This window comes from Agelaius phoeniceus, assembly GCF_051311805.1.
Source record: "Agelaius phoeniceus isolate bAgePho1 chromosome W unlocalized genomic scaffold, bAgePho1.hap1 SUPER_W_unloc_2, whole genome shotgun sequence".
NCBI classification, from domain to species: domain Eukaryota; kingdom Metazoa; phylum Chordata; class Aves; order Passeriformes; family Icteridae; genus Agelaius; species Agelaius phoeniceus.
This window is the reverse complement of record NW_027509867.1, coordinates 8056740-8127180: the sequence shown is the minus strand read 5'-3', so window position 1 is coordinate 8127180 and position 70441 is coordinate 8056740. Positions and strand designations below refer to the sequence as shown.

The window sequence follows — 70441 nt, the reverse complement described above, 5'->3', positions numbered from 1 at the left end:
GTACTACTCCAGTACAACCCCAGTGCCCCTCCAATCCCTCCCAGGACAGCCCAGTAAAACCCCAGTTCCTCCCCAGTCCCTTCAGTACAGCCAAGTCCCTCCCAATACACCTGAGTGTACATTCCCTGTCCCTTCCAGTTCCCACCCAATGTCATCCACAGGATGCCCCAGTGTCTCCCAGTCTTCCCCCAATGTTCCCTGTGTCCCCAGTATGTCCCAGTCATCCCCAGGGTCACTCTCAGTATGTCCCAGTGTCTCCCACAGCATTCCCAGTGTTCCCCAGTATGTCCCAGTCCTCCCCAGTGTCACTCCCAGTATGTCCCAGTGTCTCCCACAGCGCTCCCAGTGTTCCCCAGTATGTCCCAGTCCCCCCCAGTGTTTCCAAGGACAGTTTAATTTCTCTCGGTGCCCGTGGCAGCCAAACCCAGCAGTGGGGTCAGTGCAGTGCCCATGGCCACAGCCCCTTGCAGTGGCCCAGTGCAGCTTGGGCTGATGATCCACCCTCACAGCCGGCCCAGGGCAGCTCTGCAGTGGCTTTGGTGGCACCTGGGGCTGGCACACACCTGAGCAGTGTGTCTGTTTGCACTGGGGAAACTCAGGAGTTTGAGATTGCTGCAAAAAGCACAAAAAGGGAAAACCCCTCTTAGGCTGGGTGCAGCCAGCTCTCCAAGCACAGCAGCTCCCAGGGCAGTGAGGACAGACAGGATGGGGCTGGGCAATGTGGAGCAAGGTTGTCCACGCTGGGTCAGAGCTCCAGGCACAGCTTCTGTGAGCAGGCCAGGGCTGCTGAGGAGAGACCCTGAGTCAATATCAATCACAGAATGCTGCAATCACCTCTGCTCTAAAGAGAAATTTAATAAAAGACACCCTTTAAAATAGGAATGTGTATTTCTTACAAGTTCTTTGAAATCTTTTTCCATAACTGAACTAGGAAAACTTTAATGACCCTCTCAGGGCTTTGGTGTTGTTTACATCAGACTCAGTCCTTTAGAGCGTCTTAAAAAAAATTGTCAAAAACTCCAAGTTGGTTTCGAACTCCAAATTTTCTTGAAGTTTTAATGGATCCCACTGAGGGACTTGACTGGGAAAATGTCCCCAGGTTCCAGGTAGAGCAGAACACGGGAGGCAGTGATGACCAGTGGGGACAAGCAAGGCAAAGGTGTCTCTGATGGTGGAGCCCTGGAAAATGTTAAAAATAGTCTTTGAAAATATTGGGCTTTGTGTTTTCTCAGATTGCTGCACCTGCATAGGCAGTATGATAAAAGATATAATTGTTAGATGTGGTGATTGTTTAGTAATTAAATGTAATTATTATATAACCATAAGAAGAATCATGAGAAACTATGTTGGAAATTTAAAGGGGGCTATGTTTAGGTGAAATCTGTGTATACAATAGATAAATATAAGTTTAATAATTAACATGAAAGTTATGTAATGATAGAGTATAAAACACGTTCACCTTGAATGTATGGTCGGAATCAGATTTGGGTGGAAACTACCCCGATTCCCAGAGCTCTTGAATAAAAAGCACCGCATATAATCGCTGATGTGATTATGTGTTTGTGAATGCTAACATCTCTGGTGCTGAGCAAAGCTGGATGTGGTTCAGGAATGCAAAGGGCCAAGGCCTGAGCCCTGGCCCCTGGACAGGCAGATCCTGTCCCTCCCTCCTTGCTCAGGGCTCTTCCCGGGATGGGCACTGGGATGTGGGGATGGGCAATGCCAAGGGCAGGAGCATGGGGCAGCCCCTGCCAGGCTGCTGACCAGGGACAAGGAGGCAATGAGGCCCCAGGCCTGCAAGGGTCAGTTGTCCCCTCGTGGCCTCAGGCCCAGGCCCAGCAGCCATGGCCAAAGTGCTGCCCAAGTTGGCTCTGTCAGGGCTGTCTTGCAGCTGCTGCCCATCCCTGTGCCCTGTGCAGCCCAGGCTGTCCCACGGTGTCCCTGCCCTGCGCCTCTGTCCCTGCAGGCTGTCGGCCCTGAGCAATGAGGGAGGGACAGGATCTGCCTGCCCAGGGGCTGGGGCTCAGGCCTTGGCTCTTTGCATTCCTGAAACACATCCAGGTTTGCTCAGCACCAGAGACACCTTTGCCTTGCTTGTGCCCAGCTCCCATCACTGCCTCCCGTGTTCTGCTCAGAGTGGAACCTGGGGACACTTTCCCAGTCGTGTCCCACTGTGGGACCCATTAAAACGTCAAGAAAATTTGGAGTCTAAATTTAACTTTGAGTTCTTGAGAAGTTTTTTCAAGACACTCTCAAGGACTGAGTCTGATGTAAACAACACCAAAGCCCTGAGAGGGTCATTAGTTTTCCTAGTCCAGTTATGGAAAAAGATTTCAAAGAACTTGTAAGAAATACACATTCCTATTTTAAGGGGTTTCTTTTATTTCTCTTTAGAGCAGAGGTGATTGCAGCATTCTGTGATTGATATTGACCCAGGGTCTCTCCTCAGCAGCCCTGGCCTGCTCACAGAAGCTGTGCCTGGAGCTCTGACCCAGCGTGGACAACCTTGCTCCACATTGCCCAGCCCCATCCTGTCTGTCCTCAGTGCCCTGGGAGCTGCTGTGCTTGGAGAGCTGGCTGCACCCAGCCTAAGAGGGGTTTTCCCTTTTTGTGCTTTTTGCAGCAATCTCAAACTCCTGAGTTTCCCCAGTGCAAACAGACACACTGCTCAGGTGTGTGCCAGCCCCAGGTGCCACCAAAGGCACTGCAGAGCTGCCCTGGGCCGGCTGTGAGGGTGAATCATCAGCCCAAGCTGCACTGGGCCACTGCAAGGGGCTGTGCCTATGGGCACTGCACTGACCCCACTGCTGGGTTTGGCTGCCACGGGCACCGAGAGAAATTAAACTGTCCTTGGAAACACTGGGGGGGACTGGGACATACTGGGGAACACTGGGAGCGCTGTGGGAGACACTGGGACATAATGAGAGTGACACTGGGGAGGACTGGGACATACTGGGGACACAGGGAACATTGGGGGGAAGACTGGGAGACACTGGGGCATCCTGTGGATGACACTGAGTGGGAACTGGAAGGGACTGGGAATGTACAGTCAGGTGTATTTGGAGGGACTGGGCTGTACTGGGAGGGACTGGGGAGGAACTGGGGTTTTACTGGGCTGTCCTGGGAGGGACTGGAGGGGCATTGGGGTTGTACTGGGGTAGTACTGGGGATGAACTGGGCTGTACTTGGGATGAACTGCGCTGCACTGGGAGGGACTGGAGAGGTTGAATGGGCTGTTCCCGCCTCCACCGCATCCCATTTGCCAAGGCTTCCGCCCATCACCACCCGCAGCCAATCAGTGCCTGGAAAGGGGCCTCGAAGGCGGTCCTCGGCTCGGCGCCATCTTTCCTTTTTGCCTACACTCCCGTCATGCCCCGCGGGCCAATTGAGCCCCATTGGAGCCGGGACTACAACGCCCATCATGCCCCGCGCTCCACAGAACCCCGGGATCCGCACCCCCTCTGTCCCTTTAAGTGTCCCTCAGACCCTCCAGGATCCCTCAGTGCCCCCTCAGCGACCATTTGCGATCCCCCAGAAGCGTCCCCGAACCCCCTTAGTGCTCCCAATCCCACAGATGCCCGGTACAGCCACTTCTGGGAATTCATCTCCTCTCATCCTCCGCGGCCCCAGACCCCTCATAACACAGTCCAGCGCCGAAAACTCCTGCTGTGCCCCACGCCCTAAAGAGCCTGGGTAGAGCTCCCTGAGATCCCCGCAATTTCTCTCGAACCGTTTACGTTACCACGAGGATCTGTAGTCACGGCTCGGACGCAAAAGTGTCCCCCAAGTGCCTTCCCGGACCCCTAAACAAAGTGTTCGAGCCACTTCCGGGACATCGGCTCCCATCATGCTCCGCGGCGCACGTCCAGACCTGTTCCAGCCGGGACTTCATCTCCCGTCATGCCCCGCGCTTCCACCGAGAGCCATTGCAGTTGCGCCTCAATCTCCCGTGATGCTCCCCGGCCCCGTTAAAGTGTATTAGACCTATGCCTACAGCTCCCATCACCCCCCGCGCCCCAGAGAGCCCCATCAGAGCCCCCCAAGTGCTGCCCCGGACCCCGAAGTGCCCCAAATTCCCCTCCCTGACCTTCAAGGGCCCCCCTGGACCCCCAAGTGCTGCCCCGGACCCCGAACTGTCCCTCGGAATCCCTGAGTGCCCCTCCAAGTGCCCACCCAGCTCCCCTAAGTGTCCTCCAGTCCCTCAAGTTCCCTCTGAATTCCCTCTGCAGACCCAGAACTGCCCCAAATGTGCCCCAGAAAGTTCTCCCTGGACCCCAAAGTGGCCCCTTTTACCCTGTCTGTGAAAATGATAAAAAAGATGACAAAAAGATTTAAAATGGGACTAATTAGCATAAAGAAGGAGAAATCAATACCACACTGGTCAATGAATTAATGAAGGGAATTGTGTTCCTTAGAACCAATGACCAATAAATTTTTTGCTTGCTAAAAAGGTATGAATTTTTAATATAAACATTCAAATTTGGTAATACAGATATAGTATAACTTATATAAATAAGAAAAATAATTATAATTTTATTAATTCAGTAAATTTTATTTTTAAGAGGAAATGCATGATTATTTTTACGTTTTGGGATGTCAGTCTGTAAAAGACGGTCCAAAGATCCCTCATGTGCCTGTGAGATGTAAAGCTGTGTTTCGTGTCAGGTACAAACAGGCCAAGTGTGTACTTGCTAATGCGAAATGTGTGGACATCGACAATGGGATAGTTGCGAATTCGAATAATAACTGATGAAAATAAAGCATGGAAAAAGGCCTTTGACCCTATCTTTTGTTTGCAATTAACCCTGGTTTATTTAAGAGCATTGGAATTAAGGTGTTAAGGATGTTGCTTTTTGCTTGCATTTAATCCATAAAAAAGCTCTGCAATAATAACATTTTGAAGTCTAATTTTAGAACATTACTTGTATCCTTGAAACTATAGCTTTGGAACACATATATAGGAAATATGCTTATCTCACACCTTATTGAAGCAGAGAAAAACAATTTGAGAAAGGAAGATGAACATCACCTCAAAGATTTATGGTTTCAACCACAGGGAAGTTGGACATCACTGTTATGAGATTTAGAGTCTCTGCAATTAAAAGGTGGACACATCTGGGGAGCTGGACTCCACCAGATGGGATTCGTCTTTCTTCTTTCGGAAACTGGACCATCAGCATCTGGGGATACTCCTTTGAAAATACATCCTGAGAAATTAAAATCACAATAGTGTATAGAATTGTAATGTAATAATTTGGAATAAAAATTGCTGATGAGTAAAAATTGGAAATAGTAACTGTTGAAAAAAACTGATGAGTATCCCTATAAATACCTGTAACGCTCAATTATCAGGGTGCAGTTGGAGGGAAAACTTCCCCCACTGTACCCAGCGCTGTATTGCTCATACTTTACCATATTAATTAATAAATTGATTGCTGCTTGAATATTGGCCTAGTCAAGCTTCTTATTCATAACATGCCTCACAAGTGCTGTCAAGGACGGAGCTTGAAGCCCTCCCCAAGGACTGAGACTGAGACCCTTCAAATTCTAACCCAGGGGTGCTGGCCTGACTGGAGCGGGATGTCTGCCATGGGAAGCGGGATGTTTCCCATAGGAACCAGTCCTGAAACACCGGGCCCCGCTCACTGCTGGCACTGGTTTGTGCTTGAATATTGGCCTAGTCAAGTTTCTCATTTATAACAGTCCCAAAGGGATCTGGGCTGATCTGGATCCAATGGCTGCAGTAGGTGTGCCATTCCTAAATCCAGTTTGGGAGAGCCACGGCCGTGTTGCTGTGTGAGCTCTGAGGTATCTGATGGTGGGAGATGCTCAGGTTTGTTCTGTTTGCATCCCCAGCTCCTGCAGAGCCGCTGTCAAACAGCGCCAGGGGATGCTCCTGGCACTGCCCCTGGCCTGGCTCAGGGCTCAGCTTTCCTCCATCAATCCCACTTCAGAGCTTCACTCTGGGGGGAAGGTGTTGGTGGGTCAGGAGCATCACAATCCAGAGAATTGGAGGATGGCTTTATGTTGGTAATTCTGGGTATGGGTTTCTCTGGCAGGATGCTGGACACTGGGGATTTCTGCCCTCCTTTCTCAGGAGAGTTTGGGTTTCTCGTGTCAGTGCTGTTCCACAGCTCCCACCATCCCTGCTCCTTTCACTGACACTTCCCCAGCTTCCCAGTGTCCTTTCTGAGGGGAAGAAAGGAACATCCATGGTGGCACCCCTTGGCTGCCTGGGGCTCCAGCTGCTCCTGGAGCTGCAGCGGGTCCGGCACAGCCGCTCTCAGTGGGGCTGGGCCTTGGTTCAGGCCCCACAGTCCCTGTCAGTGCCCACTCCCCACTGGGCTCACGCTCTGGCCGTGTGGGGCTGCTGAAGGCTCAGCGGCTCTGGCTGAGCACTCCCAGCTCTGCAGCTCCTGACTCATCCCAGGGATGGGGTCCCGCAGCCCCGGTCGGGGCCGTGTTGCCAACGGGGCCCTGCTTTGGGGTGGCCATGGGTTCCTGCTGCTCCTCCACCCTCAGCAGCCCCACAGCAGAAGGGTCCTCTGGGAGCCCAGGCAAGGGATCCAGCTGTGCCATTCCCTCTGTGTCCACAGCAGCTCTCCCAAAAGTCCTTTGGGCTCCCTGAAATCCTGTCTCCTGAGGTGATCCATGCCAGGGAGTCCCAGGGCCTCTGGGCCAGTCCCAGGGGGTGTTTTTGCCATTCCCAGTCCTGGTCACTTCAGGCCTGAGTGGCAGCCCTCAGCCAGAGCTGGCTTACAGGACAAAGCCTGGGCATTATGTGACTAACACCATCAGTTTTAGTTAACTAAAAATAGATGACCAAGGTGCTTCTGCAGCTGTTTAACACCAAGCCAGCTGCTTTGGAGACTTTCACATAATCTTGTGTAGTTACCTGCAAGAAATGTATCACTCTGAGAAATTTTCCCAACTGACATGAATAGAGGCTTGTAGGATATTTTAGGGGAAACCCTCCAAGCCAGGGACTGGGCTCTGGCGAAGCCCTGGGTCCTCCTGGTCAGCAAAAGTGCCAGGAGACCCAGGAGTTCATGGGCTAAAAATATAATCCAGTTCCTTTGACTTGCTGATTTGGGCCTAAAAACCTGGACCCACTTTTGGAGCAAATTTGGAGACCTCACCTACGGGTGGATGCACCACGTGGGATTTTCCCAAGTGCTTGCAAGAGTTCTCCAGGTCCTCGCTGTGAAATGGGGCTCCCCAGCGACTGCAGACTCTGCGTGATGGTAAAGTATTTAGGCAATTGGGGATGTGTCTTTCTCAGTCCCTATCCTTTCTCTCCTATAATAATGATTAGGTGTATTACCTTGCTTCTTTTTGCTTGTTGCTAAAGCCAAGGACGTAGTTTTATTGAATGTAGAATTTTACTTTTGTGTTGCCTTAACCCTCACAGTAAAATAAGACCATTCTTCCCATTGGTTTCTGTGCTCTTTAAATCAGCCCTGTCAGCTGGCAGAACAGGTATCAGAACCTGATGAAAGCCAGGCTCTGCTGTGATCTAGCTGGGCCCATGGAATGCGGAGGGCCACTGTCAGTCCATGGAAGCCATGGAAGCAAGGCTCAGATGGGAGAAAGGCGTGCACCAAGAAACCCCAGAGACCCTGATGGAGCCAGGGCTGCAGGGTGTCACACAGGGAGGGACCTCATGGCAGCAGGAGAGCACTGTGAGGCTGGGGAGCAACGTGGCACCAAGGTTCCTCTGGGACTTGACAGAACCCCATGGACGTGGATGGCCCCAAACGGGGCCCAGAGACACTTCCCAGACAAAGCCCAGGGAGGGGGATTTGCTTTATTCAGCGCCGGGTGTGCGGGGATATCTCCTCCTGACAGCACACAGCACACAGAGATTACAATGGATGGTTATACTCTATGCACATTCATGGTTTTCCTTAGAAAAGGTGTGGTTATGCAAACGATCTCTCAGCACTCATTACCATCATTAGCATGCGCCAGGCACAGGCGCAGCGCGCACTGGTGCTGGCACTGAGGAAGGCTCCGCGTCTTCCTCGGGGGTCTCCTGATGAAGGCTGGACGTCTTCATCGCCGTGCCCTTTGCACCTTTCTCCTCCAGGCATGCACAGTCTCTTGTCGGCTGTTTGAGCAATTTCTTCACTGGTTTTAGCAAGCTCTGTCCTTCATTTCTGCCAGTTTTGTTCCCTGTTTCTTGCCAATTTTCATCCTGTGTCTTGAGCTTGTGGCTAAATATTTGCAAGCTTCCATATTGGGTGCAGTGTCTCTTATTCTTGCCCAGGTATGCCTGGGCACAGCGCTTTTAACCCTTTCACAGCCAAGGACTGGAGAGCCACTCGTGGACACTGGGAATTCCTGCAGGTGCACCCACCTTTGCAGACAATGAGGCTCCAACCTCACTGTGAGAGGGCACAGCTTTTACACTGTTAAACAAACAAGCTGACACCACTGCTGGTGTGGGAACATCTGGTTTCATTCTCCTGATTGGCTTCTCCCAAAGCCTGGCCAGGGCTCAAGGAGGAACCAAGGGAGGTGACTTTGATCCCACAGCCTCAAACAAAGCCAGATGGGATCTGGCCTGCTTTCTAAATACAGGAATGTAAATCCATATTTCACCAATGAACACATACAGAGATCATATTGCTAATAATGATTCATTGATGAGTGGATACAAATATTACCTTTGGTTGAAAGGTTCATCTGGAGCTCAGCTTTGCCTCAGGGCCTGTTGTTCAGGCCTCACTCAGGGCCTGGTGAGGCCTCAGTGCTTCACTCAGTGCTTTGACCTACAGATGAACTGCAACCTTCAGAACAATTGCAATAACACAGTTTAAATTTAGGTATTAGGCACAAAGGTATCAGCTCTTGTTCTTCAATTAAGTGCTGCTCAAGTTCATTACTCAGAGCTATAATTTTAATTCCTTTTAAAACATGCCTAATTAGTTGCTATTCTCTGTCCTTTATCAAAGGCCCCTTTTTTCCTTGAGACTGTGTCTCTTTTCAGACAAGTCCCAGTACTCCATTTCCAGCACAAGGTGTCACAACAACTCCAACATGGAATCATAACACACCAAGTACTCACAATGCAATGATTGCAGTGACTGCCACAAATGCACTTCAATGCAGCCTCCAATTTGGGAGCCAATCCCACCATGAGGAAATTTCTTCTTTCTGCCTCTCTTCTACTGATCTTTCTATTGAGGTGATTCCTGATTGTTGGACCTCAAACCCAGCACTGATAGACATTCCTGCAACATTCCTGTCCTGGAATAGCCTAGGATCCTCCCTGGCCAGCAAGCAGATAATCCAAGGCCGTGCAGTTCTGCAGAGCCCCATTTGTGTTTGTTGGAGCTCGCAGGATGTGCTGTTGGATATTTTAACAGCATCACTTCTTTCTTCTTCTAATAATTGATGTAGTTCATTAATGTAAATTGGGTGCAGCCATGCACAGCCAGGGGGTTTCCATTTCCCCAGTGGGCCATTGTTAAGGGCATGGAGCACATCTGGGAGATGGGTTCTCCATGGGGACAGGTTCCCATCTCCTCATTTTTTCAGCTGCTCTTTTAACAACACCTTCACCCATTCAACCAATCCTGCAGCTTGTGGTTTGTGGGATATGAAAAACCCAGCAGTCTTAATCACTGCATTTCTCACAGTAATAGAAAAAGCACTCTGCATCACAGTATCAGCAAATCCTATAGAAATAGCCAATTTCATCCCTTCCTCCTTTATGCCTTGTATAGAGTTCACAAAGTTTACCACTGATATTTGAGTCTTGGCCAGTCCTTTTCTGTAGAGTATTTAGTGTCACAGTGAGCAGCTAAAGCTGACATATTAGTACTGTCAGCCTTATTTAATAGTATCAATTTCTAATTACATAGATACAAATACAAATTATTGTGTTATATATAACTATTACAATTAATTTATTATTATTATTATTACTACTCTCATTATATCACTAGCACAAATGAACCTGAGCTCAAGATTAAAACCTTCTGTCACTCCGTGTGGGAGTGACAACAACAATTTTTCCTTCTGTTGGTGCTGTTTCCAAAGTGTCATTAACAAAGTTCTCCCACGTCTTCCCAAACCCACAAGTTCTTTTCCTTTTCCATGTGCAATTTTTGGATGCATTTGAAGCCATCCAGGGGTTCAGCCTCTTTTACCCGACTGCCCCACTGCTCCCACGGGGCTCCGACCTCAGCCCACTCCAGAGCCAGGGAACTCCAGGGAAGGGCTTCCCATCTGGGAATTTCTGATGGCACTGATTCCTCACATTTACACTGAACAAGTGACATTTTGTTGGGATCTGGCCAGACTGGGCCAGTTTTGTTTTACCAGTGGGCAAAGTCAGCACCAAAGACACAGACTCCAACTGAAGGAATCAGTGTCATTTCCTGCAGCTCAAAGCAGCAAAGAATCACAACAGGAGCAGCTCAGCAATGCACCCAACCATCCCCACCAAAGATTGCCTGCAGTGATTGAGAAAGATCCAGCCCCAGTTACCCTCAGCCTTTACCATCCCCCAGACCCACACAGCAGCTGGGGAAGCTGTCACAGCCAAGGGCTGCAGAGCCACTCCTGGGCACTGGCAATTCCTGCAGGTGCCTCCAGCCACAGGTGAGGCTCCAACCCCGCTGGGAGAGGGCCCAGCTCTGACAGTGCTGAAAGGACAAACTGACAGCACTGCTAGTGTGCCAACATCTGGTTTCATCCTCCTCTTGGCTCCCTCCCAAAGCCTGGCCAGGGCCCCAGGAGGAACCAAGGGAGGTGACTTTAACCATTCAGCCCCAAACAAGGCCAGATGTCAGATTTCATGGCCTGGTCTGGCTTCTAAATACACAAAGGTCAATACATGTTTCACTAAGGAGTGGCTACATCTATCACAGAGCTAATGACCATGCACATTTCATCAGGGAGCAGATACAAAGATAACCTTTGGTTGGAAGGTTCATCCAGAGGCCACCTTTGGCTCAGGGCCTGCTGTTCAGGCCTCACTCAGGGCTGCTGTCCAGGCCTTGGCACTTCAGGGACGTGGTTTAGTGCTGGGCTTGGCACTGCTGGCTGAGCGGCTGCACTGGGTGAGCTCAGAGGGCTTTTCCAACAGAAAGGATTCTGTGATTCCATGATTCTATCCACTGCATTCAGCTGGGTCCATGTTAGCAGCACTCATTTGCTCAGAAAGTCTCCTCTTGCCCAGCTCCTGTGGCCTGAGGCTTCAGCTCCTTCAGCTCCTGGTGCTGAGCTGCTCATGCTGAACGAGACGACTCGGAGAGAAGAGCACAGTCCATGCAATTCCTTCTGGGACACGGAGAGGGGAGGCTGTGCAAACAGGAGCATTGTTTGCTGTGGCCTCCTCTCTGCCCTTCACGCCTTTCAGCGCTTGGAACCAGCCAAGAGCTTTCTCCAAGAGTGCAATGGAGCAGCTGTTCCTGCTCCTGGCTCTGGCTCTCTCCAGTCTCTGCCCTTGCCTGCTTCTGTCCCTCGTGCTGTGCCCTCTGTTCCCCCAGGGCTGGCTGGCTGCTGCCCAGGACTGTGGCACTGGCACAGATCCAGTGCTCCAGAGCCTCCTTTCTGTGCCCTTGCAGCTGCCTGGGCACAGCAGCCTTTTCCATCTGCAAGCTCCCCATGGACAGGGAGTGCCCAGCTCCGTTCCTTGCACAGCCTCCAGGAGCCCAGGGCTGCCATCTCAAGTCCCTGCTGGCACTGGGGGCTCCCAGGTGCCTCAGGCTGCTGTGACACCACTGCACACGGGAGGGAACAGGGGCAGGGGCTGTGCTGAAAGTCAGCTCCATCTGCTGCTGCTGCTGCTGCTGCTGCTGCTGCTGCTGCTGCTGCTGCGGGGTCATTTGTGCAGCCCTGGCCCAGAGTCAGGGATCAGATGCTGCCAGTCTCTTCTAGCCCTGGCTGCTCAGAGTTTGGGCCTTGGAGCCTCAGGTGGCCAAAGGCAGCTGCTCCTGGTCCCTCTGTGTGCCCGTGTTCAGCAGTGCTGCTCCATCAGTCTGTGCCCAGCAACGGGGAAAAGCCTCAGCTCTGCAGGGCCAGGAGCTGCCGGGCTCTGCCTGAGCAGCTCAGCCAGCAGGAAGGGAGCTGCTCCACACGGGAACCAGGAGCAAGGGACATTCCTTTGATAGGACATGTTTTCTATTTAAAGGAAAAAAATAGGTAAATTTTAGAAGATAAGAATAAAATCCAAGTTTTAGAGAAAAAATATTTTTTAATTCACTAACATAATGTTAGTGAAAAAAACAAAACATAAATGCAAAGTTACATTCTTTGCATTAAGAGGTAAATGAACTTTTGAAAAAGAGAACTCAGTTATTTATATTGTAAATGTGCTGATGGCATGGATCCATCTTACTGACTTCAGCACCCTTTTTTTAAAAGATTTTCAGGTTGTTTCCAACATTGTTAAATAGTGGGCAATGCAAGAGGAAATTGCTTTGTGCCCTGCCAGCTCCAAGCAGGACTGGGAATGGAAACGCTGTCAAACCCAAAATCCTTTAGAAGATGCCCTTCCTTCTCACCCTGTGAATAAGCTGCACATTCCCATTGAAACTGTCAGGGATTTCTAAAGACACCAAGTCCCATTTGCAGGATTTTGCTCTGGTTTGGCAGGGCAGAAGGGCAATTCTCCATCCACCAGCTCCAGACTGCACTGCCTCAGGAGCACGGCCCACTCGCCAGCTTTGGCCCACTCGTGGCACTGCTAGAGGAGGAAGAAAGTGCAACTGCACAATTCCAGACAATCAAGAAGGAAGAATGGGACAGACAAAACAGCCTGTACAGATGCAGGCGTTCAGCTGGGACTGTGGAGAGTTTGGGTCCTTGCCAATTGGATGTGTGTCCCCAGGTGCAATCTCTGGGCCTGCAGCAGAGTCTCACTCACCTGCCAAAGCAGAAAGCTCAGGCGCTGTGCTCGCAAGGGGCTCGTCTGATGCAGAGCTGTCAGAGCAATGTGAGGGCAGAGCCAGCCCAGCTGGGCCCAGGGCTGAGCCCAGCAGAGCCCTGGCAGAGCCCAGAGCAGCCTCAGCAGCCGCAGAGCCCGGCTGCAAGGAGAGAAAGCAGAAACCGCCCGTCAGCTGAGGGCTCCTGTGCCCTTGTGCCAAGGCCTGCGGGGCCCAGGCCGTGCTGGCTGTGCCCAGAGCTGTGCCCAGAGCTGCCCATCCCTGCTGCCTTTGGCAGCAGAGCAGGAGGGCAGGACATGTGCCCAGCCTGCAGCCAGCCACGGCACATCCAGCCCTCAGCAGCTGCCCAGAGCCAAAAAGCAGCTGGGCAGCCACTGAAGAATTCATTGCATCTGCCCCAGCAAAGGGGGAACCTTTGGTGCCCGGCCAGGCCGTGCCAGGCCAAGATCTGGGAGCATCCCCCTGCCTGTGGACTCACCTGCAAATTGGGCCTGGAGCCTGGCTTTGAAGAAGGTGCCAGAATCCAAGTCCATCATCTTCAGCTGGCCAGGCCGAGGAAGAGATTGTCACCCTTGAGGTTTTCCTTGTTGTCTCCGGCAGCAGCCCCACCTGGTACAGCTTCTCCAGGGGCTCCTTCTCCTTCCCTGGGGCCAGACCAGGCTGTCAGGGCTCTGCCCAGGGCCCCAGCCATCCATGAACCAGACAAACCAAACTGGGGGGGATGGTGGCCACCAGTGCTTGCCACACCAGGTCTCCAGCTCAGCTCCAGCCCAAGAGCTGCGTGTTCCCTTCTGCTGACCCCTGCTCAGAGCTACAGGCAGCACAAAACCAGCCTGGTTTGCTTTGCCACTGAGTGCCAAGAGATGTGTGGAGCTGGTACCTGCCAGGCCCCTGGATCCAACTGTGCACGTGGATCTCTCCCATCTTCTAGGGCAGAGGAACACCCTGCACCCAAGGATGGCAGAAAAGCTCTTCTAAGGATGGCCTGTCTGAGGGTTGCATGGACAAACACCTCTTAATGATATCCTGGCACTCTGGGGAGAGAAACCAGAAATCACCAGTCAGTTGGAGAAGTTGCCCCCCTGTTCCTGTGCCCAGGCCATGCTGGGTGTGCCCAGAGCTGGGCCTAAACTTCCCCATGGATGCTGTGTTTGGAGGAGAGCAGGAGAGCAGGACCTGTGCCACCTCCTCAGCAGCTGCCAGAGCGGGATGCCCACGAGCCCGCTGCTGTCTCCCAGCACTGGGATTCCCCCCGTGCCCAGAGATGAGGATCCACCTTGAGAGAGCCATCGTGGGAACAAGATCCGCCCCCAGATGATCTCCTGGCCCCTCCTGAACGGGTGCTTGCCCATGACCAGGTGGCACAGCAGGAGGCCCAGGGACCAGATCGTCGCTGCCTCGCCGTGGTAGCGTTGGTGCTGGATCCACTCTGGTGGGCTGTAGGACAGGGTTCCTGTGGAACACAGACACAGCTCAGCAGGGGGATGCTGCTGCTCCCAGAGCCCGGCCCCAGCATCCCTGGCCATGTGGGGGCTGCCCCAGAGCCACACGGGGTGAGCGCTGCCCTCTCGCCAGCACCTGGGACTTGTGTACAAACTCGGGGCTGGAAAAGAAGCCACAGGTGCTGGAAGAGGGCAGCAGAAACCTTGGGAAGGCCCAACCATGACACACAAAGGAGAAACCCACCCAGTGGTGGAGAAAACCCACTCTCCTCCCCATCTGCATGGCCCCCAGAAATGTTAATAAGCCAAGGAAAACCAGGGGAGTGGAGCAGTCCAAGCCCTTCCTTGCCTGCACACCAAACCATCCGGGGCACGGGGTCAGACCCCCCTCTCTGCTACCCCCATGGGGGTTTGTGTCGGGCTGGCTGCCCCAGCTCCAGCCCCAGCCGAGGCCACAGTGGGTGCTGCAGGCTGTCGGCAGGGCTGGCAGCTGGCCCCCCTCACACCCCACCCAAATCAACTCGGCTCCAGCATCAATCCCATCCCGGCTGCAATAGGGGGAAGCCCCGGTGCTGCACCCAGGCTGGGCCATGAGATGCCCAGGAGCATCCCCTGGAGGGCTCACCTGCAAACTGGGTGTAGGCTGTGTCTTGGAGGAAGGCGCCACAGCCAAAGTCGATGAGTTTCAGCTGCCCGCTGGCCAGGTCGAGCAGGATGTTCTCGGGCTTGATGTCCCTGTGCAGGACCCCGCAGGCGGTGCAGTGCCGCACGGCCTCCAGCACCTGGCGGAACAGCGCCCGCGCCTCCTCCTCCGGCAGGAACCCCCGCTCCGCCAGGAAACCCGAGAGCTCCTGGCACCGCTCCGGACGCTCCAGCACCAGCAGGAAGCTGTCGGGGAGCTCGAGCCACTCCAGGAGCTGAATGACAGCGGCACAGCCACGGGACACCTTGGCCAGCAGCACGATCTCCAGCGGCGCGCTGCTGCCGTCGGGCTGCGGGAGGAGCGCGGTGCCGTCAGTGGGGCTGAGGCCGTGCCGGGGCTCTGGGAGCCCTCAGCCAGCCCGGGATGCTCTGCACGCCCCGCTCAGCCCACGCCCGCTCTCCCCGCAGGGCTCCCGGCGGCTCCCACCCTGCCGGGCCCCGGCTCCTCGCCGCCCGGCCCGGCCCGGCTGCTGCCGCTGGCCCCGCTCACTCACCAGCTCGCCCCAGTGCCGGATGCGATCCCGCGGCACGCGTTTGATGGCCACCTGCGAGCGAGGGAGAGCAGCGGGTGAGCACGTCGCCCGGCCCGCCGCGCCCCGACCTTCTCCTCCTTGTCCGCCTTCTCCTCCTCCTCCTCCTCCTCCTCCTCCGCCCGCCGCCGGCCCCGCCGCTCACCGGGGTGCTGTCCGAGAGCCGCGTCCCCGAGCAGACGCTGCCGAAGCCGCCGCGCCCCAGCAGCGAACCCAGGCGGTACCGCTCCTGCAGGGCCTCCTGCGCCTTCCCTGCGGGCGGGACGCGGCTGTCAGCGCTCGGCCCGGGGCCAGCAACGGCCCCCGAGCGCCCCTCAGCCGCCCCGGGCCGGCCATGCCCAGGCGTTCGCTCTTTGGAACGCGGCACGGGAGGCTCGGGGCCGGCGGCCGCGCTGCCGAGCGGCGGAGCTCGGGCCGGGGAAGCCGCAGCGGAGGCGGCGGGAGCGGCCGCGCCGCCTGTGTCCTCCGCGGGCCCCGAGAGGAACCAGGGACGGGGCCGGGGTCGAGGCTGGGGCCGGGCTCGGGGCTGGAGCCTGCCTCGGGTCCGGGGCCGGGCTCGGGCCAGGCGGAGCCGAAGGGCGGCGAGGCCGCCCCCGCACCAGGCACTGACGCCCGCCCAGCAGCGCCACCGCCAGTACGGCCAGAGCCGGGCGGAGGCGAGAGCGCGGCGGGACGGGCGGGGCCGGGCACGGGGCAGCCCCGCCCGGGGCCGGGGGCGGGCCGGGGGCATGGCCCGGCCCGGCAGGGGAGAGGGAGGCGGGGAGAGGAGAGGGACGCCGGGCAAGGGACCCCGAGAGAAGGGTGCCCGACCGCGGGAAAGGGAGAGAAAGAGAAACAAAAAGAGAAGGAGTGTTGTAGATTATCTGCTTTTGCTGCTGCCGCCGCTGCTGCCACCGCTGCAACTGAAGCACCGGGGCCGTTCGTCCCCGTGTCCGTTCCCCGCTCGCCCCACGAGCCCCACGTTCGAGCCCCGTGCGCCCCGGGCACAGCCCCTGAGTCTGTCCAAACACGGGAACTTTGCAGCGGTGAGCCCAGATGCAGAGCCCTCACTCCTGCACACCGGCACAGCAATCCCCTCGCTTGCTGCTCTGCATTGGCCTGGCTGAGGGTCAAACACTGTCGGGCCACCTTCCCTTGCTGTAGGATTCCTACCTGAGCCCAGCACTGCACTTACATCTCCAGTCTTGCCTTCCAGTAAAAACAGGGGAAGGAAAAACGTGTGTGGCTCATGGTATTTTCAAGTGTCTAAAAATCACTAAGTCGCCGATCTTTGAGGTGCGGTGCATCTGGAATTACTGGGATGGAGAAGTAGTGCAACATGGAAAAGGGGAGCATAGAAATAAATAGAGGAAAATATCTTGGATTGTTTCTTTCTGTTTTCATTTCATTTCCTAAAAACTGTTTCAGTTCTTCCAGAATCTTGTCCACAGTTCTGTTTGCTCTGTCCAAGAACCTTTCCTGGAGAACGAGGTGCAGCTTCTGTCACAAGATGTGCCACCAACTGCAGCTTCTCTTGGCTTTCCACACTGTGCATGCAGCACAACTCTTGCAGCAAAGCAGGACAAACGTTTGAAGAACTTTACAGCTTGTTCTTTCTTTTCCTTTTGAGCTAGGCACTTGTGCCATTGGTGAGGTTTTCATTGTTACTGGTTTACAATAAGAAAAGATGATGGGCTACCAGGAATTGTTAGGGAATGCAAGCATGACTGAATGCAGAGAAAGACTCTCCAGACCTTGCAGCCAGAAATGGAGAGCTGTGTGATAATCATTCCAACGCCCCCATGGACATCTTGAAAGTGATGTAGAACATGAAAATGGGCTGACAGAGGGAGTTTGTGTCAGTGTTCAGTTCAGATGCTTCTACATCTCCTGCACTGATATAAATCAAGAGCACAATCAGTTCATGAAAGGCACCAGAACAAGCTGGACCCCTCAGGAGATGACTGAAAGAATCTGAAAAGGAGAAATGCAGGGAATGACTTGGTGAGCTTTGCCTGTACAAAGGATCATTTTTCCTAATACTTTCCAATCCATTCCCTCCACTTTTGTCCTTCCTGACAAAGCCATTTTCATCCCAGACTCCCCATGAAATGGGAAGCCTGAGCTTGTGGAGTGCCTGAACGATGCCCTGTTCCTCTGCAGGGACACTCAGGCTGGAACAGGAGCAGGAGCCCTCTCTGGGGCAGCCTCCTCCAAGCTGGAATTTGTGCTGTGCTGGGAGAGGAGGAGGAGGGGGAGAAGGCAGGCGCTGTGTGGCAGGAGCAGGAGGTTTGGGCCGCAGGACATTCTGTCTGCATCGCTGCCCCACAATGGGCGGCCGTGCCCAGGGCTCTGGGCCTGGCCCTGCGTGCGCTGAGCTCCCTGGGCTGGGCTCAGGTTCCTGCTGGGACTGGGCAGAGCCTGGGCTCAAACTGGGGGCAGCAGCAGTGCAAAACACTTCTGGGCATCTGTGTTTGCTGCTGCTGGGAAGGAGCAATGAAGCGAGTTGAGAAGTTCTGGTTTCTGTTTCTCCTGGTGGATTTTTAAATTTAATTCCACACTATGGAGGCAATTTCTGTGCTGGCCTCTGTCAGTTTATTCTCTTTCAACACAACAAGGCTGTGTTTGAGCACTGCAAATGTGGCCTGTGTGGCTTTAATTCCTCTCGCCTTAGTGCTCAGGGGCTGGTGATATTCCAGTATCTGCTGATCTTTATGCCTGCAACAAAAGCACTGACTTCACTTTCAAGAAAGAACCGTGGGCAGCACCAACTGAAAGAGGCACTTGCAGTTTTATGGGTAAAATTCAGGTGGCAAGCAGAAGAGGGCCAAGAGCAGCCGTGATCTCCAGTTCCCAAGGCAAAGGCACCAGCAGCCTCCTGCTGTCAGCTCAGGGTGAGTCAAACAGAGCTGAAAACAGCGCTGGAACCCGATCCTTTCTTCCTCTGAGGGCTGGCTCAGGGCAGCACAGGCGGGCCCTGAGCAGTCAGGGCTGTGTGTGGGTGCTGGCTGCTCTGCTCCAGAATTGAGCTGGAAAAAGCCCTTGGGAGCCGAGGCAGGAGCAGGCGGGAAGGGGCCGGCGCTGCTGCTGCTCCTGGCCGGGAGCCCCGGCTGGGCCGGGCCGGCGCCCCCTGCGCTGCGGCTGCTGCTGCTGCCAGAGCCGGGCGGGACTCGGGGACAGGGAATGGACGCGGGGGGACAGCAAAGGCCTGGTGGCTGCAGGGATGGTGACGCTGGGGCCAGCGCCTGCACAGAGCTTCAGCCCGCAATTAACCCTGAGGGAAACGCTGGGGAAAGGCTCCATTTCAGCCTTTCTGCACTCGTGGCTGGGAAGAGACTGAAATGAAAGCAGAACAAGCAGGGCCCAATCCCTCCTCTTTTGGGAGGAGCCCTGGGCCTGGGCCTGTGAGGGGCCTGTGAGGGGCCGTGAGGGGCCGTGAGGGGTGGTGAGGGGCCATGAGGGGTGGTGAGGGGCCATGAGGGGCCATGAGGAGCTGTGAGGGGCTGTGAGGGGCCATGAAGGGCTGTGAGGGGCTGTGAGGGGCAGTGAGGAGCTGTGAGGGGCAGTGAGGGCATGTGAGGGGCTGTGAGGGACCGTGAGGGGCTGTGAGGGGCTGAGGGAGCCCAGGCAACTCATGGAACCAAGGTTCCATTGTGACACTGCAGAATCAAGGAGATCATTGTTGACAGGATGGAAGCTCTTGGAACCAAGGGGCCATTGTGGCCCAGCAGGGCCTTGTGGAAGCAAAGGGACCATGGTGACACTATGGAACCTCATGGTACCACAGGTCCATTGTTACACAGCAGCCACAGCAGGGCTGCAGAACCAAGGAGATCATTGTGACACTACACAATCTCATGGAACCAAGGCATCCAAGTTACTGAACCTCACGGAACCAAGGGTCCATTGAGACACTGTAGATCCAAGGAGACTGTTGTTGACAGTACTAAAGCTCATGGAACCAAAAGTCCATTCTGACATTGTGAGGCCTCATGGAACCATGAAGACCATTATGACACTTCAGGTCCCACTGGAATCAAGGGACCATTGTGACACCACAGGGCCTCACAGAACCAAGGAGCCATTGTAGCACAGCAGGGCCTCATGGAATCAAGAGGATCATAGTGACCCTGTGGGGCTCCACAAGGGGCCATGGGGCTCTATAAGGGGCTGTGGGGCTCCGTGAGACCATGGAGCCATTCTAACTGTGGAACCAAGGATACCACTGTTACACTATGGGGCATCATGGAACCAAGGAGAGCACTGTGACACTGCAGGGCTCCGTGGAACTGAGAACTTGTGTGGCAGGGAGGAGCCCAATGGAACCAAGGTGCCATTGTGATACTGTGGAACCAAAAGAGACCATTGTGACACTGAGGGGCTTCATGGAACCAATGAGACCATTCTGACACTCTGAGTCCCCATGGAACCAAGGGGCCATTGTGACACCACAGGGCCTCACAGAACCAAGGCAGCCACTGTGACACTGCAAGGTTTCATGAAAGCAAGGGGCCATTGTGTCACTGTGGGTCCCCATGGAAGCAAGGGGACATTGTGACACATCCAGGCCTGGTGGAACCAACAGGGCCATTGTGACCCTGAGGAACCCAATAGAATCAAGGGGCCAGTTTGAGACTCTGCCACGTGATGGAACCAATGGGCCATTGTGGCATTGCACCATCCCATGGAAACAAGGAAACCATTTTGACATGGCAAAGTCCTCATGGAAGCAGGGGGCCATTATGCCACTGTGGAGCCAAGGAGACCATTGTTATATCACTGGGCCTCACGGAAACAAAGATCTGTTGTGATCCTACAGAGCCTCATGGAACCAAGGGGCCATTGTGATGCTGCAGGGCCCCAAGGATCCAAGAACATGGAACAGGTCTGGCTGGCTGGGCCTCCTGGGGGCTGCCTGACTGGTCCAGCTGACCTGGGCATGTTGAGGACCACTTCTCATCAGACACTGAAGCCCTGGAGTTGTGTGCTTTCCTTCCTGTAGGGAAGAACTCCTACTCCAGGGGTTCATGGCTGATATTGGGATCCCTCCTCCAAATCTGATTATATCCAAGGATTATTCCCATATGAAACCTACCAGGACAGACAGCTCTGGCTGGCCTTGGCCTCTTGGGGACCACCTCTCATCTGCCTTCAAAACACTGGGTGCCTGTACTTTTCTTGCCACAGAAAAAACCCATCTTTCAAGTCCAGGTGTCCATGGCCAAAATTGGGAATCTGCCTCTAAAATTCCTTATATCCAAGGATGGCTCCCAGACAAACCTGCCAGGACTGTCCAGGTTCCCTTGGCTTCTTAAGGGCCAGCTCTCATCATCCTTTGAAACACTGGGGCTCTGTACTTTCCTTCCTATGGAAAAGAACTGTCTTTCTTGTCCAGATGCCCATAGACAAAAGTGGGGTTTGGCCTCCCAAATTCTGTCTATCCAAGGATTCTTCCCTGACAACAGGTCTGGCTTCCCTTGGCCTCCTTGGGGCTGCCTCTAATCAGCCTTTGAAACACTGGGATCCAACCTTCCTTCCAGGAACCCATGGCTGAAATGGAATTCCACCCCTAATACTCCCCAAATATCCAAGGGTTGCTTTCAGACTAAAGCTGCAAGGACAGGCAATTTGAGGTGTCATGGGACCAAGGGTCCATTGTGAAACTGCGAGACCCCATGGAGCCAAAGATCCATTGTGACTTTGCAAGGCCTCATGGAATCATGGAGACACAATTAAGACACGTCACAGCCTCATGGAACCAAGGAGACCAATGTGACACTAACAGGACTCATGGAATCACGGAGACCATTGTGACACTGTGAGGCCTCATGGAACCGGTGAAACAATTGTGACCCTGGGTGTTGCAGTGTGATTTCCTGTTTCACCTATCCCAATACCCTCAGGTGTGCCAACCTTTCCCATCCCCCTTTTGCCCTCCTGCCTAAGAGCTGTCCATCAATCTTAACATTCCAGCAAGGGCGTCATGTGGTTGGCAGAAGTTCAAAAGATGCTCTTCAGGTCTGGGCTCATTGGCCTGTCCAAGCATCTATATCCTTTGAGCCTTCCCCTCCTCCCACCTAGTTGGCCCTCACCTGTCCCTTTCCCTCCCCCTGTCCCCGGGGCTTAAAAGGGGATGAGACCATGTGGCCTGGAGTTCTATTGTGAGCTGTTACCAGATTCAGAGGTCTACCATCCTGAAATAAAACTCTGGATTAAGACTCTACGATAGAACCTGCTCCTTTTTCTCTTCACTGTCGCCTGAACCTTTTCCACCAGAGGTAAACTGAGTTCCTACTTTGCCTGGATTTGTTTCGAGTGCCTAGCTGCAGCACCCAGCCGGCCAGAGGTATCTCTGGGGTGAAAACACCACAGCTTCAGGCTTTGGTCTAGCAGCGAGAGTTAGACAAAGCCGGGCATGACAGACCCGGAAACATCAGGATTAATATTCTATAGCTGGGGGTCCCCACAGAACCAAGAGGATCATTGTGATACTGTGGGACCTCATGAAACCAAGAGGCCTTTGTGACACTGCAGGGTTGCATGGAACCAAAGCTCCAGGGTGACACAGAGGGGCCTCCTGACATCAGTGGTCCATTGTGATACTGTGGAGCCAAAGGAGACAATTGTGACACTGCAAATCGCCAGGGTCCAAAGGTCCATTGTGACACTGCAAGGCCTCATGGAATCATTGGGACCATTGTGACACTGCGGGGCCTTCTGGAACCTAGGGGCCATCGTGACATTGCTGGATCCCATGGAAACAAGGGTCCATCGTGACACTGCTGGATCCCATGGAAACAAGCCACCATTATGGCATGGCAGGGCCCGTTGGATCAAGGCACCCTTGTGGCACTGTAGGGCCCCACAAAACCAAGGGAACACAGAACAGGTCTGGCTGGTTTGGCCTCCCAGGGGCCACATGACTGGTCCAGCTGACCCTGGCATGTTGAGGGTCTCGTCTCATTTGCTCCTGAAGCACTGGGGTGCTGTGCTTTTCTTCCTATGGAAAAGAACTCTCCTCCTCCTCCAGGCACCCATGGCCAGAACTGGGATTCCACCTCCAAATTTCCTTATTATAACAGAGGAAATGTATTGTATTTGAATATCTGTATATAGGCTTTGCCCTGGGAGGTCCCGGTTGTCCTTGATGGGCTGCAGCTGTGATGTTCTTAATTGGGCTGCAGCTGTGACCAATGAAGATATCTGGGATAAAAGGGGGTGGGTTAGCTGGGCAGGGAGAGCCTTGGAGCTGCTCTGAACTGAGAAAGAACAAGATGCAGAAGGTGTCTGTGCTGTGAAGATCTGCAGCCATAAGAACACACCAAGGAGGTATGGACTTTAGAAATTTGATAACAACAGTAGGGGACTCCAGAAATAGAACAACACCACCTTATATCCAGTGATTGTTCCAATAGGAATATTCCCAAGACAAGTCTGTCTTGCAGTGGTTTTACAAGGGTCACTTTGCATCTGTCTCAAAAAACACTGGGGAAGGCTGGTGATTTCCTTCCTATGGGGAAGAACTGTCCTGCTTCTCCAGGTGCCCATGGCTGAGATTGGGGTTCCACCTCTAATATTCCCTATATCCAAAGTCTGGTCCCAGACAAAATCTTCCATTCCTGATAAGTCTGGCTGGCCTTGGCCTTGTGAGGCTCTTCATACGCTGGGGCTCTGTGCTTTCCTTCCTATGGAAAAGAACTGTCCTTCTCGGCCAGGTGCCCATGGCCAGAATTTGAGTTCCACCTCCAATATTGCCTGTTGTGACAAATTGGAGGAGATTGTTGGCTGGAAACATTTCATGTATGGGGGAGGAAGGGGCAGGTCCAGCCTTGCCCTGCCCTGGAAGACCAGCCCTGCCCTGCCCTGGAACCCCAATCCCCCCAGAGCCTCTATCCCAGCCCAGCAGTGGCTGCCAGTCCCTGGCACAGCACAGGCAATGCTCCACAGCCACCTCTGCAGCCCCAGCCCAGCTCCTGAGGGACCAAATGAGCCCAAGCCCCACCTGGGGGAAGGGCCCAGGGAGACCAAGGGGTATTGAAGGCTGACCACAAGGCAAGCACACATCTTGACCCTGCATCCTCTTGGAATTTCCATCTGAACAGTACTGGAATCGAGGGCTTTGTAGCTGTGTGTGTGCTTCTCTGTATCTTTTTTGTCTTTCTCACTTTCTGTGTCTTCTTCTGTCTCTGTGCTCCTGTAAATTCTTATTATCATTAAATTGAACAGGCTTAGAGTTTGTGAAGTTGAATGGGCCAAGTCAATGCTTTCAGAAGTGTTGTTTTGTTGATTAAATATCTGTTGTAATTGCACATTAGAAGAATTTTAAAAAGTAATACAAAACGTTTTGTGTAACTGACAATCTGTTAAACCACTGAGATACTGAACACGCCTCTGTGAAATACAAATGTTAAAGATGAAAAAACCCAGGAATCTCCTCTTTCTTTTCCAGTCAACAAAGAAGCAGCGGGCCCCAGCCCCCATCTCAACCAAACCAAGCAACCCTGCCATGGGCTGAGCCCCTCCCCCCTCCCCAGGCTGCCCCACCCCCATCGGCCCCATTCTGACCAAACCAAACCCCAACAACTCCCAAACAGGAAAACAAAAGAGGCTACAAAACCCCAACCAGAACAAAGCCAGCCACAGCTATTAAAATCTCACCATCAAGTCCCCTCCACCCAACACAACTAAAACCAAAAACCCCTACAACCTACCACCCATACAAAATAACCCTACAACTAAAATTAAACACAAAAAAAACCCCAAAACCAACCATAAAACCAATCCTAACACGACCCAACCACAACTTCCACCACAAGTTACTGGCAGTTTAGGTGTTAATCCTTTCAATACTTCATTGCTCCATCGAGTAAAAGAAAAAAACAAAATATCAGCATATAAAAAAATATATAAAATCATCCAAGTCAGTAAAGGAGAAATTAAATCCCAAATAAAAAAGAAGAAAAAATACCTTAATCTTAAAGCTAAAATCCTCTTGTAAACTATAATGAAAAAACTCTTTTTCTTAATAGCACAAAAAACTTTTTAAAAAAATTACAATTAATATCAAAAAACCCCTCCATACTAAAATAAACAAACGTTAAAATAATGTTAAAATAACTGCAATTTCATCAAAAGTTTAAACAGAAGCGAAAAAAATCCAAGTAATCCAGTATCCCCAAGAGAAGATCTCTATTCCCAGAGATAAAAATAAATTTAGATGTAAATAATAAAAACCTTTACCTTTAAAGAACTCATCTTTAAAACAATACTTCATAAGTCAACATGGCCCATCAACAAGCAGTAAAAAAGCTTGTAGCAATAAAACAATTTCACAAGAACAAAGTTCCCCAGACAATTGTTATCCATGACAAAACTAAGAAACACAAAAAAAACAAGTTTTACCTCTTGTTAAAAAATCTCCATAACCTTAAAAACAAAAAGTACTCTCCCTAAATAAACTAAAAAAAAGGCTATTCTAGAAATAGTAAACGAACTAGGAATTTTTAGTTTACTTTCTTTCCATTGTCAGTAAAAAAAAAAGTTGTAAAGGAAATAAGTGTTCTAAAGAGTTTATTTTAATTCTTACTTCTTTTTTTCTTTTTTTAACTTTTAATTAAATTTTCTTTATATCCTTTTAAAATTTTAAGTCAACATTACCTTACTCCTAATCCTCTTACAACAAAATAAATACATAAATAATTAACCAACACTTAAACCCACCACACTCATCAATACATGAATTAAGAAATCTCAAAATTAGAAAAATCTTAAATTAACAAACCAAAACCACTACGAGGACATAATAAAACTTTTGCCAATGTTTCTCTGATTTTCTAAAGTTGCCAGTATAGGCTGTTTTGTTCTTTTGAGCTCCTGAGAAGCTCTTGTTGGTATTTCTCCAGGGAGTCCAATTCAGAGGACACCAACAATTGTAATTCCTTTTAAATGTCTCCTTGAGAGAGTTGTTTGGGGGATGGGGCTTGTCTGTGCTGCTTGGCCCAGCCCAGGCAGGGCTTTCCCAGCCACATCCCACACTCCATTGCCCAGCTGGAGCCGCTGGTGCCTCTGAGTTGTGCTGCCCCAGCCCCAGGGACGCTCTCCTTGTCTGCCCATTCCCCCACGGTCTCTGGGCAGGGATGGCCTCACTGGGGGCTGCTGACATCCTCAGCAACTTGGAGGCTGCTGCTGAATTTCCCTGCTCCAGAGGCTTGTTCAGCCTTCAGCTCTTCAGTGCAGGAATTCAGTGTCCCAGGGCTCATGAACATTCAGAACACCTGAACAAGCCAAGCCTCTGGGAATCATTTGATTTTAATTTTCAAATCACATGTGGTTAATTAGACAGATTTCAGTAGTGTATTCAAACTGAATAGATTCTTTTTAAAAAGACAGTGAGAAAACATTTTTAGGTCCTATTTAGGTTTTTTTTTTTCCTGTTAATTCATTGATATGTGCAATCTCCAATTGACACTGAATCCAAGTACCTCCTCATGCAGTTTGAATGGATATTAAAATCAAGACCCTTCCTGGCTGACAATCAATCAGACTCTGTCCCTACCCCCACCCCACCATTTCCCCCATCCAAGCCCTGGCACTCAGAGCAGCCTTGTGCAAATCTGAGCTGACTATGATGTTGACTAGTGTGGTATTTATTTGAACTTCAGAAAGACCGGACAACTCCCTGATGCTCAAGCATGAAACCAATCAGTTGAGAGGCACTTGAATGACCAGAGAGCATCTGGTGGAGAAAATCTGGAAGGAATGGGAAGAATAAAGTTCCAGAGAGCCTAGAGAAGAGATGCCCTTAGACATGGCCATTTAAACAAGAGAGCTGCAAACACATGAAGGAAGAGCGGGAGGAAATATTAGACTGAATATTGGTGAATATCTACACAAGTAGAGGGGGGGATCAGTATTTCTTCTTTTGCCATTATTAGAAGAATCCAGGAGATCCAGGAAATTCCTGTTCCTGATGGGAAAACATTGCCATTTCTTAAAAGGACTCGAATGAGCCAGATAATAAAGATTTGCTTGTATATTATGAAACTAACAGGAATTAAAACTTGTGTCCCTTTCCAGGCAGACATCAGTTGTGTGTCTATGAACAGGCACTTGTGCCACTTGTGCCCTGAGGTGCCCAGCTGGGATTGGATCTCTCCCAGAGCACCTGAGGGACAGCAGAGCACCTTGCAAGCTGCAGGGCCCTGACAGCCCCACAGGGCTCCTGTGCCATCAACATCTGCTCTGCTCCAGTCTGAAACAGGGCCCAGCATGGTGCTGGGATCATCAGAGAGCTGAGGTGTGTGCTGGAATTCAATGGCCTCCCCATCCCGCAGCAGCCCTGCATTTCCCTGCTGCAGCCTTGGTCTCCAGCCCAGCCATGGAGGCTCTTTGGGCTCTGGAGTGTTGCTGCAGCCCCCAAGGGCAGCTGAGCTCTGCCTTTGGCACAGTCAGGCCTGGCCAGCGCAGGCCATGCTCAGCAATTGCTTGTGTGTGCCTGGCCTTGCTGTCAGCCCCGGCAGCGGCTGCGTGGCCCCTTTGTGGCCCTGTGCTGGCCCAGCCATGGTGGCCCAGCCCCTGTGCAGGCCCAGCCCAGGACAGAAGCATTGCGGCTGGGAACGGCCCCTGTGCCGTGGTGCCCACAGCAGCCTTGGGGCTCTGTGCCCCGTGGCCTCCCTGCTGGGCAGCCTCTGCCAGCTCCTGCAGAGCCCGTGGCACCTGTGGGGCTCCACAGACAGCCCTGCCCCGGGCTCTGCCGGCCTCTGGGCCAGCAGAGAGGCAGCCAGGGCTGGCCATGGCCGGGAACAGGCCCTGAGCCCCGCAGGAGGATGGAGCTGGGCCACAGCCAAACTCAGCCCAGGCCAAAGCTGGGCTCAGCAGCCAGGGCTGCCAACACATGGGCACAGAGGCTGGCGCTGACAAATGTCCTGGGCCCCCTCCCTGCTCTGTCCATGCCACCAAGGGCACAGAGCAGCCTCCTCTCTGGGCCACTTGCCTGTTTGCAATGCCTTGCACAGGCGCTGGCCCTGCCCCACACGGCCTGGCCTGAGTCCTGCCCCTGCACGCTCAGCCAGGCTGAGATGGACACTGATGGTTTCTGGGCCAGGCTCTCGGAGCCCAGCCCAGCTCCCTGCAAGCTCTGCCAGCTGCCCTGAGCTCTGGGCAGCACCAAGGGCCTCTCTGAGCCCAGCCCAGCCCAGCCGGCTCTGGCCCCACAGCTCTGCTCAGCCCAGGCTGCTCTGGGCACTGGCCCCACGGCCTCAGCCCCTGCCAAGGCCACAGCAGCAGCTGCAGCTGCCACAGGACTCAGCCCCAGCCATGGGGGAAGGTGCTTGGCCAAGGCCAAAGGAGGCTCCCTGGCTGCCCTGCTCCCCTCGGCCTGAGGTGCTGAGAGCTCTGCAGCCCCTGCTGCCATCCCATCTGCCCAGGGCAGCACCAGAGCCCCGGCCTTGGGGCCCTCAAGAGCTGCTCCTGCTCCAGCCCAGGGCCCATGCCAAAGCTGGGGCAGCAGCCACAAAGCTCTGCCCATTTCTGTTCATAGCTGCTCTGAGGGGGGTGGATCCTCAGCCACTTGGAGGTTGCTGATGAATTTTACTGCTCCAGAGGCCTCTTCTATCTGGAGCTCTTCACTTCAGGAATTTAGTGACAAAGGCTCCCAAACATTTGTTCAAAATACTTGAGCAAGAAAAACCTCTGGGAATAATCTATGTTTTCATTTCTTCTGTGATTAATCAGACAGATTTCAGACGAGTATTTTAAGTGAATCTGCTATATTGAAAAAATGCCAGGAGAATTGTTATGTACTCTTTGGTTTTCTTTTCTTGTTAATAGATTGATATCAGCAATGTCCAACTGATATTGACCCTCAGCACCTTCTAATGTAGTCTGAATAGATATGAAAATCAAGACCCTTCATGGCTTACAATCAGTAGCACATTTTCCCCAACACCCCCCACCATGTCCCTCATCCAACCCCTGGAACTCCTATGGATCAGGAATGGTGTGGCCAGCAGGAGCAGGGCAGGGATTCTTCCCCTGTGCTCAGCACTGGTTGGGCAGCACCTCGAGTGCTGTGTCCAGTTCTGGGCCCCCAATTTAGGAATGACATGGAGGGGCTGGAGGGTGTCCAGAGAAGGGCAACAAGGCTGGGAAGGGGTCTGGAGCACAAGTCCTGTGAGGAGTGGCTGAGAGAGCTGGGGTTGTTTATCCTGGAGAAGAGGAGGCTCAGGGGAGACAAGGCAGTGTCAGGGCACAGGTTGGACTTGGTGATCTCCAAGGTCTTTTCCAACCTTGATGATTCTGGGATTCTCTGGAATCACCTTTGGAGCAGTTGCAGGATGAGCCCTGGGCCTCCTCTTCAGAAGCTCCAGCAGCCCAGGTCCCTCAGCTTCTCCTGGCAGCCCCAAAGCCCATCCTGTCAGTCCTGCAGAGCCTCTGCAGCTCCTCCTCATTGCCCAGAACAGGGAGCCCCAGAGGCAGAAACAGCAGCCCAGATGTGCCCCCCCTGGCCTGGGGTGCCTCTGGCAAGGGAGCAGCAGCAGGCACTGCAGGAGCCTGCAGACAATTCCTGCAGTACTTGTAGGATGATCCTGCTGCCCAAGGGACGTTCCCATGGGGCCAGGTCGGGAACTACAATGGGGAGTGGGGCCAGAGGGGAAAGGGCAAACAGGGATGGGCTGTTTGCAGGGCAGGAAACGGGAGTGGGCAGTTGGAAGAAATCTGAAGCAGGAAGAGTGGAGAAAGCAAAGGAGAAGGCAAGGAATTGCTCAGGGCAGTTTGGGGGTGGCTGCCAGGCAGCCCTGGCTCTGAGCAACAGCGTCTGCAGTGACACAGGAAACTCCCAGCTGATGGGAACAAACTTTCTGGCTGAGTGCAGAGGCCAGGACAAAGCTGAGTGGTTTCCCTGGTGTCCCCCAGCCCTTGCTGGTCCCTGGGTGCTCCCCCTGCTGTGTGCAATGCAAACAGGGGCTGCTGAGGCAGTGCTGCCGTGTCTGTGCCTGCAAGGATGGGGCACCTGTGTGAGCTGGGGGAGAGGCCAGGGCTGCAGAGGGGGGATGTTGTTGGCAGCTGCATGAGGACGCTCTGGGACGCTGCCCTGGGCTGTGCAGCGCACTGGGCATGGATCAGCCCCTGCTCTGCTGCTCCTTCCCATCTGCCCCAGGGCCCTTGCAGAGCCCCAGCCATGCTGTTTGCCCCCAGCCTGCCCACGGCCAGCCTGGGGCTGCTCACGGGGGTTTCTGTGCTGAGCATTGGCCTGGCCGTGTTCTTGAGAGAGCCTGGGCAAGGAGCCTGGAGCCCCCAGGGCCTGGCCTGAGGCGTCAGCGCTGCCCCAGCAGTGCCCATGGCCTGTCCCTGCTGCAGCCCTGGCACTGCCACCCCCAGGGCTGTGCCCGGCCCCGAGAGCACTCAGGCCCTGCAGCAACACCAGGGCCACCAGGGCAGCGGGGCAGGGCCACGGCAGCAGCACTGGCAACACCAAGTGCTGCTGCTGCTGCTGCTGCTGGGCACAGCTGCTGGGCCAGCACTGATCTGCCCCAGCTCTGCACACAGACATTGCTGCTGCAGCTCCAGAGAAGGCAACAAAAGGGCATCTCTGTAGAAAACTCTGCTGGGAGATCCTTTAGTTCCTTTAAAGGCACCGAGAGCACAGCCCCTCCTCGACACAGTCTGTGGCCACAGGGAAGGTGGAGAGAAACAAAATGAGAAATGGCACACACAATGACATTTCTTTGTGGACAATGTTAAAAAACTAAAATAAAGAAGAAGAACCTCCAAAATGAAACCAGCAAGTATCAAAGACTACTTTTATTACAAGTGATTTGCAGAAATTGGCCAGCAGTTTAATGTTCCTGAAAGCATCCAGTCATCAGTCTCCACACTGCAGCCTTGAGCTCCTGGTTCCTCAGGCTGTAGATGAGGGGGTTCAGGGCTGGAGGCACCACCGAGTACAGAACTGACAGGGCCAGATCCAGGGATGGGGAGGACATGGAGGGAGGCTTCAGGTAGGTTAATGTGCCAGTGCTGAGGAACAGGGAGAGCACAGCCAGGTGAGGGAGGCAGGTGGAAAAGGCTTTGTGCCGTCCCTACTCAGAGGGGATCCTCAGCACAGCCCTGAAGATCTGCACATAGGAGAAAACAATGAACACAAAACAACCAAATGCCAAACATACACTAACAGCAATGAGCCCAAATTCCCTGAGGTAGGATTTAGAGCAGGAGAGCTTGAGGATCTGTGGGATTTCACAGAAGAACTGGCCCAGGGCATTGCCATGGCACAGGGGCAGGGAAAATGTATTGGCCGTGTGCATGAGAGCATTGAGAAAGGCACTGGCCCAGGCAGCTGCTGCCATGTGGGCACAAGCTCTGCTGCCCAGGAGGGTCCCGTAGTGCAGGGGTTTGCAGATGGACACGTAGCGGTCGTAGCACATGATGGTCAGGAGGGAAAGCTCTGCTGAGATGAAGAAGAGAAAGGAAAAGAGCTGAGCAGCACATGCAGTGTAGGAGATGTTGCTGGTGTCCCAGAGGGAATTGTGCATGGCTTTGGGGACAGTGGTGCAGATGGAGCCCATGTCAGTGAGGGCCAGGTTGAGCAGGAAGAAGAACATGGGCGTGTGCAGGTGGTGGCTGCAGGCTACGGCGCTGATGATGAGGCCGTTGCCCAGGAGGGCAGCCAGGGAGATGCCCAGCAAGAGGCAGAAGTGCAGGAGCTGCAGCTGCCGCGTGTCTGCCAATGCCAGCAGCAGGAAGTGCCTGATGGAGCTGCTGTTGGACATTGGCTGGGGCTGCACATGGGGATCTGTAAGAAAAGTAATCATGGAATAGTTGGGATTGGGGAGGACTTGAAATATCCCAGCACAGCCTGGGGGCAATTTCCCCCCACTGCCTGCCCAGGGCTCTGCTGCCTGGAGCTGTCCCTGCCAGCAGCTGCTTCCCTGTGCCCAGGGCTGGGCCCTGCCAGTGCTGCCAGAGCCCAGCCCAGCCCTGGGGGCTCAGCTCTGCCCTGCAGAGCCCTCCCAGCTCAAGCACTGCCCAGGGGCAGCTCTGGCTCTGCAGGCTCTGATGGCAACGTCAGAGCAACCCTGAGGAGGCTGGAAAAGCAACACTGATGTTGCCTCTAAGGGGCCCTGTGCTGATTTCTGTCACTGCCCTGTTTAGTAAGATCTGAGAGAAATTTTTTTATTTTTCTCAACCTGAACTATATGATGAATATCTATGGGCAATTTCCCATCCAGGCAACACAGAGGAGTAGAATAAAAAAACAGGATTTTCCCTTTTGTGCAGCCCCTGCCTTGCTGTGCTCCCTGTATAATCTACTTGAAAAGGTTCTGCAGTTAAATGCCATGCTGGGAGAAATCCTGAACAATGCAGCATCCTCCCCACACAAGGAGAACACTTCCAAGCCTCACCAGCTGTCTCCTGCCACCCAGATCTTGTCCCCCAGTGCTGGGAGCAGCTGCCAGGGCTGGCTGAGAGCTGTCCCTGGCAGGCAGCAGAGTCCTTGCCCCAGCACAGCGCCCTGGGCTGCAGGACCCTGCTCTGCAGGACAGCCCTGGGCACCCCTGGCTGCTCTGCACAAGAGACAAGCAGAGAATGTACTCACAGGCTCTGCAGGCATTGGGATGTTGCAGCTTGAGGAGATGGCTCCAGGAGCTGCAGCTGCATTGTCCTGCAGCCAGAGGTTCCTGTGCCAAGGGCTGGCAGTGATTGTGCCCCAGGCACTTCTCAGCCCCTTCCCAGCCCTGACTGATTGAAGCTCTCTGTGCCTCTGGGCTGTGCCCGCGCTGGCTGCAGGCAGTGCCCCAGCCCGGCTGGGCTGGCAGAAGAGCTGCTCATCCAGAGAAATGTGCTTTTGAAGCTCTTCTTGGTGAGCAGGAGCTGCCTCTGTGCCAGGAGCCCAGCCCAGCTCAGCAGCACAGACACAGCACAAGGACTTTAATCAGCCTCTGGGGCTTTGTGCTCAGGCCCTGAACATCAGTCCCTGAGAGGGAGCTGAAGAAACCTCTGCAGAACTCCAAGGCAGAATCCAACTCCAAAGTTTCTTGGACTTGTAATGGGTCCCAGAGAGGGACACGACTGAGCAAGTGTCCCCAGGCCCCAGGCAGAGCAGAGAACTGCAGGCAGTGCTGACAGGTGGGGACAAAGAGAAGCCAAGTCTTGGTGCCCTGGGGCACAGCAGGGTCTGTGCCAGCAAGGGCTGGGAGGAGACACCTTGTCCTGAGGCCCTGGGGCCTCCTGGCACAGCCCCAGCCAGGCTGGGCACTGTCAGCCCCTTGTGCTGCCCTCAGCATCCCCCCCTAGCCCACATCCCAGTGGCCTCAAGGATCTGCTGCAAGGAGTCCCCGGGGAGCCTTGCTCAGCAATGGCCCTGGGGGCTCCTTCATGCTCCCTGCAGGGACTGCAGCTTTTTCAAAGGACTTTGGCTTTGGCTTTGCCTTGGAGTCTCTGAGAGGTATGTGCAATCATGGCCTCCAATTATCTGCTATAATTAGTCCCTGGAGATTCTCTGCCTGTTGCAGCATTGATTGGGACTCATTAATACTTCAGGGTACTTAAGTTTTTTAAGCTACTTCCCCTTTCCCTTTTGATACAGACTCTATAAGAAAGATTGTGCATTTACAGGCTCCAATTATCTGCTTAATGAGTCTCTGGAGAGCCGTTATCAGTAACAACATTCAGTGGGCTCATTAATGCTTCAAGGTACTTTAGTTATTTTAAGGTACTTGGTGTTTCCCTTTTGATACAGACTCTGTGAGAGGTTTGTGCAATCATGGCCCCAATTATCTGCTTTAATGAGTCCCTTGAGAGCTTTGTATGACACTCAGTGGTGCTCAGTAATGCTTTGAGCTTCTCAAATTTTTTAAGGTAGTTTGGAATTTCCTTTCCACACTGAGACTCTGAGAGGTTTTTGGTCAATCCTGGCCTCCAATTCTCTCCTCCAAGGAGTCCATGAGGAGCCTGTGGTGGGGATGGACCTCACTGGGACCCATTCATGCTTTGAGACACTTTGGGGTTTTCTTCTGACTTTGACTCCTGGAAAGGTTTGTGCAATCTCCTCTCAGGCCCTGAGGTTCAAGGGCTCAGCTCCAAATGCACCACGGGGCTCATTGGGATGCAGCAAGTCCTGACAAACCATGGCTTTGCCTTGATTTCCCTCTGCTCTATTGCATTTTATCAGGGATGTATCTGGAGTGATTTTGGTTTGCTAATTTGAGATTTCTCAGCCAATGCATCTATTAGTGCAGTGGGATCAGTGTTGGCTAATTACCATTGCACTCACTGGAATATATTTACTCATTTCCTGCTGCGAGATAGGATTAGGAGAAAGGCAAAGTAGGCTCAAAATTTTAAAAGGGTATATAGATAAGTTTATTACCACTAGATAGAAAAAAGAATAATAAGAATCTGAACACTTCTCCTCTCCCTACAACCTTTTCTTTCTTACTGACAATGCAAGCAGACACAACCTGAAAGTTTCAGTCAGTTTACACCATCTAGAACAGTCTTTCTTCAGTTCACTTAGGGAGAGGAGTCCCTCTTTCATCCTATGGAGACTTCTCCATAAGAAAAAAGTTCTCTCATGGCTCTCAATTCCCACGAAGAGCAGGTGCCCAGAAAATCTGCAATTGTGAAGTCCCTCCCATTTTTCACAGCTTCACCCACAGCTGGTTTTATGGGCCATGTCAATGTATGGGGTATGAGTTTAAAGATGAGCTGTTCAAGAGCAAAGATTCTCTTCATCTATTTCTGAAATCATCTTCATCTCTGAGAACAGAGATCTTCTTCTTCTCTCCCTGAGGCCACAGGATCTCACCACTCTTCTCTCTTTCTCTGTTTAAACTTCTCATAGGATCACAGCTACTTCAACATTTGCTTACTTTGGCAAGGAGGTTTTTGCTGAACAGGTCATCTCCCCATATTTTCAAATAGTTATAGGGAAAAAGAGAGTCTGATATATTAATTACATCCTTCTCCATAGCTTTACAAGAGGATTTAAGCCCCAAGATCGAGGCATCTCCTCATCCCTCCCATCTGGGACTCAGCTTCCCCTTCAGTGACCTGGGTGTCTTCATGTTTGTCCTTTTCTCTCACTGGAGGGAGGATGGAAGCACTGAAAGAGTTCATATCTCACCAGGGCCTGCAGATGGTTCCGTGCCCCCGGCCGGGCTCGGTGCTTGCGGCCGGAGCTGTTTTACGATGGAGGTTTCTGCAGCGGCTGCGCTGGGGCTGTGTCAGGATGGGCCGTGCTGGGGCAGGGCCAGGATCTCAGCAGCCAGGCCAGAGCACAGCAGCAGCACAGCCGGGGGCCGATGGCTTCTCCTGCCCCTGCCCGGGGCTTGCGGCTGAAGCCCAAGGGTGGCAGAATCTTGGCCGAGCCGGCCCGGCCCGGGGCTGCTCCTGGGGCCCGGCGGATCCTGGCTGGGCCCGGGCTGGCGGCGGGGCAGGGCTCAGCAGGGCCCAGATGTTCCCAACTGCAGCCATGGCCCGGCCCGGCCTCGGCCCCGCGGCCTCCCCTGCCCTGCCCGGCAGCCGATGGGGCCTGGCGGGGTCCCTGGGAAGGGGCCCGGCCCCACGGCAGGAGCCGCCCGGCCCGGCCTGGCTGAGACGGGGCTGGGTCAGCCTTGTTACCTCTGTGCCAGCCAGAAGGGAAAGAGACCCTCCCAGGCTGTCTCATCTTTAACATGTGTCTTCACAGAGGTGTGTACAGTTTCCTTCATAGTTTAACAGATTGTCAATTCTCAAAGCTAATTACTGATTGTTTTTTTGTCAGACATGGAGGAAACTGCTAGCAGCTTCTCTAAGAACATCACTTTCGTGATGCAAAACCACCACAACAGCACAGAGCACAGAATTCCTTTGTCCATATGTAGTAGTCATGTGCCCAAGTCCTCAAAAACTCTTCTTGGGAGATCTCTGGGCCCTTTCCAAGGTTTTTTCAACTGAAAGCATTCAGCTCAGAGTCTAAGAAAATCACCAGAGGACAGGGCCCGCCTGACCTGTCTGTCCTGGCTACTTTTGTCTGGGAGTAATCCTTGGAAATTCAGAATTTGGGAGACCAAATTCTAATTTTGGCCATGGACCCTTGCCATGTAAGCCGGTTCTTTTCCATAGAATGAAGGAACAGAGCCCCAGTGTTTCAGGGGCGGATGAGAGGTGACCACTGGAGGCCAAGGCCAGCTAAAGCTGGCAGGACTTTTTTCTGAGTGGTACCCTTGCATATAGGAATTGTTTTAGGGAAAGTACCAATTTTGGCAATGGGCATCTGAAAAGATAGTTCTTTTCTATAGCAAGGAAAGCACGGAGCCCCAGTGTTCCAGGAGCTGATGAGAGGCAGCCCTTGACATCCCCACATCACCCAGACCTGTCAGGTGGCCCCTGGGAGGCCAAACCAGCCAGGCCTGTTCCATGTTCCCTCAGTTCCATCAGGCCCCACAGTGTCCCAATGGTCCCTTGCTTCCATGAGGCCCTGAGGTGCCATAATGCCTCCTTGGTGACACCAGGCCCTGAAGGGTCCCAATGGTCTCCATGGTTCCATCAGGCTCCACAGAGCCATAATGGTCTCTGGGTTCCATGAAGCCCCTCTGGGTCACCACGGCTCCTTGGTTCCATGGGCTCCAGTGGTGCCACAATGATCCCCTTGGTTCCATGAGGTCCCCACAGTGTCCCAGGGATCTCCATGGGAAGGGAAGAACCCAGCCCCAGTGTTGCAGGGGCAGCCACCAGAGGCCAAGGGCAGCCAGACTTGATGGTACTGGCAGATTGTGCCTGGGAGCAACCCTTGGATATACAGAATTTTAGAGGTGGAATCCCAATTTTGGCCATTTCTGCATTGATAAGGACGGTTCTTTTCTATAGGAAGGAAAGCACGGAGCCCAACTGTTTCAAAGGCAGAAGAGGAGAGCAGTGGCTCCTGGGAGCCCAAGCCAGCCAGACCTGTTTATCCTGGCAGCTTTTGTCATGGAGGAATCCTTGGGTATATGGAATTTGGAAGGAAGAATCTCAATTTTGACCATGGACACCTTGAGAAGAAGCATGGTTCTTCTCCATTGGAAGGAAAACACTGGGCCCCAGAGTTTGGAAAGCAGGTGAGAGGCAGCCCCCAGGAGGTCAAGGGCAGCCAGACCTGTCTGTCCTGGCAGCTTTCACTTGGGAATAATCCTTGGATGTATGGAGTTTTGGAGGTTGAATCCCAGTTTTGGCCATGGGCACATGGTCAAGAAGAATGTTTTTTTCCTGTAGGAAAGAAAACCACAAAGTCCAAGTGTTCTGGAAGAAGATGAGAGGTCGCCACCCTTAGGCCAAGCCAGCCAGACCTGTCTCTCCTGGCACCTTTCATATAGGGGCTATCCTTGGACATTGGGCGATTTGGAGGTGGAATCTCAATTTTGGCCATGGGCACCTGGACGGGAAGAAAAGTTCTTTTCATGAGGAAGGAAAGCACAGAGCCCCAGGGCTTCAGAGGCAGATGAGTGCTAGCCCTCGACATGCCAAGGTAAGCCAGACCTGTAGGGTCTTCCCCAGGAGGCCCAGCCAGCCAGACCTGATCCAGGTTCCCTTGGTTTCGTGGGACCCCACAGTGTCACAATGGTCTCCTTGGTTCCACGAGGTTCCATACTGTCACCATGGTGTCCTTGGACCCGCATTGTCACAACTGACCCATGGCTCCATGAAGTTCCCTAGTGCAACCGTGGTGACCTTGGACCCAGATTGTCACAACTGAGCCATGGCTTCTTGAGGTTCCATACTGTCACCATGGTGTCCTTGGACCTGCATTGTCACAACTGACCCATGGCTCCATGAGGTTCCTTAGTTTCACCATGGTGTCCTTGGACCCGCATTGTCACAACTGACCCATGGCTCCATGTGATTCCACAGTGCCATGATGGTGTCCATGGCTCCATGAGGTTCCATAGTGCCACCATCGTTTCCTTGGACCTGGATTGTCACAACTGACCCATGGCTCCACGAGATTCCATAGTGCCACCGTGGTGTCCTTGGACCCGCATTGTCACAACTGACCCATGGTACTATGAGGTTCTGTAATGTCACCATGGTGTTCATGGACCTGCATTGTCACAACTGACCCATGGCTCCATGAGGTTCCATAGTGCCACCATGGTGTCCTTGGACCTGCATTGTCACAGCTGACCCATGGCTGCACGAGATTCCATAGTGCCACCATGTTGTCCTTGGACCTCGATTGTCACAACTGACCCATGGCTTCTTGAGGTTCTACAGTGCCACCATGGTGTCCTTGGACCCGCATTGTCACAACCGACCCATGGCTCCATGAGGTTCCGCAGTGTCACCGTGGTGTCCATGGCTCCATGAGGTTCTGTAGTGCCACCATGGTGTCCTTGGATCTCCATTCTCACAACTGACCCATGGCTCCATGAGGTTCTGTAGTGTCACCGTGGTGTCCATGGCTCCATGAGGTTCTGTAGTGCCACCATGGTGTCCTTGGACCCGTATTGTCACAACTGACCCATGGCTCCATGAGGTTCCATAGTGCCACCATTACGTCCATGGCTCCATGAGGTTCTACAGTGCCACCATGGTGTCCTTGGACCCGTATTGTCACAACTGACCCATGGCTCCATGAGGTTCCATAGTGTCACCGTAGTGTCCTTGGACCTGGATTGTCAAAACTGACCCATGGCTCCATGAGGTTCCATGTGGGAACTCAGCACATCACTCCGGATGTCCAGAGTTACCGAGAGAACCCTTGGGCGTCTTGGAAATCCTGGAATGTTGCCAGGAGTGTTTGGTGGCTTGATTTTGATCCATCCACAGAAGTGACAGCAGTTTGAGGACATGAGAGTCACTTTAGATTGAAGGGTGTAAAAGGGACACATTTATAGGGTGAAATATAAACTTTAAGGTTTTTGGTACAGGGGGGTTATGGAGACAAGATGGAGGGATCAGGGTGTGTCTCGTCCTTCTTCTTTCTTCTTCTTGTCTTCCATCTTCTGTGGTGATGTTGGCACTTGGGGATTGGTTTCTGGTGAAGGTGCACTTGCTAACATGGGTGAAAAGTATTGGAAAATAAAGGTAAATATCATGTAAATAGATTTTAGTAGAAAAAGACATGACCGCCCCGTGGGTGGTCAGAGTGCCTGTGGCTGCCTTGCAGATCAGACCTCTGTTGGGCAGACAGAAAATTTTGTAGATAAGAAACAATAAACAATCTGAAGATCGAAAAGCTGAAGAGTCCAGACTCGTCCTTTGAAACGCGTGCCACCCAAGAACCACCCTACCCGTGTCGGGGCAGAGACAGACAGCCGGATCCGACATTTGGCGTCCCTGGGTGGGCACCCGGTGGGCGATCCGGGGGCTGCTCGGCAGCGACCGGCGATCCAGCAGCATCCGGCAGCACTCGCTGAGCCACGGTGAGCTCTGGTGTGGACCTCTTGCACAGGGTCAGCCTTGAAGCACCAAGTGGGCAGCTCCCGAGCTGGACTCATTCCCAGGAGAGCACTGATAACTCCTTGGGAAAGCAGCCAGAAAGCAGCCAGGAGGGTTTGAAGACGCATCAGCCACTGAGAACATCGCACTCCACTTCGGCCGAAGAAAGTTCATAGCTGAACAGCCCCGATCGGAATCGGAAAGGCGCCTCCGAATCCATCTCCTGTGATCTGTGGGCCGGTGACCAGGAGCCTTCGGACTGCTCTGATGACAAATTCGGTGAGAAGGTCAAGAATTAAGAACATGGGGGGTACACTCTCCCAGGAGCAAATAGAGATTCTGTCCGACCTATAGGGCGTGGCAGACACACACACTAGGGGGATCCCAAAGAAAAAACTTAGAGAGCTATTGTTGTGGGTGCGGTGTAATTACCCATACTCAGAGACACGTTTGTTATTTGAAGTAGGTTTTTGGCAAGAAGTTAATAGACACCTGTATTTTTTAGCCACCAATGATGATAAGACGGCCTTGAGATTGCTGTCTTCAGCAAGAATTATGTTAGAGGCGACCTCGACTCAATTTAGGGAGGGGGTCAGCCAGGCAACAATTTGTTACAAATCCCACAGGGACGGAGGGAGGAGAGCAAGGCTCGAAACGGAAATTGGCTCTGATCCCAATTGGCCCAGGGGAAAAAGCGCCCGAGGAAGGGAGACAAGGAAAAATGTCATTGCCTTCAGTCCCACCATCCCGAAGACCCAAGAGAACCCCAAAGTGTCCTGAGACTCCAGAGAGTGCAGGGGCTTCAGGCTCCGACTCAGGCACAGATGATACCATTCCACTCCCTGATGAAATGAGGTTTTCTCCCAGCGATATCGAGGAGACAGGTCGCTCTTTAGGAGCGTACCGCCCTGATTTGCAGGGGTCAGAGGGAGAGGAGATGGCAAAAGTGGTGGAGTCGGGGAGGGGGGTTGAAAGGGAACAAGAGGGAAGGGGGGATGTGCTCTCTCGCGGCAGGCGCGGCGGCGGCGGCTGGCGGGAGGGGCATGGAGGCGATGGGAGACACGGGTTCTGGTGTGGCTTTTGCGAGCGCAGCATCGAGGGTGACAGCAGTCTTGACTGGCACGGTGCCAAAAGTGCGCGTGTCGAGCAAGGCTCGCGGGAGAGCCGGGGAGGGCTTTCAAACTGACGCGGCAGCGTCAGACACGGGCAGCAAGGGCGGGGTGGCTGCAGGGCTCCAGCAGGCTACCGTGGGGGGACACAGGGGACGTGCGGTGATGATGTCAGACCCGGAGGTCTGGACGCGGAGATCGGCTTGGATTGCAGCGCGAAAGAGGGTACCGGCAGGGGGAGGGCCGCGCGCTCCAGCGGGGGGTGTGGATACAGCGTCAGAGGAGGAGGAGAGAGGGGCAGGAACAGACAATAGGGAGGAGACTTCGGAGGTAGAGCGGGATGGAGACAGTGACGTAAGTACAGGGGAGGCAGGGGGCGTTCCCGAAGGCGTGCGTGCGCGGGAGGTGGACGGGGGCGGGTCCGATCCCCTGTGACGTCTCGGGCAAAGAGGAGGGGCCACGCTCGGGGTTCGACATCCCGGGGCTCCACCCCCTCTCCGGTCCCAATGCTTTCAGCCTCAATCCCGATGGTTCAAACCTCTTCCACTCAAAAGAAACATTCAAGTATTCAACCCTCAATGCCAGCTCAGTCAACAGCCATGCAAACTCGGTCTCAAACACGATTGCAAGTGTTGCAGTCTGCTGAGCAGGAACCGAATGAGTTCATGCCGTCATCACAGTCATCCAGGCAGATGAAAGTGCCACCTCGTGGAGGGATGACCACAATGCAGGACATGTCGGACCTGCTCGACAGCGCCACCACATCACCTGCTGGCCAAACTGCAACAATGCAACAATTTTTTCCAACTACGTACAAAAAGAAAACCACATTAAAGAAAACAACAACAAAACCAACAACACAAAAAAAGGATAATTTTTCCATCAACTTCAGGATCGTATGAAGTTGAAGACAGTTCAGATGAAGCACAACCTCAAGGAGAAGAAATGATACACATTAGAGCATCAGGAGGAATTCCAGCATGGATGCTTTCAGCAGCGGAAGCAGCAAGAAATCTTCTGCAGTCATTGATGCAGCAAGAAGAACGCGTTCACGAGAACCTCAAGTTTCTTTTTCAGATTTAGGAGCAAGACCAAAAACCTCAAGTCAAAGAACATGGAGCGAAGTATCACTAAGAGCCTCCACAATTCCATTGTGCAGGCAATGGCCAATGGAGTTTCCAGAGGAGGAGGAAGAACAACCGATAGGAGCCGCTGGTGCCTCTGAGTTGTGCTACCCCAGCCCCAGGGACGCTCTCCTTGTCTGCCCATTCCCCCACGGTCTCTGGGCAGGGATGGCCTCACTGGGGGCTGCTGACATCCTCAGCAACTTGGAGGCTGCTGCTGAATTTCACTGCTCCAGAGGCTTGTTCAGCCTTCAGCTCTTCAGTGCAGGAATTCAGTGTCCCTGGGCTCATTAACATTCAGAACACCTGAACAAACCATGCCTCTGGGAATCATTTGATTTTAATTTTCAAATAATTTGTGGTTAAGTAGATCTCAGTAGTGTATTGAAACTGAATACATGATATTTAAAATACAGCGAGAAAAGATTTTTCAGGTCCTGTTTAGTTTTTTTCCTCTGTTAATTAAATAATATGTGCAATCTCCAATTGACATTGAATCCAAGTACCTCTTCATGCAGTTGGAATAGACATGAAAATCAAGACCCTTCATGGCTGACAATCAATCAGACTCTGTCCCTACCCCCACCCCACCATTTCCCCCATCCAAGCCCTGGCACTCAGAGCAGCCTTGTGCAAATCTGAGCTCCCTCCAGCCCAGGCTGCACCTGCAACTTTCAGCTCCTTGGCTCCAACTCCCACCTGCTTTCCTTGGAGAAGGAGCTGCCCGAGACACAGAGGGATGTTCATTTTTTGTCAGCCAACAAACCCAAGGGAAGGCACAGCTCCATCAAATACAAAAGTCATTCCTCTGCTGGATATTAAATCCACTTTGCACAGCAGACAGCCTCAGAGCAATGGAAAACACCTTCAGTGCCCAGAACAGATCCCAAGGTCCCCCCAAACCCTCCCTGCCCCGATTCTGCCCAGATTTGCTCTTTGCACACACGAGTCACAGGCTGAAGTCAGGAGCTCCCTCCATGCCCAGAGGGAGGAAAAGAGAGAAAGGGGATGAAGAGTTTTCCTGTGCAGAGCCAAGGTCCAAGTGCAGCCCCTGCAGTGGGAACCACAACTCATCAGGTTTGTGTCCTTTGGGCTCAGGGCCTGGTGACACTCAGAGCCACAGAAAAGTTTCTGGCCAACAAATAGAAGATGAATATTTGAACAGTTTAATAACCATCACAGCTCTTCCCTCAGCTCTCTGGGATGTCCCAGCAGCATCTGACATGTCCAGATCCCCAAGGGATTTCCAAAAAGGAAAAGTTCTAGACAAGGACATAAGAAAACATAATTTTGTGATTGATATAAACACAATTAAGATGTTGACTAATATGATGTTTATTTTAACATCAGAAAGACTGGGCAACGTTCTGGAACTTAAAGCATGAAACCAGTCAGTTGAGAGGCACTTGAATGACAGAGAGCATCTGGAGGAGGAAATCTGGGAGCAATGGAAAGGACATAGATCCAGCCGGTCTAGTGAAGAGATGGCCACTTAGACATGGCCTTTTCAACAGGAGAGCTAAAAACACCTGATGAAAAAAGGAGATGAAATAATAGAGTGAATATTGGTGACACAAGTAGACAGAATCATCAGCATTTCTTCTCCTGCCATTAGTAGAACAATCCAGTAGACCCAGAAAATTCCTGTTCCTGATGGGAAAACTTTGCCATTTCTCAAAAGAACTCAGATTACCTAGATAATAACGATTTTCTTGTTTCTTGATTTTCTCACAGGCATTAACACCTGTGCCCCTTTCCAGGCTGACATCAGCTGTGTGCCCATTACAGGCAGTGCCACTTGTGCCCTGAGGTGCCCAGCTGGGATTGGATCTCTCCCAGAGCATCTGAGGGAGAGCAGAGCACCTTGCAAGCTGCAGGTCCCTGACAGCCCCGCAGGGCTCCTGTCCCATCAACATCTGCTCTGCTCCAGTCTGAAACAGGGCCCAGCATGGTGCTGGGATCATCAGAGAGCTGAGGTGTGTGCTGGAATTCAATGGCCTCCCAATCCCACAGCAGCCCTGCATTTCCCTGCTGCAGCCTTGGTCTCCAGCCCAGCCATGGAGGCTCTTTGGGCTCTGGAGTGTTGCTGCAGCCCCCAAGGGCAGCTGAGCTCTGCCTTTGGCACAGTCAGGCCTGGCCAGCGCAGGCCATGCTCAGCAATTGCTTGTGTGTGCCTGGCCTTGCTGTCAGCCCCGTGAGCGGCTGCGTGGCCCCTTTGTGGCCCTGTGCTGGCCCAGCCATGGTGGCCCAGCCCCTGTGCAGGCCCAGCCCAGGCCAGGAGCATTGCGGCTGGGAGCGGCCCCTGTGCCGTGGTGCCCACAGCAGCCTTGGGGCTCTGTGCCCCATGGCCTCCCTGCTGGGCAGCCTCTGCCAGCTCCTGCAGAGCCCGTGGCACCTGTGGGGCTGCACAGACAGCCCTGCCCCGGGCTCTGCCGGCCTCTGGGCCAGCAGAGAGGCAGCCAGGGCTGGCCATGGCTGGGAACAGGCCCTGAGCCCCGCAGGAGGATGGAGCTGGGCCACAGCCAAACTCAGCCCAGGCCAAAGCTGGGCTCAGCAGCCAGGGCTGCCAACACATGGGCACAGAGGCTGGTGCTGACAAATGTCCTGGGCCCCCTCCCTGCTCTGTCCATGCCACCAAGGGCACAGAGCAGCCTCCTCTCTGGGCCACTTGCCTGTTTGCAATGCCTTGCGCAGGCGCTGGCCCTGCCCCACAAGGCCTGGCCTGAGTCCTGCCCCTGCACGCTCAGCCAGGCTGAGATGGACACTGATGGTTTCTGGGCCAGGCTCTCGGAGCCCAGCCCAGCTCCCTGCAAGCTCTGCCGGCTGCCCTGAGCTCTGGGCAGCACCAAGGGCCTCTCTGAGCCCAGCCCAGCCCAGCCGGCTCTGGCCCCACAGCTCTGCTCAGGCCAGGCTGCTCTGGGCACTGGCCCCACGGCCTCAGCCCCTGCCAAGGCCACAGCAGCAGCTGCAGCTGCCACAGGACTCAGCCCCAGCCATGGGGGAAGGTGCTTGGCCAAGGCCAAAGGAGGCTCCCTGGCTGCCCTGCTCCCCTCGGGCTGAGGTGCTGAGAGCTCTGCAGCCCCTCTGCCATCCCATCTGCCCAGGGCAGCACCAGAGCCCCGGCCTTGGGGCCCTCAAGAGCTGCTCCTGCTCCAGGCCCAGGGCCCATGCCAAAGCTGGGGCAGCAGCCACAAAGCTGTGCCCATTTCTGTTCATTGCGGCTCTGATGGGGATGGATCCTCAGCCATTTGGTGTTTGCTAATGAATTTTATTTCTCCAGAGGACTCTTTCTTGAGCTCTTCAGTTGAGGAATTCAGTGAAAAAGGATCATAAACATTTGTTTAAAACACCTGAAGAAGAACAGCCCCGAGGAATAATTGAAGTTTTCAATTCTTCTGTGAATAATTAGACAAATTTCACAAGTGTTTTCAATGTGAATCTGCTGTATTGAAAAAAAAAAGGAAGAGAACTGTTTTATCCAGTATCCTTTTCCTTTTTCTAGTTTGGTATATTCAATGTCCAGTTGTTATTGACTCTCAGCATCTCCTAATGCTGTGTGAAGATATATAAAAATCAAGACCCCTTATGGCTGAAAATCAATAACACTGTCCCCACCCCCTCTCCACCATTTCTCTCATCCAACCCCTGGAACTCCAATAGATCAGGAATGGTGTGGCCAGCAGGAGCAGGCAGTGAATCTTTCCCTGTTCTCAGAACTGGTTGGGCAGCACCTCGAGTGCTGTGTCCAGTTCTGGGCCCCCAATTTAGGAAGGACATGGAGAGGCTGGAGCGTGTCCAGAGAAGGGCAACAAGGCTGGGGAGGGGTCTGGAGCACAATTCCTGTGAGGAGTGGCTGAGGGAGCTGGGGTTGTTTATCCTGGAGAAGAGGAGGCTCAGGGGAGACCTCATCACTCTCTACAACTCCCTGACAGGAGGGTGCAGCCAGGTGGGGGTCTGGCTCTTTTCCCAGGGAACAGTGACAGGACAAGAGAACACAGCCTTCAGCTGCACCAGGGGATATTTAGGATGGAACATGAGGAAATATTCTTTCAAATATTTGAAAGGATTGATTGCGCATCGGAATGGGCTGCCCAGGGAGGTGGGTGAGTCCCCATCCCTGGCAGTGTTTGAGGAAAGACTGGATGTGGCACTGAGTGCAATGGTTTGAGTGACAAGGTGGTGTTGGGTGCCAGCTTGGACTTGATGCTCTCCAAGGTCTTTTCCAGCCTGGTTGATTCTCTGATGATTGTGACACTGCAGGGCCTGGGGAAGCAAGGGGCCATTGTGACTCGGCAGGGCCTGGTGGCACTAAGAGGACCATGGTGACACTGTGTGCGACATGGCAGCACAGAGCCAAGGGGCCATGGTGACACTGTGGGGCTGAATGGAAGCAAGGAGTCCATGGTGACAGTCTGGGTCCTGGTGGAACCAGGATTTCCCTCTGCTCTAGTGCAGTTCACTAGGTAGGTTTCTTGCTACAGCTATGGAGAAATATTTCAACAAGCTTCAAGGAAATACATATTTCTATATGAAAGGGTGCCTTTTATTGTTGTCCTATTACACAAGAGGTGATTGCAGCATTCTGTGACTGATATTGATCCAGGGACTCTCCTAAGGAAGTCTAGCCTGCTCAGAGAAGCTGCCTCTAAGTCTGACCCAGTGAGGACAACCTTGCTCCACATTCCCCAACCCCATCCTTTCTCTCCTCACTCACCTGGGACCTGCTTTGCTCAGAGAACTGGCTGCACAAAGCCAAAAAGCGGCTTTTCTTCTTTTATTTTTTTCAAGCAATCTAAAACTCCTGAGTTTCCCCATTGCAAACAGACATCCTCCTCACATGTGTGCCAAGCCCAAGCTGCCACCAAGAGCACTCCAGGCCTGCCTGGGCCAGCTGTGAGGGTGGATCATCATCCCAACCTGCACTGGGCCATTGCAAGGGACTATTGCCATGGACACTGCAGGGACCCCACTGCTGGCTTTGGGTGCCATGGCAACCCCCATCAGTTCAGGTTTCCTTGGAAACCAGCCCAGGGAGCCATTTCTGCAGCCAGGTTCCATGGCCCCTTGCCTGCAGAGCTGTTGCTGCCCTGGGCTGCCATGGCAACCCTGAGGACAAAGCGGTGCCAGGGCTGTTCCAGGTACAATTGCAGTGACACTCGTTGGTGCCACCAGGTGCCATGGCAATGGACACAGGGACCCGTTCCTTGGTTTGGTGCCATAGCAACCAATGCCCAGAGCCGTTGTGGCGGTTGGTGGCCATGGAAAGCTGCCCTGGGCCCCTTGCTCAGGGCTGGTGTCAGTGCCCAGAGCCAGAGGGGATCCCTTGCTGGGGGCTGTGCCATGGCCACCTGCCCTGTGCCGCGCTGGCCGCTCGGGCACCAGGAACCAGCAGCCAAGGGCACTGCCAGGGCCAAAGGCCAGGTCAGCCAGACAGAAAGGGGCAGCGCTGGGCACTGTTTCCATGGCAACTGGCACTGGGGGGACACCTGGGTCACCTGGCCTGGCAGTTGCCATGGAAAGCCCTGGCAGGCACTGAGGGCACAGCCCCTGGCACTGAGACACTGCTGGGCCGGGTGCTGAGCACAGGGCTGAGCACGCAGAGATGGTTTTGTTCTTGCTGAGCTGCAGCACAGCCAAGGCCTGTCCTGCCCCTCGTCCAGCCACGCTGGGGAGGGGCTGGGGCTGCGGGGGAGCTGGGCAGGGGACACAGCCAGGACAGGTGACCCCAACTGACCCCGGGCACAGCCCAGACCAGAGCACATCATGCTCAGGGTATGAAGGGGGGAACAAGGAGGAAGGGGGGAATTTTGGAGGGAGGGTTTCTGCCTTGCCAGGTAACACTTAGGCAAGAGGGGGCCCTGTTTCTCCAGTGGGCAGGGTCACTACCAAAGACACAGACACCAACTGAAGGAATTGTGTCATTTATATCATGCACAGCTGCAAAGAATTACAAAAGGATAAGCTCAGCAAAGCACATCATCATTAGCAAAGAATTACAAAAGAAGCTCAGCAATCCATCAGAACTCATCATTACATTTTGATGACTAACCCCTTGGTGAAACACTAGAGGTGTTTGTGGCAGACAAAGATTCTGGCTGACTGTCAAAGTACAACTTACAGACACCAGTAGTACTTTAGTGACACCGTTCTTCATTCATTTCTCTCAATCTCATTGGAGTTAGGAACAAGAATTCTGTTGTCCATGGAGCTGGCACCATGTTAATTCCAGAATAATGCCCCCAGGCCCTTTGCTGTTCAGCTTTACCATGCTGTCTGTGGCTAACAAGGCCTGGGGGGGCCCTTTCCCCTCTGGCTGGAAGGGGCCAGGTCCCAGTCCCTGAGGGGCACCCGGGCTCCTGGATGCAATTCCTGTGCAAGTCCCTCAGTGTCACAGCAGCCTTCCCATGGAGCCCCGTGGATCAGAGCATTTCCCAAAAGGGCCCTTGGGGCAAACAGGGAGATTTGGTCTGGCAGCATGTGTAAAACAATATCCTGTCAGATCTACTTGTTCTCACACAGAACACTTGGCTGCAGGGACACATTCCCATTGTTCCTGCCCAGGTTTCAGGACTCAGAGTTGTCTTTCCCAGGAGCTGCTCCTTCAGCTGCCTCGGGAGGGCCATTTGGCCTCCGGACCCACACTCGGGCTCCATTATTAGGGCTGCTGGATCCAAACCCTTTATCTCCACAAACGGTGGTGATTGCAGGTGGATCTCCTTTTTTCACAACCGTTCTTAAAATTGCAATATTGATAATTGTGCTACCCTGTCATGGGGTTGAATAATCCCATCTTGTTCACTGTTGTTTAACACAATTCCTTTAATTTCTCCTTGATATTCTGCATCAGTTCCTCTTCCCATGACATGAACACTTTGCAAGGCCAAGCTCCAAGGGAGCAGTTACCAAACCAAAGTGTCCTGGAGGAATCTGAATTCCTGTTTCAGTATTGATAGCTCTCATTTGCTTTGAATTTCTCCTCATTAATTCCAGTGCATGAAGGCCCAGCCCTGCAGCCTCTGGGCTGGCCCTGCCAGGGGCCATCACAGCCAGAACAATTTCCCAGGCAGCCCAAGTCTCACTGCCCATGGTTGGATTTGCAAATTGGGGGCAGCCGTGCACAGCCAGGGGGTTTCCATTTCCCCAGTGGGCCACTGTTAAGGGCATGGGGCACATCTGGGAGATGGGTTCTCCATGGGCAAAGGTTCCATCTCCTTATTTTTTCAATTGCTTTTTAAACAACCCCTTCACCCGTACAACAAAACCTGCAGCTTGTGCATAGTCTGGTACATGAAAAACCCTGCAGGCTTCATCACTGAATTTTTCACAGCAACAGACAAAGCACTCTGCATCACAGTATCAGAAAACCCTGGGAAAACAGCCAATTTTATCCCTTCCTCCTTTTTTCACTGTATACAATCTCACAAAGTTGACCACTAACATTAGGGTCCTGGCCAATCCTGTTCTGTAGGGTATTTAGTGTTACATCCCTGAGCAGCCAAAGCTACCAAATTAGTATTGTCAGAACTACTTCAGATTATTATAATTTTATATGTAGATATACATATTGATACAGACAGAGAGACCTAGACATACATATAAAAATATATAAAAATATATATATGAAGATCTTATTATATTATAAATACATGTATTGTTATTTATTATATTGATATTTCACTTGCACCAATGCAGCTGAGCTCAAGATTAAAACCTTCTTCTCTTGCTCCATGTGGGAGCATTCCAACAATAATTGTTCCTTCTGAAGGTGCTGTTTCCAATGTACTCTTAACAAATTCATCTTTGTCTGCCCAAACCTCAAGTTCTTTTCCTTTTCCCTTATGTAATTTTTTGATGCATTTGAAGCCATCCAGGGGTTCAGCCTCTTTTACCCGACTGCCCCACTGCTCCCACGGGGCTCTGACCTCAGCCCACTCCAGAGCCAGGGAACTCCAGGGAAGGGCTTCCCATCTGGGAATTTCTGATGGCACTGATTCCTCACATTTACACGGAACAAGTGACATTTTGTTGGGATCTGGCCAGACTGGGCCAGTTTTGTTTTACCAGTGGGCAAAGTCAGCACCAAAGACACAGACTCCAACTGAAGGAATCAGTGTCATTTCCTGCAGCTCAAAGCAGCAAAGAATCACAACAGGAGCAGCTCAGCAATGCACCCAACCATCCCCACCAAAGATTGCCTGCAGTGATTGAGAAAGATCCAGCCCCAGTTACCCTCAGCCTTTACCATCCCCCAGACCCACACAGCAGCTGGGGAAGCTGTCACAGCCAAGGGCTGCAGAGCCACTCCTGGGCACTGGCAATTCCTGCAGGTGCCTCCAGCCCCAGGTGAGGCTCCAACCCCGCTGGGAGAGGGCCCAGCTCTGACAGTGCTGAATGGACAAACTGACAGCACTGCTAGTGTGGCAACATCTGGTTTCATCCTCCTCTTCGCTCTCTCCCAAAGCCTGGCCAGGGCCCCAGGAGGGACCAAGGGAGGTGACTTTGACCATTCAGCCCCAAACAAGGCCAGATGTCAGATTTCATGGCCTGGTCTGGCTTCTAAATACACAAAGGTCCATACATGTTTCACTAATGAGTGGCTACATCTATCACAGTGCTAATGACCATGCCTATTTCATCAGGGAGCAGATACAAAGATAACCTTTGGTTGGAAGGTTCCTCCAGAGGCCACCTTGGGCTCAGGGCCTGCTGTTCAGGCCTCACTCAGGGCTGCTGTCCAGGCCTTGGCACTTCAGGGACGTGCTTTAGTGCTGGGCTTGGCACTGCTGGCTGAGCGGCTGCACTGGGGGAGCTCAGAGGGCTTTTCCAAGAGAAAGGATTCTGTGATTCCATGATTCTATCCACTGCATTCAGCTGGGTCCATGTTAGCAGCATTCATTTACTCAGAAAGTCTCCTCTTGCCCAGCTCCTGTGGCCTGAGGCTTCAGCTCCTTCAGCTCCTGGTGCTGAGCTGCTCATGCTGAACGAGACGACTCGGAGAGAAGAGCACAGTCCATGCAATTCCTTCTGGGACACGGAGAGGGGAGGCTGTGCAAACAGGAGCATTGTTTGCTGTGGCCTCCTCTCTGCCCTTCACGCCTTTCAGCGCTTGGAACCAGCCAAGAGCTTTCTCCAAGAGTGCAATGGAGCAGCTGTTCCTGCTCCTGGCTCTGGCTCTCTCCAGTCTCTGCCCTTGCCTGCTTCTGTCCCTCGTGCTGTGCCCTCTGTTCCCCCAGGGCTGGCTGGCTGCTGCCCAGGACTGTGGCACTGGCACAGATCCAGTGCTCCAGAGCCTCCTTTCTGTGCCCTTGCAGCTGCCTGGGCACAGCAGCCTTTTCCATCTGCAAGCTCCCCATGGACAGGGATTGCCCAGCTCCGTTCCTTGCACAGCCTCCAGGAGCCCAGGGCTGCCATCTCAAGTCCCTGCTGGCACTGGGGGCTCCCAGGTGCCTCAGGCTGCTGTGACACCGCCGCACACGGGAGGGAACAGGGGCAGGGGCTGTGCTGAAAGTCAGCTCCATCTGCTGCTGCTGCTGCTGCTGCTGCTGTGGGGTCATTTGTGCAGCCCTGGCCCAGAGTCAGGGATCAGATCCTGCCAGTCTCTTCCAGCCCTGGCTGCTCAGTGTTTGGGCCCTGGAGCCTCAGGTGGGCAAAGGCAGCTGCTGCTGGTCCCTCTGTGTGCCCGTGTTCAGCAGTGCTGCTCCATCAGTCTGTGCCCAGCAACGGGGAAAAGCCTCAGCCCTGCAGGGCCAGGAGCTGCCGGGCTCTGCCTGAGCAGCTCAGCCAGCAGGAAGGGAGCTGCTCCACACGGGAACCAGGAGCAAAGGACATTCCTTTCATAGGACATGTTTTCTATTTAAAAGAAAAAAAAAGAAAAAGGGAAAAAAATAGGTAAATTGTAAAAGATAAGAATAAAATCCAAGTGTTAGTGAAAAAACATAACATAATGTTAGTGAAAAAAACAAAACAGAAATGCAAATTTACATTCTTTGCATTAAGAGGTAAGTGATCTTTTTAAAAAGAGAACTCAGTTATTTACATTGTAAATGTGCTGATGGCATGGATCCATCTTACTGACCTCAGCAGCCTTTTAAAAGATTTTGGGCTTTGTTTCCAACATTGCCATTTGAAACTGGGGTTGAAGCAAGAGGAAATTGCTTGGTGCCCTTCCAGCTCCAAGCAGGACTGGGAAGGGAAACTCTGTCAAAGCCCAAATCCTTTAGAAGATGCCCTTCCTTCTCAGCCTGGGAAGGAGCTGCACATTCCTGTTGAAACTGTCAGGGGTTTCTTAAAGACACAAAGTCCCACTTAGGGCTTTTTGCTCTGGTTTGGCAGTGCAGAAGGGCAATTCTCCATCCACCAGCTCCAGACTGCACTGCCTCAGGAGCACGGCCCACACGCCAGCTTTGGCCCACTCGTGGCACTGCTAGAGGAGGAAGAAAGTGCAACTGCACAATTCCAGCCAATCAAGAAGGAAGAATGGGACAGACAAAACAGCCTGTGCAGATCCAGGCGTTCAGCTGGGACTGTGGAGACTTTGGGTCCTTGCCAATTGGATGTGTGTCCCCAGGTAATATCTCTGGGCCTGCAGCAGAGTCTCACTCACCTGCCAAAGCAGAAAGCTCAGGCGCTGTGCTCGCAACGGGCTCATCTGATGCAGAGCTGTCAGAGCAATGTGAGGGCAGAGCCAGCCCAGCTGGGCCCAGGGCTGAGCCCAGCAGAGCCCTGGCAGAGCCCAGAGCAGCCTCAGCAGCCGCAGAGCCCGGCTGCAAGGAGAGAAAGCAGAAACCGCCCGTCAGCTGAGGGCTCCTGTGCCCTTGTGCCAAGGCCTGCGGTGCCCAGGCCATGCTGGCTGTGCCCAGAGCTGTGCCCAGAGCTGCCCATCCCTGCTGCCTTTGGCAGCAGAGCAGGAGGGCAGGACATGTGCCCAGCCTGCAGCCAGCCACGGCACATCCAGCCCTCAGCAGCTGCCCAGAGCAGGATGCTCCTGTGCTCGCTGCCATCTCCCAAAAGCTCTGATCCCACCCTGCCAAGCACACAGGGACCCACCTCACGCCAGCCACGGCTGCAAGAAAAGCTGCTCCCAAACCATGGCCTCAGCCTTCTCCAAGGGCATGGCCCATCCACGCCACAGCTGCTCCCAAGCACTTCCCCATCCACACTGGACCACCTAGAACGCTTCCTCTGGAAAAACAAACAACACATTCTTGAAAAGAGATTAGATGCAAAAAGGGAAAACAAGAAAAATGGTGAAAACTCTTATCTCTGTCAGGGCCTTCAGGAAGGCCCAACTCCTACCAACTCCCCTGGTAGGGAAAAACCCAGCCATGGCTGAGGGAAGCCCACACTTTCTCTCTTCCCCACTGCACTGTCCCCAAAATCACGGTGATCCCAAAGCAAACAGGGGCAGTGGAGCAGCCCAAGCCCTTCCTCTCCTGCAGAGCAAAGCAGCCCCTGCACAGGTTCTGGAGTCCCACCTCTGCTCCCACCATGGGGCTTTGTTTGTGTCAGGCTGGCTGCCCCAGCCCCAGCCCCAGCCCCAGCCCGGGGCACGGTGGCTGCTGGGGGCTGTTGGCAGGGCCAGGAGCCCACTCCCATTTCATACCCAGCCCAGCCCATCCCCCAGCCCTGCCAAAAAGCAGCTGGGCAGCGACTGAAGGATGAGTTGCATCTGCCCCAGCAAAGGGGGAACCTTTGGTTCCCAGCCAGGCTGGGCCGTGCCCAAATCTGGCAGAATTTCCCCGGCTGGGGACTCATCTGAAAATTCCCTGTGGAGTTTGGCTTTGAAGAAGGTGCCAGAATCAAAGTCCATCACCTTCAGCCTCCAGTGGCCAGGCTGAGGAAGAGCTTGTCATCCTTGATGTCATCCTGGCTGTCTCCAGCAGCAGCAGCAGCAGCAGCAGCATCCCCACCCGGTACAGCTTCTCCAGGGGCTCCTGCTCCTTCCCTGGGGGAAGACCAGGCTTTCAGGGCTCTGCCCAGGGCCCCAGCTGTCAGGGAACCAGCACAAGCAAAACCAGCTTGGATGGCGGCCACCAGTGCTGGGCAGAGCAGCTCAGCTCCAGCACAAGGGCTACGTGTGCCCATCCCATGGCCCCGGTGCAGTGACACAGGCAGCACAAAAAGGTCTGGCTTCCTCTGCTTCTCATTGCCAAGGCATGTGTGGAGCTGGAACTTACCAGGGCCCTGGATCAAAGTGTGCCTGTGGCTCTCTCCCTTCTTCTATGGCCGAGGAATATCCTGCACCCAAGGATCAGAGAACAGGTCTTCTAATGTGGGTCTCTCCAAGGAGTTCACGGATAAACACCACCTGATCAGATCTTTGCACTCTGGGGAGAGAAAGCAGAAACTGCCGGTCAGCCAGAGAAGGCTCCTGTCTGCTTTGCCCCACTATTCCCATGGCCAGGCCATTCTGGATGAGCTCAGGCTTGGGCCTAAACTTTCCCATCAATTCCCTGTTTTGGAGGAGAGCAGGACCTGTGCCACCTCCTCAGCAGCTGCCAGAGCGGGATGCTCACAAGCCCGCTGCTGGCTCCCAGCACTGGGATTCCCCCCGTGCCCAGAGAAGGGGATCCACCTTGAGAGAGCCCTTGTGGCAGCGGGAGCTGGCCCCAGCTGAGGTTCCGGCCCCTCCTGAACGGGTGCTCCCCGCAGACCATCTGGTGCAGCAGGATGCCCAGGGACCAGATCGTTGCTGCCTCGCCATGGTACCAGCCAAAGTCGTTCCATTCCGGGGGACTGTAGGACAGTGTTCCTATGGAATACAGATGGAGTTCAGCAGGGGGATGCTGCTGCTCCCAGAGCCTGGCCCCAGCACCCCTGGGCCTGCGGGGGCTGCATCAGTGGCACACAGGGTGACCACTGCCCTCTCACCAGCACCTGGGACTTGTGCACAAACTTAGGCTTGCAAAAGAAGCCACTGGTGTCAGAAGAGGGCAGAGGAAGCTCTGGCTAAGCCTGACCCTGACCTGCAAAGGAAAAACCCTCTCCATGCTGGGGAAAACATGCCCTTATCCTCCCTGCCTGCATTGCCCCAAAAATATTAGGAAGCCAAGGCAAACAGGGAGAGTGGATCAGTCCAAGCCCTTCCTCTTGCCTGCACATCAAACTGGCTGGGGCACAGGTTCCGCCCCCATCTCTGCTACCCCCACCCACGGGGGTTTTGGTCGGGCTGGCTGCCCCAGCTCAGCCCCAGTCCTGGGCAGAGTGGCTGGCAAAGGCTGCCAGCAGGGCTGGAAGATGGCTCCCCACCCAGCCCTGCTCTAAAGCAACTCAGCTGAAGACTCAGTCCCCTGACTGGCAGCAAAAGGGAGAATCCCCTCTGCCACAGCCAGCTTGGGCTGGGAGATGTTGGGCCATGAGATCCTGGGACCAGGAGTACACCCTTACGTGGGCTCACCTGCAAAGTGAGTGTAGGCTGTCTCTTGCAGGTAGGTGCCACAGCCAAAGTCGATCAGTTTGGCCTTCCCGGTGTGCAGGTCGAGCAGGATGTTCTCGGGCTTGATGTCGCGGTGCAGGACCCCGCAGCTGGTGCAGTGCCGCACGGCCTCCAGCACCTGGCGGAACAGCGCCCGCGCCTCCTCCTCGGGCAGGAACCGCCGTGCCCCAATGAAACGCTGCAGGTCCTGACACCGCTCTGGCCGCTCCAGCACCATCACGATGTGGTTGGGCAGCTCAAGCCACTCCAGCAGCTGCACCACACCAGGGAAGCCAGTGGACACCTTGGCTTGCAGCACCACCTCCAGCGGGGCCCTGCTGCCGTCGGGCTGCGGGAGGAGCACGATGCCCTCAATGGGGCTGATGCCGTGCCGGGGCTCGGGGAGCCCTCAGCCAGCCCGGGATGCTCTGCGCCCTGCGCTGGACCCACGCCCGCTCTCCCTCGAGGCGTCCTGGCGGCTTCCACCGTGCCGGGCCTCGGCTCATCCCCGCCCGGCAGCCCCGGCTGCTGCCGCTGGCCCCGCTCACTCACCAGCTCGCCCCAGTGCCGGACGCGGTTCCGTGGCACCCTCTTGATGGCCACCTGCAAGCCAAGGACAGCAGCGGGCTCAGCTCGCCGCCCGCCCTGACCAGCCCCATCCTCCTCCTCCTCCTCCTCCGCCCCCTCCTCCTGCGCCCGCCGCCGGCCCCGCCGCTCACCGGGGCGCCGTCCGAGAGCCGCGTGGCCGCGAAGACGCTGCCGAATCCTCCGCGCCCCAGCAGCGAACCCAGGCGGTACCGCTCCTGCAGGGCCTCGTGCGCCTTCCCTGCGGGCGGGACGCGGCTGTCAGAGCTCGGCCCGGGGCCAGCAACGGCCGCCGAGCGCCCCTCAGCCGCCCCGGGCCGGCCATGCCCAGGCGTTCGCTCTTTGGAACGCGGCACGGGAGGCTCGGGGCCGGCGGCCGCGCTGCCGAGCGGCGGAGCTCGGGCCGGGGAAGCCGCAACGGAGGCGGCGGCAGCGGCCGCCCCGCCTGTGTCCTCCGCGGGCCCCGGGGGGAGCCGGGGCCGGGGCCGGGGCCGGGGCCGGGGCCGGGGCCGGGGCCGGGGCCGGGCTCGGGCTCGGGGCTGGAGCCTGCGTCGGGGCCGGGGCCGGGCTCGGGCCAGGCGGAGCCGAAGGGCGGCGATGCCGCCCCCGCACCAGGCACTGACGCCCGCCCAGCAGCGCCACCGCCAGTACGGCCAGAGCCGGGCGGAGGCGAGAGCGCGGCGGGACGGCCGGGGCCGGCCACGGGGCAGCCCCGCTCGGGGCCGGGGGCGGGCCGGGGGCATGGCCCGGCCCGGCAGGGGAGAGGGAGGCGGGGAGAGGAGAGGGACGCCGGGCAAGGGACCCCGGGAGAAGGGTGCCCGACGGCGGGAAGGGGAGAGAAAGAAAAACAGAAGGAAAAACAGAAAGAGAAAGAAAAAGATAAAGAGAAAGAAAGAAAGAATGCTCTAAAATATCTGTTTTTCTGCTGTCGCTGCTGCTGCTGCCGCTGCTGCTGCTGTCGCTGCTGCTGCTGCCGCTGCTGCTGCCGCCGCTGCCGCCGCTGCAACTGAAGCACCGGGGCCGTTCGTCCCCGTGTCCGTTCCCCGCTCGCCCCACGAGCCCCACGTTCGAGCCCCGCGCGCCCCGGGCACAGCCCCTGAGTCTGTCCAAACACGGGAACTTTGCAGCGGTGAGCCCAGATGCAGAGCCCTGACTCCTGCACACTGGCACAGCAATCCCCTCGCTTGCTGCTCTGCATTGGCCTGGCTGAGGGTCAAACACTGTCGGGCCACCTTCCCTTGCTGTAGGATTCCTACCTGACCCAAGCACTGCACTTACATCTCCAGTGTTGCCTTCCAGTAAAACCAGGGGAAGGAAAACTCTGTGAGGCTCATGGTACTTTTGAGTGTCTAAAAATCACTAAGTCACCGATCTTAGAGGTACGGTGCATCTGGAATTCCTGGGATGGAGATGTAGTGCAACATGGAAAAGGGGAGCATAGAAATAAATAGAGGAAAAGATCTTGGATTGTTTCATTTTCATTTCCCTTCTGGAAAGCTGTTTCAGTTTTCCAGGAATCTTCTCCTGTCTGCTCTTCCCAAGAATCTCTCGTGGAGAACAAGGTCAAGCTTCTGTCCCAAGATTTGCCAGCAGGAAATTATGCCACTGGTGAAATTTTCATGATGACTGTTTGTGCTGGCTTAGGGCAAATTTGGGGAGGAAACCTCCAAAAGTGATCCTTCTAGAAAGCACGTTCAAGCAGCCCCTCCCCCTACTAGTTCAGGAAAAGACTTCCCTCGAGAAAAGTGAAAAAACCCCAGTTTATTTAACAAGTTAAGTATTCAGAAGCATGAAAAATGAATAATATTAAATAAAACCTCTGACAGTGCTGAAGAGATGGCAAATTCAGAAAGTCCTTTTTGTGGGTTGTAGTTGGCTCACTCAGTCTCTTCTAAGTCCCTCTGGTGCTGGAATGCAGCGTCCCAGAGCTCGGTGGGCCACAGGTGTGAGCTGCCAGTGTTTTTCTGGGTTTTCAGTCCAGAGCAGGTTTAAACAGTTCCAAGAAAAAGGAAAGTCACAGTCCAAGGAACTTCTCTGCCTAAGCTAGCTAAAACCAAATTGCTGGACCTGGGCTGTGAAGGCATCAGGAAATTTCCAAACTTGGGCACTGGTGGTCCCAGCAAACACCAGATCTGGATGGTGCTGCAGCCAGAACCTGGTAAATGTCCAAATTTTGGCTTTCTGTGCCAGCAAATCACTGGACTTGGGCTGTGCCAGCACCAGGAAGTTTTCAGATCTGGGCACTGGCACAGCCAGCAAACACCAGATCTGGGTGGTGTCGTTGGCAGCGACAGAAATCTGCCGGATTTGGGCTCTGCTGGCACCGGGAAATTTCCAAATCTGGGCACTGGCACAGCAAACACAAGATGTGGGCAGTGCCAGGGCCAGTAGCAGAAAGTTGCTGGGTTTTGGATTTCTGTGCCAGTAAATTGCTGCTGCACTTGGGCTGTGTCAGAATAGGGAAATTTCCAGATCTGGGCAGTGGTGGTGCCAGCAAACACCAGTGAAACCTTCTGGCCCTCGTCCGGACCATTGACCAGTGGTTTCCCTGAGAACCAGCTCTGGCCACTTTACAGACAGAGACTGCTTTCATCTGGTGCTCTGGAAACAGAACTTTAATGAAGGCAAACACAACAAACAGGATGGCGTGCACAGTACAGAAAGTGGAGCAGAAAAAAGCCTGGGTCCAGGGTCTAGCAGGGATATTTATCCATTTATTTATGGGGAGGGGTTAAGGTGGGATCTGTGAGAAGGATGCAAGAGGAAGGAAGGATTAAGAATATTACAATTTTTGCAGTATAAAGTAACCAATGGTAGCAAAGAGAACTCAGAACTTTCTAGTAACAATCTGCATAACTGAACAAGAGGATTATGGGTGGGAGCTCCTGCTGACCCTGACTATGAGGGTTTTCCCAGGGCCTTAAGCCGAGGTCTGCCTCTTCTTTTAAACCAATCCCAACACACCAGATCTGGGCTGTGCTGGGTTTTGGCTTTCTTTGCCAGACAATTGCTGCATTTGGGTTGTGGTGGCACAGGGAAATTGCCAGATCTGGGCACTGGCAGTGCCAGCTAACTGCAGATCTGGGTGGTGCCGGTGCTATCACCAGAAAATTTCTGGGTTTTGTCTTTCTGTCAAAATTCTGGGTTTTGTCCAGCAAACTGCTGGACTTTGGCTGTGCTGCCACTGGGAAACTGCTGGATCTGAGCACTGGCAGTGCCAGCAAACACCAGGTCTGGGTGGGGCCAGCACCAGGTATTTGCAAGGTTTTGGCTTTCTTTGCCAGAAAATTACTCGACTCGGGCTGTGCCAGCACCAGGAAATTCCCGCATCTGGGCACTGGTGGTGCCAGCAAACACCAGATCTTGGCATTGCCAATGACGGTAGCAGGGAATTGCCAGATTTTGGCTTTCTTTGCCAGAAAATTGCTGGACTTGGCTTTGCCAGAACAGGGAAATATCCAGATCTGGGCACTGGCAGTGGCAGCAAACACCAGGTCTGGGCACCTGTATTGGCATCAGGAAATTGCTGGATTTTGGCTTTCTGTGCCAGCAAATTGCTGGACTTGGGCTGTGCCAGCCTTGGGAAATTTCCGGATCTGGGCACTTGCGCAGCAAACACCAGATCTGGGTGGTGTGTTGTAGTGTGTTTTTATACTTTGAAATAATTGGTAGTAGTTTTGTTTTTGAATCCCCGTATTTTTCCCAAATGGTTCATCCCAAATGGTACCCCCCTCCCTTTACCTGTGTAATCCCTTTCCCTTACTGAGATCATCCCCAAACCCCCACCCTGGCTCTCTGTCAATCACTCAGCATCCCATCCCCTCCATCCAGAAGCTTCATTCCAGGATGTCGAGTGATCAGCCAGAGGCCAGGGGTCAGCCCCCCAAGCCCTGCCCCATATGCTGTCCTAAATGTCCATCCCCCAGTACCCATCCCTTAGGGTCACTTCTTGGTTAGTAAAATGTTATCTACTTTGGGTTTCCACCTCCCTTTAAATGTAACCTTGGCACAACTCCCGGGGCTCTCGGCTAATGAGGAACACCAAAACAACAAACAGGTAGATCAGGTAGCAAAGATAGAGGTGTCGAAGATAGATTGCCAACAGAAGGGGGAGTTGTTCCTAGCTTGATGGGCCCATGATGCCTCAGGTCATCAGGGCAGAGATGCCACCTGTAAGTGGGCACGAGACCGAGGGGTGGATCTAACCATGGACAGTATTTCTCAGGTTATCCATGACTGTGAGACGTGTGCTGCCATCAAGCAGGCCAAGCGAGTGAAGCCCCTATGGTATGGTGGGCAGGGGTCCAAGTACAAGTATGGGGAGGCCTGGCAGATTGACTCCATCACACTGCCCCAGACACGCCAGGGCAAGCGCTACCTGCTGACCATGGTGGAAGCCACCACTGGATGGTTGGAAACCCACCCTGTGTCTCATGCTATTGCCCAGAACACCATCCTGGGCCTTGAAAAGCAGGTCCTGTGGAGACATGGCACCCCTGAGAGGATTGAGTCAGACAATGGGACTCATTTCAAGAACAGCCTCCTCAACCCCCAGGCTAAGGAACATGGCATTGAGTGGGTGTACCATATCCCCTACCATGCACCAGCTGCAGGCAAAGTGGAGAGGTACAATGGACTACTAAAAACCCAGCTGAAAGCTTTGGGTGGGGGATCTTTCAAAAATTGGGAGCAGCATTTAGCAAAGGCCACCTGGTTAGTTAACACCCGAGGTTCCACCAGCCAAGCAGGTCTTGCCCAGTCTGAGTCCCTGAATGTAATAGATGGAGATAAAGTCCCAGTGGTGCATGTCAGAGGTTTGTTAGGGAAGACTGTGTGGATCAATTCTGCCTCGAGTACAGACAAACACATTTGTGGGGTTGTCTTTGCTCAGGGACCAGGTTGCACATGGTGGATAATGCAAAGAGATGGAACAACACGATGTGTACCTCATGGAGATCTGATTGTGGGGTGAGAATGATATGCAAATATCACTGTTTGTTGGATGTTACTGCCATTGTCTGTACATTAAACCATACAGACATGAGACAGAAGGAAATGTGTAAGTGTTGAAGGTCTGGGCAAGTGGAAGATGGAGAAGGAAATGTGCAAGTGTCGAAGGTCTGAGCAAGTGATAGATGGAGCTTTGAGTGAGTAAGGTGAAAGGGGGGAATCCTGCAGCTCTGTAGTATAGGGCATGGATTCAGTGGTCCAGTGTGGGAATGGGATGAGGGCATGATGGGTATTGCTTGTAATTTTTGGGGGAACAGATGGAAATTTTGCGTGAATAACTGCATGATGTGTGGTAGTATGTTGATGATATGGGGATAAGGGGTGGAATGTCCTAGGGTGACGTTATGATGCTTGTATCCCCATTCATGTGTTCTGTTTATGCTGGATATTATGTTCTGTACCTTTAAGACTGGCTCTGAAGAGGGAAAGTTTTGTTTTGGTTTTCTTATCAGCCTGGCGGGACACAGAGACTGCAGCTTTTGCTTTTGCTGCTTTTGCTTTTCGCTTTGTTCTCTCTCTCGCTCTTGCTTGCTTCGCTTCTGCTTGCTTTGCTCATTAGCTAGTTTAGCCAAACTGTCCAATTTCTTCCTGGACTGTTTCTCCTTTCCTTTTTCTGACCATTTTGAACCTGCTCCAGACTGGGACCTGAGAAAAACCAAGATCCTGCACCTTGTGGCCTGCAGCAGCAGCCCCAGCGCCGGAGGGACTGAGAACAGAGTGACCACCCCCCAAGAGAGACTTTCTGAATTTGTCATCTCTTTTCAGAGCGGTGTCATCCGGTATTGTTCATTTTGTGTGCTGGGGGGTGCTGTGCCTGTTAAATAAACAGGTTCTTTCCACTCCTCTATGAGGAATCCTTCCCGAACCGGTTGGGGGGAGGGGCTGTGTGGGTTTGCTTACTGGAGGAGCCCTAATTTGGAAATTCTCCTCCAAATTTGCCCTAAACCAGGACAGAGACCAAGAAGAAGAAGGAGAAAGACTGGACAACACCCAGATTCCTCCATCTTGCCTCCTGAACCCCCATTCTAAAAACTCCCAAAAATCTATTTTTCACCCCATGACTAACTATTATTCTACTTAGAATTTCGTGGCTTGCAGATCTTCATATAAAGGTTGGTAATTTTTTTTTCCATGGGTCAAAATCCAAGTTACAGGGGTCATGGGCTCTGTGCCAGCGTCTCTGAGCCCCCTGGGCAGGGGCTAGAGCCCTCCAGGGCAGCCAGAGGAATTTCCTGGGTTCTGACACTTACCAGTAACTCTGTGTGGGGATTTGCATCCCTTGTCAATAACCCAAAGGAAAACAATTTAAATGATGCCTTCACTTAGGCCAGGGATCTTGCCTCAAGTCCCTGAAGGTCTAAAGTTGAGGCTCTCCCTGAAAATTCCTCAGTGCTGGCTGGAGATCTGTGGATTCATTGAAGCTCTAGGCTGATCTTCTGGCTGGCTCTCCAATTTACTGCCACAAAATCTCCAAAATACTGGAACAAGACTCCTTAACACTAATTTGGTTTAAAGAGGCATAATTTATTCAAGCCTGAGGTCACACAAAGGATACTCCTAACCATTCGTGCACACATGATTTTACAAGTAAGCAATTTACATATTACAATTTACCCATTACCATCAAGCCCAGATTCAGTCCTTGTTTTGTCTATTCCTACATTCTTGAGCCGGATGTCTTCTTCTTCTCTTCCACCTGTTCTTGCTGGGAAAAGCAGTTTTTGTGTGCCTTGTTTCTCTGCTGGAAGTTCAAAGGCCCAGTAAAAACTAAATTAATTCCGTTGCTGTCACATAGCATGGAAGCCTCTCTCCAGCTTCCTTCCCTGAGCCCTCCTGCTCCTGCAGAACCACCCTGATAATGGATCTGCGTGTGTTGGACATGGTGGCTGTCACCTTGACGTGGCCAACACTCACCTGGACGGGCTCCTGGCAGGTGTCCAGGGTGACGTGGCAGCACGCAGTGGTCCTGTTGGTGGTGAAGGACGTCCTCATCTGGGACATGCGGTGGTAGGTGTCCTCCAACCTGCCCAGGTGAGCTCTGAGCAGGGACAGCTCCAGGCCCAGCTCCATGGCAAAGCGGTTGTAGTCCAGGGGGTTGGAGAAGAAGATGGCCACGGTGAAGGTGGGGGCCTCATAGACCAGGACTCCACAACAGCCACGGAACAGGGGGCTGGAGAACTGGCAGGTGTCAGAGGAGCCTGGGGGCACGCAGGGGCTGGGGGGGACGGAGCTGTGCCCGCTGTAGAAGTAGGTCCTGGGGAGGAGAAACAGGGGTGTGCCATCAGGGGAGGATGGTGAGACCACCAGTGTCACAGACATCTTTTATGAAAAATCCTTTCCTTGGGATTTTTCCTCCTGAGAAGCTGAGAGGCCTCAGGAACAAAATGTAAACATTGATTATCTGCTGCTGTGGAATGCAACAGGTCATCTGTGATTGGTCTCATAGTGTTATTTCTTATTCATGGCCAATCACAGTCAGCTGGCTCAGACTCTCTGTCTGAGACACAAGCTTTTGTTATTCATTCTTTCTTTTTCTATTCTTAGCTAGCCTTCTGATGAAATATTTTCTTCTATTCTTTTGGTATAGTTTTAATATAATATATATCATAAAATAATAAATCAAGCCTTCTGAACCATGGAGTCAGATCCTCGTCTCTTCCCTCATGCTAAGACCCCTCTAAACATGGTCACACACCAGGAGATGCTGGTGGAGCAAGTGGTAGGTGGTGGAACCAGCAGGAGACAGTCTCAGCACCACTGGGAGGTGCTGGGAGCACTGGGAGGTGCTGGGGGCACTGCTGGGAGGTGCTGGGAGCACTGGGAGACAAGTAGGAGATTGACCAAGCCCTAGGAGATGCTCCCACCATGGGATGATGACCCCACCCTGTGGTGGTGTTCACAGGGGTCTCAGGATGAGGGAAGAAATGAGAATGTTGACTTTATGTTTTAGAAGGCTGATTTATTATTTTATGATATAGATTACATTTAAAGAAAATGATATATTAAAACTTACTAAACGAAGAGAAGATTTCATCAGAAAGCTAGCAAAGAATAGAAATTATAATAAAGAAAGCATAGAATGATAATAAAATCTGGTGACTGACCAGAGAGTCTGAGACAGCTGGACTGTGATTAATTATTAATTAAAAACAATTACATGGGACCAATCAAAGATGCACTTGTTGCATTCTACAGCAGCAAATAATCATTGTTTACATTTTGTTTTTGAAGTCTCTCAACTTCTCAAGAGAAAAAATCTTAAGGAAAAGATTTTTCATTAAATATGTCTGCGACACCACCCTGTCCTGGTTTGGAATGGGAGGAAAATTCAGGGAAGTGATGCAAAGCTTTTTGTGTAACTGACGGGCTGCTGAACCCCTGAGAAGCTGGGCACAACTCTGTGAAACACACACGTTAAAAACCAAAAACCCCAAAAACTCTCTCTTTCCTTTCCAATCAACAAAACGCAGCAAACCCCAACCTCAACCCCCATCTCAACCAAACCAAGCCAAACAGTGTCACCGTGATATTTTATGGAAAATCCCTTCACCAGGATTTCTTCTCCTGGGAAGGTGGGAAGCTTCAGCTTCTCCCTGTTTTGCTGCTTTGGAATGTGATTTGGAGGATTGCTTACCCAGCATGGGAATTGTTTTAATTTAATCACCAATCCCAGTCCAGCTGTGTCAGGACTCTGGTCAGTCACAGGTTCTTATTATTCATTCTTTTCCAGCCTTCTGATGTATCCTTTCTCTTTCTTTAGTTTAGTTTTAGTATATCATTTGTTTTAATATAATATTGAGGGAACTCACGACATTCCTCTGGCTGCCCTGGAGGGCTCCAGCCCCTGCCCAGGGGGCTCAGAGACCTTGGCACAGAGCCCAAGATCCCTGTGCCTTTGATTTAGCCCTTGGAAAAAACAATTTCCAACCTTTATAGGAAGAATTACAAGTCAAGAAAGTTTAAGTAGAATAATAGTTAGTTTATCACGGGGTGAAAAATAGATTTTTGAGATTTTTAGAATGGGGGCTTGAAGTCCAAAGATAGAAGAATTTAAGTGTGCCTTGTCCCTTTTCCTTCTTCTTCCTTCCTTCCTTTCCTTCTTCCTCCATCTTTTAAGTGATGTTGGCATTTTTAGATTAGTTTAGAGTAAACACCCACTGTCTAACATAGGTGATAAGTATTGAGAAGTTATTGTAAATAGTGTACACGTAGTTTTTAGTATAAAAAGATAACACCACCCCAAGGATGGGCAGGGTGCCTCAGCCCGACCTGCCAGACAGAGCTCAGCGAGGCAAAAAAAGAATTTTATAGATAAAAACACCAATAAACAACCTTAAGAACAGGAATAGAAGAGTTCTGACTCCTTCTTCAACTACAGGGCTGGGAAAAGAGACTTTCTAACACATCTCAGGGTCACTGTGACCAGCAGAGATTCTGAGATAATATAATATCATAAAATAATAAATCAGCCTTCTGAGGACATGGAGTCAAATTCAAGTGTAATGTTAACCCTTTCAGTGCCTAAATCCTCCCTCAAATGAGAAAAAACCCCAAAATACAAACATGTAAAAGAACAGCATAAAGTCATCAAAGTCAGTGTAGAAGAAGTCCCAATTAAGAAAGAAAATGAAATGCCTTGTTTTTTAGAGCTAAAATCCTCTAATAAGCAATAGAGAAAATGCTCTTTTTCCTTGTAGCACATAAAACTATAAAGAGATAAAAGTGTATCAAATTGATATCAAACAAAAGCCTCCATACTAAAATAAACAAATGTTTATGGAGCTAAAATCCTCTTATAAGCTATAGAGAAAAGACTCTTTTTCCTTATAGCCCATAAAACTATAAAGAGATGTGTTCAAATTAATATCAAACAAAAGTCTCCATACTAAAATAAACAAATGTTAAAATAGCTGTAATTCCATAAAAAGTTTAAACAGAAAAAGAGTAGTCCTATGCTTCCAAAAAAAAAAAAAAAGAAAATCTCTATTCTCAAAAATAAAAGTAATTTTAAAAATAGACAATAAAGAGAATTTTTCCTTTTAAACAACTCATCTTTAAAACAATCATCATAAATCAATATAACCCATCAATAAGCTATGAAAGTGCTTATAACAATAAGAAAAATTTCATCATAGCAAAATTCCACAAAGAACTGTTGTTCGTAACCAATTAAGAACCACAAAAAACCCTGTTTCCTTTCCTCTTATAAAAAAGTCTCCATAACCTTAAAAGAAAAGACTTCTCTCCCTCAGTAAACTATTTTAAAAGTCGTAAACTAACTAAAAATCTTAAGTGTAATTTCTTTACATTATCAGTGAGGAAGAAAAGTTGTGAGAAGCAAAGTGCTCTAAAAGGTTTGTTTTAATTCTTACTATTTTTTTGCTTCTAATTACTTCTAATAAAATTTGCTTTATACCTTCTTAAAGTTTTAAAACTACTTTATCTTTCTCCTAATCCTATCTCACAACAAAAACTAAATGTATCAGTAATTAGCCAACACCAAACCTACCACATTCTTTAGTACATCAGCCAAAAAAACTTCAAATTAAAAAAATCCTTAATTAGCAAACCTAAACCACAACACACAATTAGCTTTTCCACCCAATTTCAAACTAAAACCACCACATACCCAGGGGTCCTCCCATGCCTTCCCCTCACCTGGGGTTCTCCAGGGTGACATTCCCGCTGCTGTTGGATATCTGGATCTCCACAGCCCTCTCCAGGAAATTCCACATCTCGGCACGCGATTGGCTGCTCCAGGGGGACAGAATCTACTCCTCCAGTCTGGGGTTTCCTCAGATCTGGGATCGTGACCTTGGAGACAGAATTTTCTCAGCTCTGGGGTCTCCTTGAATCCGTAATCTTCTCACTCCAAGGTCTCCTCCTCAGCTCCAGATTCTCTCTGTTCCAGAGTCTTCTTCCTGAATCCAGGATCTTTTCCGCAGCTCTGGGGTCTCCTTGGATTCAGAATCTTCTCAGCTCTGGAATCTTGTTCCTGTCTCTGGGAAATTCTTGAATCTGGAATCTCTTCAGATCTGGAATCTCCTCAGATTCAGTGTCTCTTCGGATCCAGGGTCTCCTCAGCACTGAAATCTTCTCCTCAGCTCCGGGGTTTCCTCAGTCCCGGGCTCTCGTCAGCACTCCTTGGATTCAGGGAGATCCTGGATCCAGAATCTCCACCCCAGCCCCTGACCTTCCCTGTGGTCTCCCCCTCTGAGCACCTTCTGGGTCTCCGCTGGTGTTGGGAATGTCCTGGGGCAGGGAAATCCCTCCCCTGGCTGGAAAAATCCTAAATTACAACTTCCTGGTGATAAAATGGAACCAACTTCCTGGTGGTGAGTCCGGGGCAAAGTCCTCCAGGGCCTGGCACCTTCAGCTGGTGTAACTGGTTTAACTGGCTGAATTGTCTAATGTAACTTGTTTAATTGATTTCTCTAATTTAAGTAATTTAATCTAATCTATTTTACCAGATCTAACTCAGCTGGTTTAAATGTTTTAAATTATGTAAATGGTTCCACAATAAGTTTATAACTGGTTCAACCGGTTTAACTGGTTCATCTAATTGAACGAGTTTAATTGGTTTATCTAGTTAAACTGGTTGAATTCTCTCACTGCCTGAATTGGTCTAAGTGGTGTAGCTGACCAGAGGAGCAGATGATTGGCTCAAAGCAACCCAGTGGGGAGTGGTGGGTGATTTGTGGAAAAAAACTCCTCAACTTGTAAAAGATGTAAAGCTGGTATGATTTATTTCATTGCTGGCCATGCTCCCCAAGGACATGTGCACCCCTGAAAATTCCCAAGTCTACTTTATCCCCTAATCTGTGCATTTGCATTAAAAATATGCCTATGTATTCAACTTATCAATTTTATGAGCCTGTGCAGTTCTTCAGTCATGTAGTTGTAATTTGGTGTTTATAACCCAGATTCAGTTTTTCTGTTTGCTTCAGTCTCAAGATCAGCAGGGAGCCTCTTCTTATCTCCAGCATTACTTTCTTGCCACATTCACATTTTCTGAAAAATCCCTTGGCCCAGGATTTTTCTCCCGGGAAGCTGAGAAGCCTCAGAGGAAAAGGAAAACAATAATTATCTGATTTGCTTCTCCTGTATTTTGCTGCTTTGGAATGTGTTTGGAGATTGTTTATCCAACAGGTGACTGTTTCATTGGTTTCATGTGATTTGTTTTGACTTATTGACCAATCAGGGTCAAGCTGTGTTGGAGCTCTGGAAAGAGTCATGAGTTTTCATTATTATCTTTTTAGCCTTCTGTAAGTATCCTTTCTGTATTCTTTAGTATAGTTTCCTATACTATTCTTGAATATAATATAGTATCTTAAAATAATAAATTAGCCTTCTGAGGACATGGAGGCAGATTCATCATTCCTTTCTTCATCTGGGCACCCTGCAAATCAAATACAATATTTTCTGAGTTGCCTTGAGTCTCCTTTGTTCTCTCTCTGCAGGCCTTTTGGCGAGCATGCAAGTTAAAAGACTAAACAAAAAAGTAAAAAATTGGTTTCTACCCTGAGTTAAATTTCCAATCCCCTGCTTCATTCCTCCCTTTTCTAGAAACAAGTAAATTATTTTACTTGGTACAAATTTCTACGATAATAGGTGTCCCTTAATGCTTTGCCATGTACATTTGATAAGGAGGTCAACACTGCTATTTGCTGTAGTATTCTCCAATTCCAAATTAGCACTAGATAACCCTAAACTCGCCCTAACTAATACCAATAAATTTGTAAGGCTGCCAACAACAGTCTCCTTGGTTCCACAGTGTCACAACAAACCCTTTGCTCCATGAGGTTCATCGGTGTAACATGGACGCCCTGATTCCATGAGGTTGTGTAGTGTCACAATGATCTCCTTGGTTCTGCAGCCCTGCTGTGGCTGCTGTGTAACAATGGACCTGTGCTACCATGAGGTTCCATAGTGTCACCATGGTCCCTTTGGTTCCACAAGGCCTTGCTGGGCCACAATGGCCCCTTGGTTCCAAGAGCTTCCATCCTGTCAACAATGATCTCCTTGGTTCCACAGAGTCACAATGGACCCTTGGTTCCATGGGGTGCCTGGCCTCCCACAGCCCCTCACAGACTCTTATGGCCCTTCATGGCCCCTCACAGCCCCTCATGGCTCCCTCACAGTTCTCCATGGCCCCTCATAGCTCATGGCCCCTCATGACCCCTCACAGCCTCTCATGGCTCCCTCACAGTTCCCCATTGCCCTTCATGGCCCCTCACAGCCTCTCACAGCTCATGGCCCCTCACAGCCCCTCACGGCTCCCTCACAGTTCCCCATGGTCCCTCACAGGCTCCCCATGGCCCCTCACAGTTCCCCAAGACCCCTCACATCCTCTCACAGCTCATGGCCCCTCACAGCCCCTCACGGCTCCCTCACAGTTCCCCATGGTCCCTCACAGGCTCCCCATGGCCCCTCACAGTTCCCCAAGACCCCTCACAGCCCCTCACAGCACTTCATGGATCCTCACAGACCCTTATGGCCCCTCACAGCCCCTCATGACCCCTCATGGCTCCCTCACAGTTGCCCAAGACCCCTCACAGCCCCTCACTGTGGATGCCATGGGACAGAGAGAGAGAGAAACAGCAAGTGTTTCTCACAGCAGCTTGTGAGAATTATTAGCAAGTTGTAAGAATGTGAGAACTTAAGTATAAACAATCTGCAGGTGGTGTTCTTCTACTTCGTCTTTCTCTTCTTCTCAAGGACAGTGTATAAAGAATGTTTTTTGTTAACTAGCCAATCAAATAGAATATATCGTATCACTCTATAAAAACCGCACGGTTCTCTTGAATAAAACCTTCTTTTAGTCTTTCTGCAATACTGCCTCCTGTCTGTTCCTATGGCATTCTCGGCGCAAGAGTGACACCTCACGGCCCTTCATGGACCCTCACAGCTCAAGGCTCTTCACGGCCCCTGAGCCGCCTCCGGCCTCGCCATTGGCAGCGCTCTTTGCTGCTCGCCAATGGCGACCCGAGTCTGCAGTGACGTCACCGGTCGCCGGGCAAAGGACGGCCTGAGGCTGAGGTGCCCCGGGCTGGCCGGGAATGGGGTCCGAGGGTCCCCGGGCTCATGGAAACGGGGGATCCAGGGGCTGGGAGAGGAGGATACCCGGGAAAGGGGGTGCAGGGGGTGACGGGGCAGGATAAGGGGGTGCAGGGGGTCCTGCAGCTGGGGAAGGAGATGCGAAGGGTCCCAGTGCCCAGGAATGGGCATTCAAGGGGGTCCCCGGGGGGCTCCCCAAAGCCCCTCCCAGGGGGCAGCAGGAGCTGGCTCAGGAGCTCTGGGCAGAGAAAAAGGGGTGACCCCGGCTTGGGGGGACATGGGGGACTCACACACGCTCCCGGGGGGACACGACCCCCGGGGACCCCCCCTCACCTTGTCCCGCAGGGGAGGCCGAGCCCCAGCCCAGGCAGACGAAGCCCCCGAGCCCCGGCAGCATCTTGGGGGGCGTGCGGGGCCGGGAGGGGCAGGATCCGGGAAAGGGCGGCGGCTGCCGGGTTCCGCGAGTGCCTGGAAACCACGAACGCGGCGGCAGCGTCTGTGACAGCGGCGCGGCCTCAGTTGCCTGAGAACGCGGCCCTGGCTGGTTGTGCGCAGCCTGGGCTCCTGCAGGCGGCTTCACTGGGCGATTCGCCAGGGGAATTGTTCGCGGAGCATTGGCCTCTGCAAAGTTCCTGAGCGTGCAGAGCACTGGCCTCTGCAAGGAGGTCATCAGCGTGCAGAGCATTGGCCTCTGCAGAAAGTTCCTGAATTTCCTTTGAAGGTAAAGATTGACTCAAGTTGAACTTTTTGGTTTTGTCTCATCTGCACTCTGAGAGAGAATGCCAAAGGGAAATACAGGATGGGATAATGCCCGTCTTCTGGTGCAGCAGTTCAGTGGCCTGCACTGTCACAGACATGTTTTATGAAAAATCCTTTCCTTTGGGTTTTTTCTCTTGAGAAGCTGAGAGACCTCAGGAACAAAATGTAAACAATGGTTATCTGCTGCTGTGGAATGCAACAGGTGCATCTGTGATTGGTCTCCTAGAGTTGTTTCTAATTAATGGCCACTCACAGTCAGCTGGCTCAGACTCTCTGTCTGAGACACAAGCTTTTGTTATTCATTCTTTCTTTTTCTATTCCTAGCTAGCCTTCTGATGAAATCCTTTCTTCTATTCTTTTAGTATAATTTTAATAGAATATATATCATAAAATAATAAATCAAGAGTCAGATCCTCATCTCTTCCCTCATC

At 52.5% G+C, this 70441-nt stretch overlaps 1 protein-coding gene across 1 annotated transcript; it reads right to left on the bottom strand.

The window, feature by feature from the left end:
* Positions 1-13826: 13826 nt before the first annotated feature.
* Positions 13827-65929, bottom strand: LOC143692701 (uncharacterized). The gene is made up of 7 exons (XM_077172945.1): positions 65853-65929; positions 62109-62448; positions 15719-16357; positions 15538-15588; positions 14967-15333; positions 14176-14352; positions 13827-13933 (listed from the first exon to the last, which is right to left on the bottom strand). The coding sequence occupies exons 1-7, from the start codon at positions 65927-65929 to the stop codon at positions 13827-13829; spliced, it is 1758 nt and encodes a 585-aa protein (XP_077029060.1).
* Between the last annotated feature and the right edge of the window lie 4512 nt (positions 65930-70441).

Coding starts and splice junctions, on each gene's coding strand:
- LOC143692701 (XM_077172945.1), bottom strand. CDS start 65,929: ATGTGGAATTTCCTGGAGAGGGCTGTGGAGATCCAGATATCCAACAGC. Junction 62,449..65,852: donor GTCACCCTGGAGAACCCCAG/GTGAGGGGAAGG, acceptor TCTCCTCCCCAG/GACCTACTTCTACAGCGGGC. Junction 13,934..14,175: donor CCCACGATGGCTCTCTCAAG/GTGGATCCTCAT, acceptor TTCTCTCCCCAG/AGTGCCAGGATATCATTAAG.